General features: G+C 32.5%; 2 protein-coding genes across 4 annotated transcripts; one reads left to right on the forward strand and one right to left on the reverse strand.

Annotated features, from left to right (window-relative positions):
• The first annotated feature begins 5,827 nt into the window (after positions 1-5,827).
• Positions 5,828-35,922, forward strand: LOC134715454 (serine/threonine-protein phosphatase 6 regulatory ankyrin repeat subunit B-like). 3 transcript variants are annotated; one of them, XM_063577633.1, is made up of 5 exons: positions 5,828-5,883; positions 17,552-17,787; positions 18,726-18,840; positions 23,284-23,410; positions 32,049-35,922. In XM_063577633.1, exons 2-5 carry the CDS (start codon positions 17,554-17,556, stop codon positions 32,545-32,547), a joined length of 975 nt encoding a protein of 324 aa, XP_063433703.1. In that variant the 5' UTR covers positions 5,828-5,883; positions 17,552-17,553; the 3' UTR covers positions 32,548-35,922. The 3 variants fall into 3 exon arrangements, with proteins under 3 accessions (XP_063433703.1, XP_063433701.1, XP_063433702.1); XM_063577631.1 differs by having other exon boundaries at positions 5,843-6,071; XM_063577632.1 differs by having other exon boundaries at positions 5,843-5,981.
• Positions 35,923-41,888: 5,966 nt separating this feature from the next.
• Positions 41,889-59,020, reverse strand: LOC134715455 (neo-calmodulin-like). Its single transcript, XM_063577635.1, has 5 exons — positions 58,998-59,020; positions 58,327-58,372; positions 44,026-44,163; positions 42,811-43,077; positions 41,889-42,560 (listed from the first exon to the last, which is right to left on the reverse strand). Exons 2-5 carry the CDS (start codon positions 58,346-58,348, stop codon positions 42,289-42,291), a joined length of 699 nt encoding a protein of 232 aa, XP_063433705.1. The 5' UTR covers positions 58,349-58,372; positions 58,998-59,020; the 3' UTR covers positions 41,889-42,288.
• Positions 59,021-71,806: the final 12,786 nt, after the last annotated feature.

Consider the following 71,806-nt stretch of genomic DNA (forward strand, 5'->3'; position numbering starts at 1 on the left):
ACTTCCGGTTCTCAAGTTTTGTATTGCATCATATATTTGATGATTAATTGTGACCTTAGTGAACATTAAAATTGTCTTAATTCTTTTTCTATAATGTTGTCCTTTAACTGTAGATCATTTATCATTTAACAGATTTGAGATATCTATTGTCGTTTTAGAGATAATGCAGTTTTAAGTTTTGCGAGCGGAGGCATGTATTTCTGAATCATCAAGAGCTTACCACTTAAAATGTTTAAGAAATTGAAGAGGTTGACATAGTTATATGTTTGACCAAATACCAAAAACATTCCATGGAAAAAAACACCAAAAATTCAATTTGAAATTTTCATGTTTTGCATTGACTTTGTAAGTTTCATAATTTCTATTTATATAGTTGATATTGCATCATTATTTGCACTTTGTCAAATGGGGTCATCTGATATATCAAATTGAATGTCTTAATAAACTCTACTTAAAATGAAAATTTGAAAACCCCTTTTCATCCAAGGGAGACGGGTGGGGTCATTTAGTGCAAACATTCAAATTTCTCAGATGGTAAGGTTGTCGCATATCAAATGAAAGAACATAAAGCGAACATTTCAAATTTCAAATTGACGTCTCCCAAAAATGAGTTGGATGGGGTCATTGAGTGCAAAAAATAAATGTTCTTTTAAGGTAGGGTTGTTGTATATCAAATGAAAGGTCATGATGTGTACATTTCAAATAGCAAATTCCTGACCTCCAAAAATATGAAAGATAGGGTTATTGAGTGCAAAAATCAAACTTTCTAGAATATGGCGTTGTCGCATATCAAATGAAAGCTCATCTACTCTTTGTTACATATATAATAATTCCGATCTCAAAAATGTAGGCGGATGAGGTCATTAAGTTATAAAAGTAAAAAGTTTCAGAAGGTATGCTCATCGTATATCAAACGAAAGGTCGTACAAAGAACATTATGAAAGCATCACTTTTACAGAAAAGACCTTTCAATTGTTTTTCAAACAATTGAGATACTAGTTTTTCCTTTTTTTCTTCCAACATTTTTTTGACATGCCCGCCTCTTGTTTCTGTTGAAGTTATTAGGACCAAATATGGACCATAGCTAGACCTCACCAAGATGTATTACCAAATGACCCTGTTAAGGATTTCATCATCCCCTTTAGGAGTTATCTTCCTTTTATTGATTTTTTTCAACATGACCCCCCCTCGTTGGTTTTAAAGATATCATGACCTTAAATGGACATAATGTAGATCTCATAATGATGTATTACCATGTGAGACTGATTAAGATTTCAGCGTCCCCTATGAGAGTTATATCCCCTTGAAACAATTTCTTTCTTTTGCATTTTTCACATAAAGTATAAGAGATAGAATCGATTTGAAAACGGCAACATGTACATGAACAGATGGCAATGCTAATAAAAATGTACACTTGTTTTGTTATTAACCCTAATAAGGAGTTATTCCACTTGAAAAAATGTACATAATTTTAGAAAAACTGTATTTCGAGAACCAGATGTCGTAGAGACTGGGGACCTTCACCAATAATCTTTAATTCATGTGACCTTTAATATACAATCAAGGTCAAAGGTCACTGAGTGCAAAAAAAAATTACGCTGAAATTTCAAGCTTACATATTAGTAAAACGATAAGACTTTGCTGCATACATATAGCATGTAAATTGTTCCTCTCGACGAGCTCTACATTTTATACAATAAGCCCAATAATGTCCGACCGTCTGTTCAAAAGTTACAACGGGATGATTTTTAAAAGTATAGTATTTTGTGTATATCTTTTAAAAGGTAACATATATCAACCTACTATCAACTGCAAAGATGATCAGTATTTCAAGACCTTCAATTTGAGGTCAATGTCAGGTCATGATGAAATTTCACCTTGACCTTCACAGTATACTATGACCTTGACCTTGTGATATTTGAAAGGTCAAGTGGTCCTGAGTTGAATGGTGGTAGTCCCATGTCTCCACGTCGTCCAGTTCTCAAGTTTGGTATTGCATCATATATTTGATGATTAATTGTGACCTTGGTGAACTTTGAAATTGTCCCAATTCTTTTTCTATAATGTTGTCCTTGAACTGCAGATCATTAACCAATTAACAGATTTGAGATATCTATTGTCGTTTTAGAGATAATGCAGTTTGCGGCGGCAAGTATTTCTGAAACAACAACAGCTAACCACTTAAAATGTTTAAGAAATTGAAGAGATTGACATAGTTATATGTTTAACCAAATACCAAAAACATTCCATGGAAAAAAACCACCCAAAAATAAATTTGAAATTTTCATGTTTTGCATTGACTTTGTGAGTTTCATAAAGTTGATATTGCATCATTTTTTGCACTTTGTCAAATGGGGTCATCTGATATATAAAATTGAAGGTCTCAATAAACTCTACTTAAAAATGAAAATTTTAAACCTCTTTTTCATCCCAGGTGGAAGGGTGGGGTCATTTAGTGCAAAAATTCAAATTTCTCAGATGGTAAGGTTGTCGCATATCAAATGAAAGAACATAAAGCGTACATTTCAAATTTCAAATTGACGTCCCCCAAAAATTGTTTGGATGGGGTCATTGAGTGCAAAAAAAATAATTTCTTTTACAATAGGGTTTTTGTATATCAAATGAAAGGTCATGATGTGTACATTTGAAATATCAAATTCCCAACCTCCAAAAATTGGTTGGATGGGGTTATTAAGTGCAAAATTTAAACTTTTTAGAACATGGCGTTGTCGCATATCAAATGAAAGCTCATCTACCATGTGTTACATATATCATACTTCCGATCTCAAAAATGTAGGCGGATGAGGTCATTAAGTGTAAAAAGCGAAAAGTTTCAGAAGGTATGCTTGTCGTATATCAAACGAAAGGTCGTACAAAGAACATAACGAAAACATCACTTTTACAGGAAAGACCTTTCAATTGTTTTACAAACAATTGAGATACTAGTTAGATTTAAATTTTTCTGTGAAAGTATATCCTACTGGTTAGTACAACTATATGTTTATTTATCTAACTATGTATACTTATTTGGTTAATGAGAATAAAGATCATTCATTCATTCATTCATTCAGAATACTTTGTATATTAATTACCGGTCATAATCTGACACATCTGAAAACAATTATAAGGTAACAAACAAAAGGTGTGACATAAGCCATAAATAAGTTGACAAATCCAATAAAGATTGTGATGACAGTAATTAAAATCACATAATAGTTCATGTCGTTGTTGAATTATTATTTTCAGAACAGTGAATAATTATGTCCATGTATGCTTGAGTATATGCAGGGTATATCTTGATAGTTTTTCTCCCTCATATTAAATAAACAAATAAACATGTCTTGAAGTATGCCCGACTCTTGCATGCATGATTTCTTGGTTGTTTTAAATATTTTCATAAAATATTATGTAACTGAATCAAACATTTTCACGGACTATACTTTAAAAAGTTTGATACCTTTCCAAAGTGGCTTAAATTGGGCTTCATGATGTCAAGAAATATTATGATGATTATTCAATAAATCTCAATTAATCTATAGTTTAATGAACTATCTCTTAAACTAAAAAAAATGATTATATTAAATTGAGAATGGAAATGGGGAATGTGTCAAAGAGACAACAACCCGACCATAGAAAAAAACACAACAGCAGATAATATAACATATAAATATTTCAACAACAGCAGATATTATAACATATAAATATTTCAAGATCTCTTTCTTAAATGTAGTGAGCACTTTAATTAATTGTGTCTTTTTGTCCTGTGACTCTCCGCCAACATACGTTTAGTAGCTAGGTCAAGATTTTTTACCACCATAGAATATATTTTCCTGAATTTATAAGATATATCTTATTAATTATGGATCAGATTTGAACAATTTCAGTAAAATAAGAAAGAAAATAAAAAAAAATATGATTTAATACCGGCCAGATCATAGCTGATGTTGGTCAGGTCACACAACCACAATCTTTCTATACATTTTTTTTCTATAGTTTTCTTATATGATGTGCGAAATGGTCTAAATTGTCATTATTTCAAATTTGAGAGGAATATTCTGACAAATGTTATGCATCATTAGCATTTTTATTTTGTCCTGTCATTAATTGCGAGGATTGTCCTATCATTGACAACGTTAACCAGGTCACAGTTCAGCAAGCTTTTTATACCTTTGTCTTATATTTATGTATAAAATGGTATAATCTTCACATATTTTAAATTTCATTGAAATATTTTGAGAAATAAAAGAGAAATTAGCAATTTCATCTGGTCCGGTCATTGTCGAGGTTGGTCCTGTCAGTCAGCGCGATGGTCATGTTACGTTTTTGAAAGTTTTTGAAAATAAATCTATACTTTTTATAACATAAATTTTTCAAAATGTGACATATCATTTTATGTTTCAAATCATAGATAATTCTTTTGAAAAATAAAAAAGTTATTAGCATTTTGATTTGGTCCTGCCATTGTCGATGTTGGTCATGTCATTATCAGAATTGGTCATGTCACGTTTTCTAAAGTTTCTTACAATTTTTTTTAATTTTTTTTCTTAAATATATTTATCAAATGATGAAATTTTATTATTTTTCAAATTTCAGAAAAATATTTTGAGAAACAAAAGAGAAATTAGCAATTTCATCTGGTCCGGTCATTGTCGAGGTTGGTTCTGTCAGCCAGCGATGGTCATGTCACGTTTTTGAAAGTTTTTGAAAATAAATCTATATTTTTTATAACATTTTTGTTTCAAAATATGGCATATCATTTTATATTTCAAATCTGAAATAATTTCTTTGAAAAATAAAATAGTTATTAGCATTTTTATTTGGTCCTGTCATTCTCGATGTTGGTCCAGTCATTATCAGAATTGGTCATGTCACGTTTTCTAAAGTTTCTTACAATTTTTTGTATTTTTTTTTTCTTAAATCTATGTGTCAAATGATGAAATCTTATTATATTTCAAATTTGAGATCAATCATTTAAGAAACGAAAAAGTTATTAGCATTTTTCATTTGGTCCTGTCATTCGGTCCAGTCATTAGTGTAGACACCGGAGAATATCTACCTTATGATGTAGAACTTATGAACAATATAGAGTCAACATCTCGCAAAATGTGCTATGATATGCATGTGAAGCGTCTGAACGCAATGAATATAGATTAACAACAGTGAAAATGTATATACTCAGTATTAACCATAGTGACTAATCAATAGCTATCGTTTATATATCATCTGTGTGCTTGGACTTTAGCATGCTTAACTATAGCATTATTGAATGGCTTAATCTGTATGGCTTGGCTTGCTTGCTAGAATAACAGTAGCAAATATAGTGGCCTTGTCTTGCTGTGTTATGCTGATTACAAAACCATTTATATGATACCTTTTTAACTTTTAAAGATTTCAGTCTGAAATTTTTAATCTGTATATATTAACATTTAAAACTTATGATAGAAGTTTTAAAATAACGTTTTATATGGAATACTTTTAAAATGGATTATATTGCGCCGTGTAACATAAGCCTCACATTCTATATTGATATTTGTGCCCGTGTAAATAAGCCAATTAATTCTTATAATCCGTTTGGATGTGCTCCTCATTAGCAGGAGGAAGATACAGAAAAGAAGAAGAAGAAGTGTAACCCAACTTTGCGCCCCCTAATCTGAAATCCTAGATCCACCCCTTTCCACATTCATTGATCACCCCCTGGATTGGCTTATGTCTTTAGTTTGTTTTATTAAAGCACAAATTACATCCATAAGAGAGCCAAATGTACTAGTACTATATATGTATATGTAGAGTAGGGAAAAAAACGGAATAAATTTCTTATCTCTTCCGATGTAGTAATAAAATACTGGTGTCGACATCTAGTGACGATTTCATAATGAGCAAAATGTTTGTAAATAGTTGACAGAAGGATCTAAACCCTCTTTTATTTAGATTATTAATTGAATTCGCCTATTCAGATATTAGTTTACATACGCCTTTTAAACGTATGTATCTACGCACTAGACGCTGACTGTCAGACAGGTGCTACAAAGTAACATATTTTTAATAGACATTGACTGTACATAAAGACCTGGGTATGTTTTTTGGCCATATTTTAATTTTAGTTGTTGCCTTCTGCTTCTGCCAGATAATGACCAAAATCTATGAATTGATTGTACTGCCTTTTTTTTTGCGCGCGTTCTGGACCTCTCCCCTCCCATTTTTTTTTTAAAATCGTCTGAAATAGTACCGTCAGATCATTACACATGTTCAATCATACATGTATATATATATTATGAATCAGTACTACAACAAATTATCTACATGAACTATGCATGCTTTTTCAATGGAAATTGTGACATCACAATGCATTCATAATAGTATGAAAACCCATGAGACGGGGATATGTTTAAGGAAATTCTTACTGTATACCTTTAAATACACCTTATCGCTCATCCTGGCTGACCCTGCCGCTTGAACTTTTGACGTCAACAACAATCACTTTTCCATTGTGGCGTCAGATATTTTGTTTTATGACGTCAACATTTTACGGGAACCTGTGTGAAATCCAGCAATGGCGGATAAATAGCGATAAGGTGTATTATAATACAAAGGGGTTAATAAACGAACATGTCCTTCAATATTTACTTCTTAAGGAAAACGAATCCATGCCAAGTCGCCCCACACCTAATCGCCCCACTTTTTCACCAACTCGCCCCACTTTAAAAAAAAAACACACCCCAACCTGGATTACCAAATCGCCCCACTTGTGAAATGTGTTAAATTCCGGTTAATATTACTCATGAAAACTCGCCCCACTGAATAGAAAACGATAAAATCTAGATTATTATATTATTAACCAGGATGAATTTAGTAAAGCCAACTCGCCCCACTTTATATGGAAAAGATGTTATCCTGTTGTATATAAGTTGAATTCCATGAATATTACTCCTGCCAACTTGCCCCACTTATGGAAAACGATAATATCTAGATTAATGTATTATTAACCAGGATGAATGTAGTAATGCTAACTCGCCCCACTTATGGAAAAGGATGTTATTCTGTGAGTATTACTCCTGCCAACTCGCCCCACTTAAAAGAAAACGATAATAAGTGGTGTGAGTTTTTATTTTTAATTTATATTAATCTAAATATTACCGTTTTCCATTAAGTGGGGCGAGTTGGCAGGAGTTATATTAAACATGATTTAACCAATTTCACATGTGGGGCGATTTTTTAAAAAGTGGGGCGATTTGGTATTCCAGGTTGTGGCAGTTTTTTTTAAAAGTGGGGCGATTAGGTGTGGGGCGACTTGCCAGTGGAGTGACTTGTCCTGCTTCCAGGAAAACATACATTGTATAGCTTAACATGCTTAAGATGAAAGAGATAGAGATATATATGACTGCAGGCCATTCATGAAAGCATACAATGTACTTACTCATTGCTGTATCTCTTCCAAATGAAATCAACCACAGAAGATTGCAATGTTTATAGTGTTACGTTTTTATGCCCAAGCTACATTAATGTACAATAGTTGTGCGCCCTACCTGCAATAGAAGAGGGTCATTAGATTTTTAGGCAGTTAAGCTGCCTTATGTGAGCACCGTGGATTTGTGTTCTACCCAATAAATGCCAATAAATGCTGAAATATGTGCCATTGTTATAAATCTACATGTAGCTGGATATTACAAAATGTATGTTATTTATAACTTAATGGACATTTTTTTCATACTTTTCATTCTGGATTACAAAAAATATGACCAGAAAAACCTTAAATGATCGTCTATTTTCCCAAAAGTTTTGAAGTTGCACATAGGAAGTAGAGCACATTAGGAATCCATTTGTATTTTATTATCCCCTGATCTTTTGGCTAAGATGTCAAAGAACAAATGTATGAAATATTTAATCGCCGAAAATCTCTAAAGACAAGTAGTTTAGATTTCCCAAATTGCAAAAGTCGTAGGAATATTGTTTGTCATCAATACGTAGTCAACTACGTCAATAAGTTTGACTGTCAGATCACGCTGTTGGCGGCAATTTTGAATTAGAAGACGAAATTTCGTATCTTTTCAATTTGGACGCATGGGTTTAAATTAGCGGTGGTCCAAGGTCTGAAACCTTCCACTTTTGCAGTCGGACTTTCTCCTTGGTTACTAGCTACGCCCAACATGCCCAACGGACCTTGGAAGAAAATAAAAAAATAACTTTCCAAACATTTTTACCAAAGTTTTCTAATAAACAATCTCAAACTTATTTTCATCATTACTATCCATGACAGCGATGTTCAATTTGTTCAACCGCTAGATTTATACAGAAAATCGCCGACATATAATGTGTAATTTCCAGTAAAATTGTATCTCACTCCATCTGTCAAAAACAATATTGAAAATATAATGGCTTCTGCGAGAAGACAATTATAATATCGGACCCGATTCCGGAAGCGGATAATGGCAATCCCGGGTTTGGCTATCATTTAAAAAAAATCCAGACAGGTGACAAAATACATCTATGCATGGTAAATATTAAATATAAACACTAGAATTGAAAGCCAAAAGATATATGAAAAAGAAAGAAAAAGCAGAAAATATTTTGTACACAAATTTTAATTTCAAAATCCAATACAATGTGACAGCTGGGAACAGTTTATCTAACAATATATATGTTCCTGGTAACAGAATAATTTTCTTTATCAGTGATAAATGTTGGTAATGCATGCTAGATGAATTTAAAGTTAAACACATTACTGCAATTTCAAGGGGTATATTTTTTCTTCTCAATTTTGATGGGTCAGTTAAAATAGCTGGAAGTTTCTTATATATAAAAAAAAGATGTGGTATGATTGCCAATGAGACAACTGTCCACAAGAGACCAAAATGACACAGACATTAACAACTATAGGTCATCGTACAACCTTCAACAATGAGCAAAGCCCATACCATTACCACATGGTCAGCTATAAAAGGCCCCGATAAGACAATGTGAAACAATTCAAACGAGAAAACAAATAGCCTTATTTATATAATTTTTTTTAACTAAAAACAAATGTATAACAAATCATATGAAATATAGGTGGAGTTCGTGGGGCCACTCTTTTCCTTCCGGTTAGAAAATTTGGAAACAGTTCAGATTACAAATCTTAAACCATATATATTCATGTATGGGACAATATTACAAATCAAAGGAATAATGTGGGGGTCCCTAGGGTCACTGTTCATCCTCCTGTTTGAGAACTTGGAAACATTTGAGATCCTCAACCCTAAACCATATTTATTCATGTATGGGACAATATAACTATTCAAATGAAATATAGGGGGATTCCCTGGGGGTCACCTCATCCCTCCTGTTTGAGAACTTGGTAACGGTCAAGATCCCCACCCCTTAATCATACATATTCATGTATAGGACAATATAACAAATCATATGAAATATAGCATGTATAGGTGGAGTTCGTGGGGCCACTCCACATGCTCTACCCTTTTCTGTTTGAGAATTTATAACAGTCGAGATCCACAATCTTAAACAATACTAGAACACACCCGCGAAATCGCGGGCATTAAGAGCGTAGTTTAAAGTATGTAAAGTGTTGTTGGAAGAATTTTGTAAAATATTGAATAACTGGAGAATTTCAGCAAAAGTATCATAAGTCATAGGTTATAGGGGAAATATTTTTTTTTTATCCCTCCTCCTTTATTTCCAATACTCCCATTTTTTGGTTTTCTATCAATTTTATATGAACATACATTTAGTATGTTATGAACATTCAAGTAAGGAGTCTGTAACTCAGTGGTTGTTGTTCGTTTATGTGTTACATATTTGTTTTTCGTTCATTTTTTTGTACATAAATAAGGCCGCTAGTTTTCTGGTTTGAATTGTTTAACATTGCGGGGCCCTTTAAAGCTAAGTATGCGGTATGGGCTTTGCTCGTTGTTGAAGGTCGTACGGTAACCTATTATTGTTAATATCTGTGTCATATTGGTCTCTTGTGGAGAGTTGTCTCAATATGGCAATCAAACCACATCTTTTTTTTTTGTAATCAATGAATTTTGTAAAAGATTTAATTTTTGGAGAATTTCAGAAAAGGTATCAAAAGTTCACATGAATATTTTTAGCGCTTATCTGTATATTATGAACATTCATTACTATATAAATATGGTGTTTTAACTTTCAATTCGAAGATTACTAATCGATCCATAGTGGTCATTGATAAAGTATACAGACCCTCTCTATTTAATAAACTCTGTGACTGCCGTGGATAGTAAACTTGAAAATGATAGCAGATATAATAATGAAAATACACTTTATTCTTTGTATATGTATGTTCAAAGTATACAGAAAAACGCAAACCGGAAGTCTAATCTGACTTAAAATTTCGTCCAATGACGGGACAATATGACTTTTTTCTCGTTTTTCTCCACAAATAACTCAATCTGAATAATCATATGAATGGATGACAAATGGCACTTTGAACTGTACCTATAGGACACAGAGGCGTGTTGATCAATTAATTGTGGAAAGAAGAGAAGCAACACCCAAAATGAGGTCTTCTCGTTTAATAGTATAGATATATTTATGTATGGGACAATATTACAAATCAAATGAATTATAAAGGGGTACCTATGGTCACTGTACACCCTTCTGTTTAAGAACTTGGAAAAATTCGAGATCATCACCCCCTAACCATATATACTCATGTATAAGACTATATAACAAATGAAATATAGGGGAAGTCCCTGTGGTCACCCTACCCCTCATGTTTAAGAACTTGGAAACAGTTGGGATCCCCAACTGTGAATTAAATGAAATATAGGGGGAGTCCCTGCAGTCACCCAACCCCTCATGATTGAGAAATTGGAAACAGTAGAGATCCCCACCTTTAAATTAAACCATATACAATGTATATTCATGTATGAAAACTAATCAAATGAAATATAGGGAGAGTCCTTAGGGTCACCCTACCCACTCCTGTTTGATAAAATAGAAACAGATGAGATCCCCACCCCTTAACATATATATTCATGTAGTGGACAATTATAACATATCAAATGAAAAATAGCGGAAGTCACTGGGGTCCCCCATTCCCTCCTGTTTGAAAACTTGATAACGGTCGAGATCCCCACCCATAAACCATATATATTCATTTATGGAACAAAATAAAAAATCAAATCGGAAAAATAGGGGTTGTGCCTAGGGTCACCCCTCACCCTCTTGTGTGTGTTTTGAGAACTTGTAAAAGATTGAGATACCAACGCCTAAACCATATTCATTCCTGTTTGTCATTTCCAAAAAAGATTGAATGACATACAAGGTCAATCTCATAGGCAACACATATGCATATCACTTTGCTAGACCCTAACACCTGTCATTTTATTCCAAACTTTATGGACTTGGGGTGAAGGTGGGAGTCATTTACATTTACTATGGACAGGTCAGTCAGACCTCACCATTGATCTCTGTAGTATAGTAAACATTTGTATGATTTGTGTCTCATAACTTTTGTACTGTACAACACAAACTCAATTTTCTTTCCAGGGAAGCAAGTCCATTCATACTTTTACAAGCTCGTACTAAAGTCAACTTGAACTACTAACAGTCAACTAATACAAACAATTATGATCAACTAGAAGAACTGCAATCATTGCAAATTTGTACCACTGCTGACTCATGAAAAACTCATGACCATTCGTGGTCATGTGTGTTGCTATTGAAAACCTTGATAAAATATAAATTATTTGCCTTAATGATTAATTCATTAAATGAACATAAATGTATAATTATATATGAATGTTTAATGTTTGTTCTTTTAAATCTTTAAAAAAAGTTGAAGCAACATTGTCACAGTTTTCATAATTATGTTTGCCTTGGTTTTTTGTTAACTGCCTACAGTGCTTACAGCGCTTTGATTATGTTTATTAACTTATGAAAAGCAACGTTTACACAGATCTAAACATTCAACATATACATTTTTGTATGTTATGGTAAACCAACTTCACTTCCATTTTTTCATCAAATATAAATACTTCATATTATTTAGTTGAGAGTACACTGACTCACTAACATGTGGTGACTGCTTGAATGATGGTAATTTAATCTATTTTGAAGATCGATCAGATAGGAGGGGGCATTAAGTTTTACCCTTATCCTTCTGCCATCTGTCTGTCCGTCCCATTATTGGTTTAATTTCAATTCTCTAACTTTAGTTTGCCTCAACCAAATGTTATGACTCTTTCAAAATGTTTACACAATGCTAATTACCAGAAAACAAAGATCAAGACCATTCTACGGTAATGTCCCTTGTCAAATGGAAAAATTGTTGAATTTTTATAAGACCGCAAAAATTTAAATTTTATGGTCGTATATTGGTATCACGTTGGCGTCGTCGTCCTCGTCCTCGTCATCGTCCGAATACTTTGGGTTTTCGCACTATAACTTTAGTTTAAGTAAATAGAAACTTATGAAATTTAAACACAAGGTTTATGACCATAAAAGGAAGGTTGGGATTGATTTTGGAAGTTTTGGTCCCAACAGTTTAGGAATTAGGGGCCAAAAAGGGCCCAAATAAGCATTATCTTGGTTTTTGCACAATAACGTAATTAAGTATAAGTAAATAGAAATCAATGAAATTTAAACACAAGATTTTTGAACACAAAAGGAAGTTTGGGATTGATTTTGGGAGTTGAGATCCCAACAGTTTAGGAATTAGGGGCCAAAAAGGGCCCAAATAAGCATTTTTCTTGGTTTTCGCACTATAATTTTGTATAAGTAAATAGAAATCAATGAAATTTAAACACAAGGTTTTTGAACACAAAAGGAAGTTTGGGATTGATTTTGGGAGTTTTGGTCCCAACAGTTTGGGAATAAGGATCCCAAAGGATCCAAAACTAAACTTTGTTTGATTTCATCAAAATTGAATAATTAGGGTTCTTTGATATACCAAATCGAACTGTGTATGTAGATTCTTAATTTTTGGTCCTGTTTTCAAATAGGTCTACATTAAAGTCCAAAGGGTCCAAAATTAAACTTAGTTTGATTTTAACAAAAATTAAATTCTTGGGGTTCTTTGATATGCTGAAACTAAACATGTACTTAGATTTTTGATTATGGGCCCAGTTTTCAAGTTGGTCCAAATCAGGATAAAAAAATATTATATTAAGTATTGTGCAATAGCAAGAAATTTTCCATTGCACAGTATTCAGCAATAGCAAAATCTTCAATTGTACAGTGTTGTGCAATAGCAAGAAATTTTCAATTGCACAGTAATTGTTCAATAGCAAGAAATCTTCATTTGCACAGTATTGTGCAATAGCAAGTATTTTCAATTACACAGTATTGTGCAATATCAAGAAATATCTAATTGCTCAATATTGTGCAATAGCAAGAAATTTTCAATTGGAGTTATCTTTCTTTGTCCAGAATAGTAGTTGAATCAACTTAAATCATTGTTTTATACAATATACAATGTATTTTTACTTTTACTACCAACTGATAAATTAAAACAATCTTTACCATTCAGTGATAACAAGCACTTTTTAGCTCACCTGGCCCAAAGGGCCAAGTGAGCATTTCTCATCACTTGGCGTCCGTCGTCGTCCGTCGTCATTGTCCTGCGTTAACTTTTACAAAATCTTCTCCTCTGAAACTACTGGGCCAAATTTAACCAAACTTGGCCATAATCATCATTGGGGTATCTAGTTTAAAAATTGTGTCCAGTGACCCGGCCAACCAACCAAGATGGCCCCCATGGCTAAAAATAGAACATAGGGGTAAAATGCAGTTTTTGGCTTATAACTCAAAAACCAAAGCATTAAGAGCAAATCTGACATGGGGTAAAATTGTTTATCAGGTTAAGATCTATCTGCCCTGAAATTTTCAGATGAATAAGACATTCCGTTGTTAGGTTGCTGCCCCTGAATTGGTAATTTAAAGGAATTTTTGCTGTTTTTGGTTATTATCTTGAATATTATTATAGATAAAGATAAACTGTAAGCAGCAATAATGTTCAGCAAAGTAAGATCTACAAATAATTCAACATGACCAGAATGGTCATATGACCACTTTAGGAGTTATTGCCCTTTATAGTCAATTTTTAACCATTTTTGTAAATCTTAGTAATCTTTTAGAAAAATCTTCTCCTCTGAAACTACTGGGCCAAATTAATTGAAACTTGGCCACAATCATCATTGGGGTATCTAGTTTTAAAAATGTGTCTGGTAACTCGGCCAACCAACCAAGATGGCCGCCATGGCTAAAAATAGAACATGGGGGTAAAATGCAGTTTTTGGCTTATAACTCACAAACCAAAGCATTAAGAGCAAATCTTACAGGAAGTAAAATTGTTGATCAAGTCAAGATCTATCTGCCCAGGAATTTTCAGATGCATCAGACAACCTGTTTTTAGGTTACTGCCCCTGAATTGGTAATTTTGAGGAAATTTTGCTGTTTTTTTGTTATTATCTTGAATATTATTATAGATAGAGATAAACTGTAAAGAGCAATAATGTACAGCAAAGTAAGACCTAAAAATAAGTCAGCATGACCTAAATAGTCAATTGACCCCCTAAGGAGTTATTGCCCTTCATAGTCAATTTTTAACAATTTTCACAAAATTTGTAGATTTTCACTAACATTTTCCACAGAAACTACTGTTATAGATAGAGATAATTGTAAGCAGCAAAAATGTTTAGTAAAGTAAGATCTACAAACCAATCACCATCACCAAAACACAATTTTGTCATGAATCCATCTGTGTACAATATTTAATATTCGATGATATTAACATAGACCAAGGTGAGCGACACAGGCTCTTTAGAGCCTCTAGTTTTACATTTTGATATTTTATGATGTATTTAAATGAGCAGTTATTGTTGCAAACTCGATTAGAAATTTGAACTGAGATCAGTTTTGGCATACATGGCATAAGGAAAAGGGGGATGCGAAAAAAAAGGGGGGGTCAATTTTTCTCATTTCAGATTTCATAAATAAAGAGAAAATTTCTTCAAACATTTTTTTGAGAGGATTAATATTCAACGGCATAGTGAATTGCTCAAAGGCAAAACAAAATTTTAAGTTCATTAGACCACATTCATTCTGTGTCAGAAACCTATGCAGTGTCAACTATTTAATCACAATCCAAATTTAGAGCCGAATCCAGCTTGAATGTTGTGTCCATACTCGCCCAACCGTTCAGGGTTCAACCTCTGCGGTCGTATAAAGCTGCGCCCTGCAAGCATCTGGTTGTTTCTAGTCTCTAACTTTTCCTCAACCAAATGTTATGAAACTTATATACAATGCTTAGCTTATTACCACTAAATACAGATCCAGTATGCACTTTGGTGGCATCACTTTCAGGGTTGACCAAAACCCGGGTTTTATGAGTATTTCCCAGCCCAGTGGGAAAACCCGGGTTTTACCAGGTGATAATGGGCAATACTGGGTAATATGAATTACCGGCCTGAATTTTGGAGAGGATTCAGTGATTTAACACAAATGTTATACATTTAAGATATGTATAAACACATTTTGATTTATAGATAAGTTTCATACTTGTTTAAGAGATGTATAATACAAGTGTAACAGTATACATTTGAGAATGTATTATTCTAGCAACTCTGAGACAGGTAAATTAGAAGACACGAAAAGCCTTTCTCAATCTTCTTGTAATGACTCAATGATTACCTGTAAGGCTGTATAAAATTTATATATTTGGCTATAACACTATGAAACTACCACAAGTATTTACTCTTTTGTGTTAAAATAGGCTTAAAAATTCATAATGCCCAGTAATACCCATTTCAGTGAGTATTGCCCAGCCTTGGAAAAGCCGGGTTTTCCCACTTGGGGTTTCCTGGGAGGGTAATTCTTTGCCAACCCTGGTCACTTTTACCATTCTAGAGTTATGCCCTTTATCTGATATCTATGATGAGTTTATTTACAACCACTGGGTCGATGCCACTGCTGGTGGAGATTTATTTCCCCGAGGGTATCACAAGCCCAGTAATCAGCACTTTTGTGCTGACATGGATTGTCATTGATATGGTTATATTTATAAATTTACTGTTAACAAATTTTTGAATTTTTTGAAATACTAAGGCTTTTCTACCTCAGGCATAGATTACCTTAGCTTTTTTTGGCAACACTTATAGGAATTTTGGTTTTCAATGCTCTTCAACTTCGTACTTTATTTGGCCTTTTAACCTTTTTGAATTCGAGCGTCACTGAAGAGTCTTTTGTAGACGAAACGTGTCTGGCGTATTTACTAAATTTAGTCCTGATATCTATGATGAGTTTATTTACAAATGGAAAAATTGCTAAATTTTTTGTTTTTGTTCTCTAACTTTAGTTTGCCTCATCCAAATGTTATGAAACTTATATACAATGCTTATTACCACAATTTACAGATTAAGTTTGAATTCTGTTGCTGTCACTTTTAATGTTTTAGAGTTATGTCCTTTTTTTGCTAAAATAAAAAAAAAATATTAAGTAATGTTTATAGTTGAATCAACTACAATGAATGATCTATACACTGTAATGTTTAATGTTGCCTTCCACTGATAAATTAAAGCAATTTTTACCCTCCATTTCTTAAAATATTTAAAGTCTTCTTTGCAAATTGGAGTTATCTTCTTTCTCAAGAACCACATTCATTTTGTGTGACTGTCACAAACCTACGCTGTGTCTTATATTCAATCACAATCCAAATTCAGAGCTGATAAGCTTAAATGCTGTGTCATACTTGCTTAACGGTTCAGAGTTCAACCTTTGCAGGAAAATCCTGTTTGCTGTCACTCTTAAAACCTTTTGTTATAGTTTTGGGGAAGAGGTTCTGACATTTTTTCATACTTTATTTTTTTATTTTTTAGCTTTTTCATAACTTTTTTTCATTGTTTTTAATTGCCTTAAATTTTTTCATTTTTACATACATGTAGATAATCAACATTTCTGATTTATATATAAAAGCAACAAATAGTTCTATGGATGTATGGCAGGATAAACATTAAACAGAATGAGTAAATTATTATCCATATAACAATCTTACATCTTAATGGAAAATATATTCAAATCTTTAAAACAATTTCAATGGTATTGTATTTGTCCCAACTGTTCAGGGTTCAACCTCTGTGTTCATATCAAGCTGTGCTCAGCGAAGCATTTTATTAAGATCTTTTGCCACATTTTATTTTGTGTCAGAAATCTATATAATCAACAATCCAAATTTAGACAGTATCAAAATGCAAGCTTGAATATTGTGTCAAACTTTCTTCAAATGCTTAGGGTTTCGACTCTGTGGTCGTATCAGACTGTGATTGGTGAAGCATTTTATTTGCATGTGCCATTATTTGAGTTTGAAAAGAAGAGTGGTGAAAGATACCAAAGGAACATTCAAACTCAAAGTCGAAAAATAAACTGATAATGCCACATGTGGCAAAAAACACAAAAATAATAAAACACAAAATAACTGTACACAAAACAAAATCTAAAGATATTTAGCATCTTTTTGCCATTGGTGCCAAATGTTACGATTAACAATGTCATTTTCTGTTAATTATAAACTGAATATGATAGCATTTTTTTTTTTAAGGAATGGGTAATTCAAAATCCACAAAATGTGCAGAGACAGTTTCTCTTGGAATGCCTCAGAAGGAAAGGGATCTCCATCTGGCTGTGATGGCTAACGATAAAGAGGGAGTAAAATTATGTGTTACACATGGAGCTGATCTGAACTATCCCTGGAGTAATCCAGATGTACCAAGTGTTAAAGATAGTACAACTCCTATGTTGGCAGCTGTTTCTTTAAACCATGTAGAAATTACTGAGGCATGTATCAAATTCAAGATTTTTACAAAGATCTCTAAGTTTTAGGCCCCGTTTTTAAATTGGTCCACATGAGGTCCAAAGGGATTTAAAGTAAGTTTGATTTTAACAAAAATTGAATTCTTGGGGTTTATTGATATGCTGAATCAAACATGTATTTAGATTTTTGATAACCAAGTTGGTCCAAATTGGGGTCCAAAATTAAAATTTGTTTGATTTCAACAAAAATTGAATATATTTGGTTCTTATATATTAGATATGCTAAATCTAACCATATATTTAGATTTTTGATTTTTGGGCCCTGTTATTAAATTGGTCTAAATTGAGGTCAAAAGGATCCAAAATTTAACTTTGTGTGTCAAAAACCTATGTTATGTCCAAAATTTTATCACAATCCAAATTCAGACAGTATCAAGCTTGAATATTGTGTCCAAATTTCCCCCATCTGTTCCAGTGTTTGACCTCTGCGGTCAGATCAGACTGTGCTCAACAAAGCATTTTGTTTGAGAATCAAATCAGTCAATCAAATGATTTACCTTTGTTTCATTTTCAATGTTGACATTCTTTTCTTTTAAATAACTTACCATGCACACTGCAAGCATTATCAATCTCTAGATAAGGTATTAAATTGAAGTTAACATAAATAAGGATTCAATGAGGTTGAATTATTCACTTGCAAGTGAACCCATTTCAAAATTTTGAAATCTTTCACCATTTTTATTTTGTGTCAGAAACCTATATTATGTAATAAAAAAAAATGATCACACTCCAATTTCAGACAGTATCAACTTCAAGTTTGAATATTGTGCCCTAACATACACCAACTATTCAGTGTTCAACTTCTGAGGTCATATCAGGCTGCGCTCAGCAAATGATTTTATTTCTTCAAGTTTGATGCACTTGTTTTCAAATGAATATATTCTAAATTTGCTTTATTTCAGATTTTGATAAGAGCAGGGGCAAAGATAAATATGACTGATAGAAATGACTGTACACCTCTGTATAAAGCTGCTTTCCATGGGAGACCTATTTTGCTAGATATTTTGTTAAAAGCTGGTAATATATTTTTGAAAATAGTAGTCTTGAACAAGTAGTTTTTAGCGTGAATTTTTTTTCATACTTTTAATTTTCTGTTATCCCTGTTAATCAAAAGGATACAATCCTTAAAAATTTACCATAATTTTGTTCATGTTAAATGTGCTAATAATGAAACTACAAGATTTAGACAGACTTAAGGCCTGGCATTGTTTTAATCATATATTTTTTCTCCCATCGCTGAGGTAACAAAACTAGAGGCTCCAAAGAGCCTGTGTCGCTCACCTTGGTCTATGTGAATATTAAACAAAGGAAGCAGATGGATTCATGACAAAATTGTGTTTTGGTGATGGTGATGTGTTTGTAAATCTTACTTTACTAGTCTTGCTGCTTATTTACATTTATCTCTATCTATAATGAACTTGGACCAGTAGTTTCAGTCATTGTCAGTGGAAAATGTTAATAAAAATTTACAAATTTTATGAAAATTGTTAAAAATTGACTATAAAGGACAATAACTCCTTAGGGGGTCAATTGACAATTTCGATCATGTTGACTTATTTGTAAATCTTACTTTGCTGAACATAATTGCTGTTTACAGTTTATCTCTATCTATAATAAAATTTAAGATAATAACCAAAAACAGCAAAATTTCCTTAAAATTACCGATTCAGGGGCAGCAACCCAACAATGGGTTGTCAGATTCATCTGAAAATAATAGAGCAGATAGATTTTGATCTGATTAATAATTTTACCTCGTGTTGGATTTGCTCTAAATGCTTTGGTTTTTGAGTTATAAGCCAAAAACTGCATTTTACCCCTATGTTCTATTTTTAGCTGTGGCGGCCATCTTGATTTGATAGTCGGGTCACCGGACACATTTTTAAAACTAGATACCCCAAAGATGATGATTGCCAAGTTTGGTTCAATTTGGCCCAGTAGTTTCAGAGGAGAAGATTTTTGTAAAAGATAACTAAGATTTACGAAAAATGGTTAAAAATTGACTATAAAGGGCAATAACTCCTAAACGGGTCAACTGACCATTTCGGTCATGTTGACTTATTTGTAAATCCTACTTTACTAAACATTATTGCTGTTTACAGTTTATCTCTAACTATAATAATATTCAAGATAATAACCAAAAACAGCAAAATTTCCACAAAATTACCAATTCAGGGGCAGCAACTCAACAACGGGTTGACCGCTTCATCTGAAAATTTCAGGGCAGATAGATCTTGACCTGATAAACATTTTTACCCCATGTCAGATTTCCTCTAAATGCTTTGGTTTTTGAGTTATAAACCAAAAACTGCATTTTACCCCTATGTTCTATTTTTAGCCGTGGCGGCCATCTTGGTTGGTTGACCGGGTCACGCCACACATTTTTTAAACTAGATACCCCAATGATGATTGTGGCCAAGTTTGGTTCAATTTGGCCCAGTTGTTTCAGAGGAGAAGATTTTTGTAAAAGATAACTAAGATTTACGAAAAATGGTTAAAAATTGACTATAAAGGGCAATAACTCCTAAACGGGTCAACTGACCATTTCGGTCATGTTGACCTTTTTGTAAATCCTACTTTACTAAACATTATTGCTGTTTACAGTTTATCTCTATCTATAATAATATTCAAGATAATAACCAAAAACTGCAAAATTTCCACAAAATTACCAATTCAGGGGCAGCAACCCAACAACGGGTTGACCGATTCATCTCAAAATTTCAGGGCAGATAGATCTTGACCTGATAAACATTTTTACCCCTTGTCAGATTTCCTCTAAATGCTTTGGTTTTTGAGTTATAAGCCAAAAACTGCATTTTACCCCTATGTTCTATTTTTAGCCGTGGCGGCCATCTTGGTTGGTTGACCAAGTCACGCCACACATTTTTTAAACTAGATACCCCAATGATGATTGTGGCCAAGTTTGGTTTAATTTGGCCCAGTAGTTTTAGAGGAGAAGATTTTTGTAAAAAGATAACTAAGATTTACGAAAAATGGTTAAAAATTGACTATAAAGGGCAATAACTCCTAAACGGGTCAATTGACAATTTCGGTCATGTTGACTTATTTGTAAATCCTACTTTACTAAACATTATTGCTGTTTACAGTTTATCTCTATCTATAATAATATTCAAGATAATAACCAAAAACTGCAAAATTTCCACAAAATTACCAATTCAGAGGCAGCAACCCAACAACGGGTTGACCGATTCATCTGAAAATTTTAGGGCAGATAGATCTTGACCTGATAAACATTTTTACCCCATGTCAGATTTCCTATAAATGCTTTGGTTTTTGAGTTATAAGCCAAAAACTGCATTTTACCCCTATGTTCTATTTTTAGCCGTGGCGGCCATCTTGGTTGGTTGACCGGGTCACGCCACACATTTTTTAAACTAGATACCCCAATGATGATTGTGGCCAAGTTTGGTTCAATTTGGCCCAGTAGTTTCAGAGGAGAAGATTTTTGTAAAAGTTAACAACGACGACGGACGACGGACGCAAAGTGATGGGAAAAGCTCACTTGGCCCTTCGGGCCAGGTGAGCTAAAAATGAGCATGCTGTTTCTGGCTGTGGTGCCATCAACAATGTATTAGTTTGTGATTAGGTCAGTTTATGGGGAACCACCAGTGGATTGGTCAATGATATTAAGTATGCAGTTAGTTGTATGAGCATTGGCACTTCTCATTTCTTTGGAAATTATTTGTCCCCGCACCTTTATCATAGTTCAAGGACTTTGATTGATTGCATAGTTTTCATGTTAACATATTTCCATTTTAATTTCAACATTTGATATACTACCAAAATTGCAAAACTTGACATCTCTTAATAACAGTTTATTTATGTTACATATATACACCAGTAACTGCAACAGGTGTAACACCACTAATTTGGGCCCGGCCAGAAAGCACATACCAGAAAGTAGTACATATTTAACACAAAATAGTTCCTATGCATGAGTGTAACTTTCAAAATATGTAGAATATTTAGGTATTTTTGGCATAAAAAACAGCTGAAGGACTGATGATCATTGTAGAACAGATTTTGACTTATAGTTTTGAATACTGAAAAAAATGCATCAAATTTTAAAAAGAGGGTACATTTTGTCTGTTTGTCAGATCTGAAGTACCTGTTTTGGTACATTTAAAGTTCCGGGAACCAGTCCTTTCTTATATGCCATTAAAGGTATGTTAATTTTTTTCAGTACAAGACACCATTTTAAAGTGTTTCTTTGACATGTAATGATGGTCACTTTATTTGAAATTAATACAAAAGAGATGTGCCTGCTGAAATGGAGGAATTTTACATAGAAAGCAATGGGATTATCAATAAGTGGTTTACTTCCATATTGTTTCTTTTCAAAATCTTATATGATGGATCTGCTTATCATAAATGATCATCATTCATGAGAGAAATAAAAAGAGGATGAAGAGTTGTCTCATTGGCACTCATACCACATCTTCCTTTATCTACTTACTAATTTCCATGCTGTTTACAAAAATGTTTTAATGTTTACTTATTTAGTGTTATATCTTGATTTTTACCAAATTAAGGTAGTGTCACTTTAACTGTTCTTCCATTATGTCCCTTTTTTTTTTTTAACTTTATATGATATGCAAGTGGGGCATCATCTGAGTCCAATGGACACATTTCCCATTTATTTTATAAAGATTATACCATTGGTTTTCCTGTTTGAATGGGTTAACATCAGTTATTTTTGGGGCTCTTTATAGGATGCTGTTGAGTGTGAGCCAAGGCTCTATCTTTGTTGAAGATCGTACTTTGACCTACATGTATAAGGCTATAATAGTTAACATTTACAAAGTGGTTGTCCCATTGGCTTTCATACTACATCTTCTTATATATATCTATAAGAGTGAAGTCAATAGAAAACATTTACTAATTTCCATGCACACAAGACACAACAAATTTTTGAACAAAGTCATCTTATAAGAGGTACACATTAACCCAAATGTTTTGAAAGTCAAAAATATAAAAGTTTTAGCACAAAAACCAAAAGGGCCTAAACATGCTATAAATGTAAAGGGAACTGTAAAATCCTTTTCAGAACAACTTTGCCATTAGGGAGTTACAACAGTATAAGCTTTAGTATTACATGATTGTATCACATAAGAATTTCAAATTTTAAATACAGACAAAATGTGTAATTTGAATCAAGCCAATACTAAATCACTGGCTACTTGGTGGGAATTTAGTACACCATCAGTGACACTGGTAGTGGTATAATGGATGATATAACTTCTGGAGTGAACCTCTCCATGCTCTCATAGTACAGTGCACACAAAAAGTTTAGAATTATGGAGAGCAGCAAGGAAACCAAAAAGGCCAATATAGAATGGCAAAACTGTCAAAAAGTTCAAATTTGTCTGATTGTATATACATTTTGTAATAAGGAACTTACAATTTTAATGATGTATTACTAAAGTATGATTTGGATTTAAGGTGCTGACATTAACAAATGTGACAAAGCTGGACAGACTCCATTGTATATATGTGTACAGAATGCCATTGTACATTCCAGTTATAGAGCTGTAGAGAGACTTCTTTCTGGTGGGGCATCATTACAATTGTAAGTCATAGATTTTAATTGAAAGAATATTTTGTTTAACCCTTGAACTCTTTAGAAAGGGATCAATAGATTTATATTTGCCTAAATATAAAAAACAAGATGTGGTATGATTTCCAATGAGACAAATCTCCACAAGAGACCAAAATGACACAGAAATTAACAACTATAGGTCACTGTACGGCCTTCAACAATGACCAAAGCCCATACCACATATTCAGCTAGCAAATATTGCTTGCATATCTAGGATGAAAGTTAGAAAGGCTCTGTTTTAATTGATGTGCTGCACACAACACTTTCTATTACAAAGAAGAATGCATATTTTCAATAGAAATACTGTGCTTCATGCCCACAACACTATCTGTACAAAATACATTGTATGGCAAGTGTTGTGCAATGCTTAAAAATTTATAATGCAGAATAAACATGGAATTCATTAAAAATTTCAAGCACAAGAAATTATGCAAATTTGATAATTAAAAATAATTCCAAGTTGAAATAATAGCCTTTTTATTGTAAATTCAGAAATTCTTGCTATTATTTTATAAATGTGAATTGTGCAACTGGGCTAGTATGGTTATAATTAAAAACAAGCATTCAAAACTGATATATGCATCTGAATGCAGAATATCTAAAATGGCTATAATAGTAAATCTCATTATTGTCCATTCTCCATAAATCGCAATAATAAAGGCATGCATCAATTTCTGAATTTACATCTGTTGCTTTACCATTGTACACATGCAAAAATTTATTTGCACTGTTGGACCAATTGATTCCTGCACTTTGTGTTTCAGAATATACATTTTCACCTTGTCTTATGCAAGCTTTTTGGTTCAGCTCTTACACACCCTGGATATACATTTTCAACATCCTCTTACCCCAAAGAATATGGGAGAAAAAAATCATGTCAGGAAGGTCTTGATTGTTGTTTGCTTGTAGCCTAAATTACATGTACAGCAGGGAAAGTTTTCTTTTGCTAGAAATTTTATAGACTTAGATGTAAGGCTGAACACTTTTGACTTTTTTAGCTCACCTGGCCCGAAGGGCCAAGTGAGCTTTTCTCATCACTTGGCGTCCGGCGTCCGTCGTCGTCGTCCGTCGTCGTCGTCCGTCGTCGTCGTCCGTCGTCGTCCTGCGTTAACTTTTACAAAAATCTTCTCCTCTGAAACTACTAGGCCAAATTTAACCAAACTTGGCCACAATCATCATTGGGGTATCTAGTTTAAAAATTGTGTCCGGTGACCCTGCCAACTGACCAAGATGGCCGCCATGGCTATAAATAGAACATAGGGGTAAAATGCAGTTTTTGGCTTATAACTCAAAAACCAAAGCATTTAGGGCAAATCTGACATGGGGTAATATTGTTAATCAGGTTAAGATCTATCTGCTCTGAAATTTTCAGATGAATCTGACATTCCGTTGTTAGGTTGCTGCCCCTGAATTGGTAATTTTAAGGAAATTTTGTTGTTTTTGGTTATTATCTTGAATATTATTTTAGATAGAGATAAACTGTAAAAAGCAATAATGTTCAGCAAAGTAAGATCTACAAATAAGTCAACATGACCAAAATGATCAGTTGACCACTTTAGGAGTTATTGCCCTTTATAGTCAATTTATAACCATTTTTCGTAAATCTTAGTAATCTTGTAGAAAAATCTTCTCCTCTGAAACTGCTGGACCAAATTATTTGAAACTTGGCCACAATCATCATTGGGGTATCTAGTTTAAAAATTTTGTCCGGTGACCCCGCCAACTAACCAAGATGACCGCCATGGCTATAAATAGAACATAGGGGTAAAATGCAGTTTTTGGCTTATAACTCAAAAACCAAAGCATTTAGAGCAAATCTGACATTGGATAAAATTGTTAATCAGGTGAAGATCTATCTGCCCTGAAATTTTCAGATGAATTGGACAACCTGTTTTTGGGTTGCGGCCCCTGAATTGTTAATTTTAAGGAAATTTTGCTGTTTTTGGTTATTATATTGAATATTATTATAGATATAGGTAAACTGTAAACAGCAATAATGTTCAGCAAGGTCAGAGTTACAAATAAGTCAACATGACCAAAATGGTCAGTTGACCTCTTTAGGAGTTATTGCCCTTTAAAGTCAATTTTTAACCATTTTTCGTAAATTTTATATATCTTTTACTAAAATCTTCTTCTCTGAAACGCTGTGCCAAATTGATCCAAACTTGGCCACAATCATCTTTGGGGTTTCTTGTTTAAAAAATGTGTCCGGTGACCTGGCCATCAAACCAAGATGGCCGCCACGGCTAAAAATAGAACATAGGGGTAAAATGCAGTTTTTGGCTTATAACTCAAAAACCAAATAATTTAGAGAAAATCTGACATGAAGTAAAATTGTTAATCAGGTCAAGATCTATCTGCCCTGAAATTTTCAGATGAATTGGACAACCTGTTTTTGGGTTGCAGCCCCTGAATTGGTAATTTTAAGGACATTTTGCTGTTTTTGGTTATTATATTGAATATTATTATAGATATAGGTAAACTATAAACAGCAATAATTTTCAGCAAAGTAAGATCTACAAATAAGTAAACATGAACGAAATGGTCAATTGACCCCTGTAGGAGTTATTGACCTTTGTAGTCAATTTTCAATCTGCTTCCTTTATTTAATATTCACATAGACCAAGGTGAGCGACACAGGCTCTTTAGAGCCTCTAGTTCTAAATTGCACAGATTTTTAGTGGAAGAAGACGTCAAGTCTTCTGAAGACTTAAGGGGCTGACCATTTGCATTGAGTCTCCGTATGCCGCATTCATTTCGTGTATTACAATTTCAAAACAACTTAAGATTCCTGACACCGATTTTTACACATGATTAGGCATCTGAATCATTTAATTTGTAAATTATGATTGTAAAACAATCACTATCGTAAATATGACCCTTTTATTTATGTAAATTATTAGATTTCATCTCATCCACATGAACGTTATTTGTTTAACAGGATGTTTTAACTGTAGATATTTGTATTACGCATGCGTGAATTTGGTATCGGGACAACTCGCCCTGTTTACAAGTTCGCTCTTGAAGTTACGAATTTACAATCCTGCAGACAAGAAGATTTTGTTTTTATATAAATAAAAAGGATATATAAAGTGTTGTCTTAATTCATGGTTTTCCTTTGTCATGTGAATTAGATGCCCTTCGTTACATACATGTGAAAAAACTGCCGTTTTCAGGGGTCTCCTCCCGTCCTCCCGTTTAGGAGAAAAGCTCCCGTGTATGAAATATTTCATGAATGAAAATTTTCAGACGCCATATTTGATCATTTCTTACTACTGTACGGGTGTAATTAACACCCGTGTTAAATTTTACCTGAACATCAAAGAAGATGTATAATTATATGGCTTCACTTGACAGCTTGGGTGTCAAACATACTGGTAATCAACGATGTTTAGCTCCGGCTAACTGCCGTTGTGTTATCAAAACGATGTGTATTGGGAATATTGAAATACTTTTTAGCTCACCTGGCCCAAAGGGCCAAGTGAGCTTTTCTCATCACTTTGCGTCCGGCGTCCGGCGTCCGGCGTCCGTCGTCCGGCGTTAGCTTTTACAAAAATCTTCTCCTCTGAAACAACTGGGCCAAATCAAACCAAACTTGGCCACAATCATCAGTGGGGTATCTAGTTTAAAAAATGTGTGGCTTGACCCGGTCAACCAACCAAGATGGCCACCACGGCTAAAAATAGAACATAGGGGTAAAATGCAGTTTTTGGCTTATAACTCAAAAACCAAAGCATTTAGAGCAAATCCGACATGGGGTTAAAATGTTTATCAGGTCAAGATCTATCTGCCCTGAAATTTTCAGATGAATCGGTCAATCGGTTGTTGGGTTGCTGCCCCTGAATTGGTAATTTTGAGGAAATTTTGCTGTTTTTGGTTATTATCTTGAATATTATTATAGATAAAGATAAACTGTAAACAGCAATAATGTTCAGCAAAGTAAGATCTACAAATAAGTCAACATGACCAAAATGGTCAGTTGACCAGTTTAGGAGTTATTGCCCTTTATAGTCAATTTTTAACCATTTTTCGTAAATTAAAGTAATCTTTTACAAAAATCTTCTTCTCTGAAACTACTGGGCCAAATTAATCCAAACTTGGCCACAATCATCTTTGGGGTATCTAGTTTAAAAAATGTGTGGCGTGACCTGGTCAACCAACCAAAATGGCCACCACGGCTAAAAATAGAACATAGGGGTAAAATTCAGTTTTTGGCTTATTACTCAAAAACCAAAGCATTTTGAGAAAATCTGACGGAATAAAAATGTTTATCAGGTCAAGATCTATCTGCCTTGAAATTTTCAGATGAATCGGTCAATAGGTTGTTGGGTTGCTGCCCCTGAATTGGTAATTTTGAGGAAATTTTGCTGTTTTTGGTTATTATCTTGAATATTATTATAGATAGAGATAAACTGTAAACACCAATAATGTTCAGCAAAGTAAGATCTACAAATAGTTCAACATGACCAAAATGGTCAGTTGACCCGTTTAGGAGTTATTACCCTTTATAGTCAATTTTTAACCATTTTTCGTAAATTAAAGTAATCTTTTACAAAAATCTTCTTCTCTGAAACTACTGGGCCAAGTTAATCCAAACTTGGCCACAATCATCTTTGGGGTATCTAGTTTAAAAAATGTGTGGCGTGACCTGGTCAACCAACCAAGATGGCCGCCGAGGCTAAAAATAGAACATAGGGGTAAAATGCAGTTTTTGGCTTATAACTCAAAAACTAAAGCATTTTGAGGAAATCTGACATGGGATAAAAATGTTTATCAGGTCAAGATCTATCTGCCCTGAAATTTTCAGATGAATCGGTCAATAGGTTGTTGGGTTGCTGCCCCTGAATTGGTAATTTTGAGGAAATTTTGCTGTTTTTGGTTATTATCTTGAATATTATTATAGATAGAGATTAACTGTAAACATCAATAATGTTCAGCAAAGTTAGATTTACAAATAAATCAACATGACCGAAATGTCAGTTGACCCCTTTAGGAGTTATTGCCCTTTATAGTCAATTTTTAACCATTTTTCGTAAATCTAAGTAATCTTTTACAAAAATCTCCACTGAAACTACTAGGCCACAATCATCTTTGGGGTATCTAGGTTGAAAAATGTGTCCGATGACCTGGCCATTCAACCAAGATGGCCGCCACGGCTAAAAATAGAACATAGGGGTAAAATGCAGTTTTGGGTTTATAACTATGAAACCAAAGCATTTAGAGCAAATCTGACAAGAAGTTAAATTGTTAATCAAGTCAATATCTATCTGTCCTTTTTCAGATGAATTGGACAACTGGTTGTTGGGTTGCTGCCCTCCAATTGGTAATTTTTAAAGAAATTTTGCTGTTTTTGGTTATCTTGAATACTATTATAGATAGCGATAAACTGTAAACAGCAATAATGTTCAGCAAAGTAAGATCTACAAATAAGTCAACATGACCTAAATGGTCAATTGACCCCTTAAACAGTTATTGCCCTTTATAGTCAATTTTTAACAATTTTCATTAATTTGGTAAATTTATGTAAATTTTTACCAAATATAGTTCTCTGTTACTAATGGGCAAAGTTCATTATAGATATAATTGTAAGAAGCAAAATCGTTCAGTAAAGTAAGAACTTCAAACACATCACCATCACCAAAATACAATTTTGTCATGAATCCATTTGTGTCCTTTGTTTAATATGAACATAGACCAAGGTGAGCGACACAGGCTCTTTAGAGCCTCTAGTGTTACTTCCCTTTGTTTTATCCTGTTTTCAGTTATTTTGCTTTTAAAAATGTAAATTGTAAAAAGACTATAAATGAATCATATTTTAATCAAATAATCATAAAATGATGTTGATTAAATGAATTTAAATGATTTTGGACAAATAAAAAAAATTAAAATTTATAAATTATTTTAGCAATCTAGACCTCCTTTCAAGGATTAAATTGAAGTTTATATGATAAATTTGTTTATTACTGAAGTCACCATACAATATGTGCAACTATATATATTAGATTTTATTGTGTAAGCTAAGAAATAGCAAGACATTTTACACTGTCTCTTTAAGCTTCCTACAAATATGACTTTTAAGAATGCTTAAAAACCATGCAGTACTGGTGTCAGTGTATGTTGTTTTTTTTAATTAATTTACGATGTTGCAAATATACATGTGGAGCTTATTTCTTTCTTATTTGTCTAAACATTTACAAATAATAAGGAGATGGAGACATGAACAAAAATATATACAGATAAGATATATAAATATAATGATTCATTTGCAAGCAGTGAACAATCATTTGTCAAAAACAAAACAAACAAGAAACAGATTCTTCTTATTATGTTATTTTTTTCAAATAGAGAGGCAATAAGGGAACTATAAACATTACAATTTGATGGAAATTTGAAGAAAAAACACAATTTCTACATCATTTGGTTACATTTACGACAAAATTTATGTCGATAAAAAAACATGATGTTTTGACCATTCAGTACTTAATAGATGCATAGTTCTTGGGGAAAAGTTTCATCAAATAATATGAATATAAATGACTTTTTTGTGCTCATTTTTTTACAGTGGGTTGTGATGATCTTCCAGTTAGGTTACCCTCATTTGGAGTGTTGTTCCCAACCTGTTAAAGGTCCATCTTTGTGCATAATTCAAAATTGGAAATTTCAACAAGCATCTAATATTCTTAATCTGGAAAATAAACCCTGGTCTGCTAGCTTCACGTATATTTTTTCTACCGATTTAATATATAACTAGAATCATGCAAACAGACTTAAGGAAAAGGCATGTAAGTTCATCATACAAATATGACACTTTTTCTAGACAATATAGATCTTGCAAAATACGTCGTAAAAATTGTAACCTTTAAAATTGTTGTTGTGCAGTAAAAACCCATATATGGGAACTTTCAAAAGTTGGCCGGTATGTAACAAGTCTTACTTTTTTTATGCTCCATTTATGGGCAATATGTTTTCTAGTCTGTCCGTCCGTCCTGCTTCTGGTTATAAAGTTTATGGTCGAGGTAGTTTTTGATGAAGTTGAAATCCAATCAACTTGAAACTTAGTACACATGTGTTCCTCTTGATATGATCTTCTTAATTTTAATGCCAAATTAAAGATTTTACCTAATTTTCATAGTCAACTGAACATAGAAAATGATTGTACGGATGGGAAATCCATGTACTTATGACCTTTTCTTGTTTGAAGAAAAAAAATACATTTTAACGATAATGGAACAAAGCAGCCTGGGTAAGTGGGGCTGCTTTTATGGTAATTCAAGTTACCTTTTATTCACCTTCTTCCACTTCAGAGCTATCAGCTCTTTGATTTGTCGAGTCTACGACCTTTTTCACATAGAGCTCGACATAGGGATAATGATCCCACGGCAGGGACTTTAGCTAACTTCTTTCAAGCTTTATATTATAGAAGGTGGAAGACCTATATGCTTCATACTTTGTATATAGATGCCTCATATTAGGAAGTTTCTGTCAGTAACATGGGCAATGTCCTTGACCTCATTTTCGTGGTTCAGTGACTACTTGAAAAGTTAAGGTTTTTTGTAATGCTAAATTCTCTTTTATTATAAGTGTTAGAAAACTGTATTTGGTATGTGTGTACCTTGCAAGGTCCTCATGTCTGTCAGACAGTTTTCACTTGACCTCAACCTCATTTCATGGATCAGTGAACCAGGTTAAGTTTTGGTGGTCAAGTCTATATCTCAGATACTATAAGCAATAGGTCTAGTATATTTGGTGTATGGATAGACTGTTAGGTGTAAATGTCCAACTGGCAGGTGTCATCTGACCTTGACCTTGACCTCATTTTCATGGTTCAGTGGTCATAGTTAAGTTTTATGTTAAGGTCTGTTTTTCTTAAACTACCTTATAAGCAATAGATCAACTATATTAGTTGCATGAAAGAATTGTTAGCTGTACATGTCTGCCTGGCATGGTTCATTTGACCTTGACCTTATTGTCATGGTTCATTTGTCAATGTTTAGTTTTCTTGGTTAATGTTAGATTTATGTGACAGTTGTAATAAAGCTTTATATTTAAGACTGTCAACATAATATCAAAATGATAAGTAAAGAGAATGTGACATTTCACCATGTGAACTCTTGTTTTTACATGTGTTAAAATTTGCAGCAGAATTCTGAATGTATTTAACAATTCAGAAATAAAAACTTCAGTTGTAAAGACTTGTTTATTTCATACTTTTATCTTGTGAAGTTTTTTATGTGTGATGATTCATGATTCAAGACTTCTATGGATATATTATTATTTGTTGGATTTTTGTGGGTTTCGTGGGTACATGTGAACCACAAATTTAAATGTTCAATGAAATACAAACTTCTATTAAGTAGTATCCAGACTTTGGCAGAACCAAGAAATCACATATCCATGAATATGCAAGGTTTCTGCACAATCCATGAAAATTGGTACCCACAAAAATAAATGAAACCACAATATTTAAAGTGGTGTAAGAATATGGGTGGGCAATTGGCCTCTCTCCTTCTATTTGTACTCCTTAGCTATTGATTTGGGAGTAAATAGCATTCAATTGCAAAAGAACTTCAAAATGTAAAAATAGTTTTAGCTGTAGTTTATTTTGCAGGTCTGACAATGCTGGTAAATCTCCACTGCATGTAGCAGCCCACTGGAAGCTGAAAGATATGATCAAAATTCTTCTCAGAGCTGATACTGATGTTAACAAACTTGATAATAAGGGTCGTACCCCTCTGTATGTATGTGTCAGCTCGCTCAGTACTGGTCTCTACAAGGAAGATTTGAAATATCAAGTTCCCTGTATCAAGGTCCTGTATTCTGCTGGATGTGATATGTTAAACTTGACAGACTGGATCAAATGGAAGGGTCCAGGGATTCCTGAGGAACTGATGGCTGATGATCCAGCATTCCTCGAATGGTACAAAAATAACATGAACTCGCCACATAGTCTGGCTAATCTTAGTCGTCTAGTCATACAAAAGAGACTTTACCAGCACCGAAAAAGAAATATTGTTCAACTGGTTCCAAAATTACCTGTTCCTTGTAAAGTGAAGACTTATTTGAGCCGAGCTATGTTTCATCTTCCCACTCCCAACACATCTATCTAGCCTACACCTAATTACAACATGTACAATGTTTAAAACATGGTCAGGCCGATGATGAAATCCATTTTTTTTGCACACATAATGCATAAGAAAAAGAAAATTTTCCGTAAGAAATCACATGGATTAGCTTCGGCCAAAGGAAAATAGACATTAGAAACGATTACATGTCCTTTCATTTCAAATTTTCTGATGTGTAAATTAATATTTACAGACAGTAAATAAAGTGCAAAGGTTTTATTTCCTTTTTTACTAACCCTTCATGGAAAATGAAATGCTAGTAGTTTCATTATCATGATTAATATCAAATCAAACCAATATCTGTGAGGTTTTCTATTGCACTAGATTCACATTAGAATATATGACAAAACAGCTTCCAGTGATCAGATAGAATGGCATTTTGAAAATAAAATGCAATGGCTATGTTTAGTTGGTGATTGAAATTATATATCTGAATGAGTATTAGAATTTACCGATTCTGAAATGAGTAAAGGGTGTAAAGTGGGCCCTCATTCCATTAAAAAAACATTATTATTTCAACACCAGAGAAACCATTTTAAATAGCCATAGTGTTTGTTGATAAGAAGCCGTAGTTCCTTTTTCTTTTCTAATCAAACGGGACATCTGAAATTGTTATCTGTTACAATTAAGAATTCTCTGATCAAAAGGGACAACTAGCATATAGTGTTACAAACTAGTATTGTTTGTTGATGAGCAGCCACTGTTCCAGTTTCTTCTTTGATCAAAATGGCATATACTGTTACAAACTAGTATTGTTTGTTGATAAGCAGCAGGTCTGCTTTGTAAGCCAAGTTGGCGGGAAAAAAAACCCTTTATTTTATTGCACAGTTTTGACTTTTTATATAACTAGATAAACATACAGTGGCGGATCCAGAGGGTTTCTGGGGGTTTGAACCCCCTTTTTAGGTCTATCAATGCATTGAATGAGGACATATAGTTGGACCCCATCCCTTTTGATCCTGGGTTAGAACCCCCGCCCCTATTTTGAATGGCTGGATCCGCACCTGACTTATATATTTTATTTTACTAATTGATTTGACCTGATTATATATGGCCGTGTAACTGATGATGTTGCTAATTAAAAAATTTCGAATGTAATTGTGTTACAAATAATTAGTTTTTATAACTTTGTTGTACAAAATGTATCACATATTCTCTATATCCAATAAGACAGCATTTCACCAATACAAAACTTAGTGTATTCTCATTATTGTAAGGATGAACAAGGATATGTAAAATGAAAGTTTCAAACAAGGCTTCCAAAACGGTCATATATTCCGGTCATTTGTATAATGTCCGTTAAAAGTCCGACTGGGCAAAGCATGAAACGGTCATATACTTTTTTGTTTTCAAGCTTTTTTCTGTCATTTTAAAATATTTTATGATCTTTTTGACCCAACCTTTTGCCTTTAACAGCCACAAATTTCGGGTCATAAAAGTGACATGATGATTAATTACTATCAAAACAACCCTTACTACAATCCTTTCTTATTTTAATTAAGACTAATTAGTTGTTGGACAGCTGAAAACTACCTGTTCAGGTGACAGGTAAACTATTTTCAAACTTTCAAAATCTGTAAAGTTTATTTTTGCATGAAATATAATCAAAATCCTTTGATACTGAATTGATATTTATATCTTTCAAGGGTTTTCACTACTTTTGATATACACAAAATATAGTGCATTGATCATAACATTCTATGAATCCTATCCATGGACATTTCCAGAAATTTATCAATTAAATATGTGATCAGATATTTATGTTACAAATGATATTATACCTTGCAAGAAAATTTGGTAAGGTGCAGGAATATCTAATATCTGTTCTCAAAATATCAATGATGTCATTGTTAAAGTAATCTTTAAAATTGGAGTTATCTTCCTTTGTCTATAATTGTAGTTGAATCAACTACAACCAATGCTTCATACAATGCAATGTTCACTTTTACTCCCACTGATAAGTTAAAGCAAGCTTTACCCGTCTCTATGATTTTTATGCCCGCGGCCTGGCGGAGGGGGCATTAAGTTTTACCCTTGTCGGTCTGTACATCTCAAAATTGGTTTCCATTCACTAACTTTAGTTTGCCTCAACCAAATGATATGAAACTTATAGACACTGCTTATTACCAAAATAAAAACCAGATCAAGTTGAACTTATAGACACTGCTTATTACCAAACAAACAGATCAAGTTGAATTTTGGTAGTTACACTTTAACTATTAGCTATGTGCCTTTAAAAAATCGAAGAAAAAAATTTAGTTGCCTTCTGTTATTTATGTTTGCCTAAACCAAACATTATGAAACCTATACACATACTCATTACCACAAAACTCAGATCAAGTACAAATTTGGGTATTGTCGCTTTTAAAGTTCTTGAGTTATGCCCCTATATAATGTTGTATGCAAGCGGGGCGTCATCTGTGTCCATTCTCCATTTTTTTTTATAGAATTCCTGTCAATGATGAAGTAGCTGTTTAAGCCATGTGGGATCAGGTTAAGCTTATAATGTTATATTATTATCCATTTTCTTCCTAATGATGAACTGAATATATTTACATGTTCTAGTGGAGAATTTGTATTTTGACCTATATTTGACACCTCATTTCATTATCTTGTAAAGGATTTATGCCTGCAGTTAAAGTATTTTGCACATCAAAACTTTGGGGCATTAACAGAGCAACAAAATGTTTGATTTTTACATCAAGAAACAAAATGATGGCTTTAAACTATTTAAATCTATCATGCAAGAAACTTTTTTCGTAACACTCACCAAAATGATTAGTCATCATATACCTCTGCTCTTCAAATGAAGATACATTGAACTTTGAAAATAAATGAAGGTCCATAGTAACTTTATAAATATATAGTACCATTTCTTCAGTATTCTTCATTTGGTTGAAAATGGAATGATATTATAGAAGATGTTCATACTTTTAATTGATGTTTTGATTGCTGAGCATATTGATGTTTTATGTGTGCTATGAAAATATTGACCTATGATGAGTATTTATTGTACTTTTAAAACATATTCAGTTTACCATATGCATTTTTCTTATTGTTTATTTTCCATTCCTTATGTATACAACATATTACAAGTTGTAAATACTGTTCCTATTATGAATTAATGGTAATTTGTATATGTTATTTAGATCTATATATACATGATATATATTATATATCATGTTTTTGCTTAAATTTTAATTGGATTTATATCCTTATAAGTAATTAAATTAAATTGTTGAGAAGGTAAATACATATACGAGAGAGTTGAACTCCATTTTTTTTTCAGCAGGCTTGAATTTTCCTTTTTATAACATTTTAGCTTAATGCGATTTTATATATTAAATGATGTGTATTGGCTTTCTCTTTTTTTTGTTCATCATTTTAATCCTTACAAATCGACCTCTTTTAAGATGCGTCCCAAAAGGTCAATGTAAACTTATGCCATCACTTAACTTCCGCCATTGTCTGTCGTCGTAAACTATTCAAAAAATCTTCTGAAACTAAACGAATACCTTCAAACTTTAAATGAATGTTCCTTAGAGTATTTATTTTATGAATTGTATCCGAAGTTTTGATCCATCAACAAACTAGCCGCCATGGCTAAAAATAGAACATAGGGGTCAAACACAGTTTCAATTAAGTGGTTAAAATTATGCAGGATTATTAAATATTGTTTCATTTGAATCTCTTTTCATGTTTTGATATATGAAATAATTTTATAGTGTCAAATTTATGAGGCATTTTAAGAATGAATTATTTGTGACCTTGGTTTTGTTTGAAAGACAATGTTAAGTTCTAGGTACCAGTTGTAGTTATTGTTACAGGTACCAGTAATCCAGTAGTTCTAGCTGTGCATCATATACTGACGAGATCAGCCAGGACCCCAGGCTAATCTGGATCATTGCAGAAATGTTCAATTTGAAGTTTTTGTGTATCCAGTTCATGCTTGAGTTTTAACATGAAAAAACTTGTTTTTGCCATTTCTGAATTTTTTATACGACCGCAAAATTAATTTTTGCAATGTTTATTGCTATCATGTTGTCGTCCTAAGACACTTGGTTTTTGGATAAAACTTTAGTATAAGTGAATAGAACTCTATGAAATTTAAGCACAAGGTTAATAACCAAAAAAGGAAGGTTGGGCTTGATATTTGGGGTTGTGGTCCTAACGGTTAAGGAATTAGGGGCCTTAATGGGGCCCAAATAAGTATTTTTGTAGTTTCCAGGCAATATTTTATGGATCACTCTGAAATAATACCACAACGTTCCATACAAGAAATGGATGGTTATGATTGGCTATGGGGGTTATGGCTCAAACTGTTTAGGAATTAGGGGCAAAAAAGGGGGGAAACACAAGGGTGTCCTGGTTAACGGACAATTATTTTTAAGTAAAATTTGGATTACCTCCCTTACACTGCTTTTAAATTATCAAATGGGGGAAAAAAATTGGAATAGGGGGTGGGGGAGTGAAAAGAAATTATTAAGGGGGGGGGGGGCAATTTTTTTCTAAAAAATTTCAAAAAAGGGTTGGGTGGGGGTAAACATTTTTTTTTTAAATTGGGGCGGGGGGGGGGGGGTCAATTTTCAACAGCTTAATGTATTGCACAAAATCAAAAAAAAAGGAGGTTTGAAAAAAATGGAATATGAATTCAAATCATATAATGCATTCTAAGTTCTTTGACTACAGTTATTCTGTGTCAGTAACCTATTATGTGTCAAATATTTAATTACAATCCAAACTCAGACCTGTATCAAGTGCTTATAATGTGTCTTTTTTTCCTTCAACTGTTCAGGGTTGACCTCAAGGGTCGTATCCAGCTGTGCTTGGCAATGCAATTTATTGATTGATAAAATGTGCTTGTTTCATGTTTTTTTTAAAGTAATAAATATATTTTGCTGTTGATAGATATATATAGATTCTTACATCGATACCAGTGGATTATCGGATTTATCCAATCGAGATAGTTAAATTATCAATTTTAAAGTCCGAGCCGCCTCGGCGAGGACTTTAAAATTTATAATTTAACTATCGAGATTGGATAAATCCGATAATTCACGAGTAACTATGTAAGAATCTGTTTCTCTAATGATTAAAAACATTTTCTTTTTTGTTAACCGAAAATCCCCTTCGAGTGCCTTTCACATTGCACGAAGTTGTCAATTTCGTTAACACCTGTTATCATATTTTGATTCATTCAGTTAGCTAAAAAGGTCATGACCCTTAAAATCATCCAATGATCTTTTGAGATCACCAGCAACCACACGTTGATTAAATTTTTTTATACAATGGGTTCAGAAAGGGATAAATTTCCATAGAATTAGAGAAATATATATATATGAATGTGAGTGAGTACTTATTCAGAAACGTTTTACGTGACTTGTGTTTATTGGGTAAGTTTTATGTAATTATGTTTATTTCAGTACAATTGTACACTTTGAACTTTACTTTCACGATATTTAATCAGATCACGTACATTATATATACATATTCATGTTAAAACTTTCAGCAGAGGAAATTCTTGAAATTGCATTAAATTGTTATAACTACTTGCCGTTAGTTGTATTATCATCATGCTTACTGTTACACCCCCCCCCCCCCCCTTTTCCACTCTATTGGAAAAGGGGAATGCATACTTACCAATGCAAGGCCTTTAATATGTGTACATCCGAACCTCAGTGAGGAGTCTGAACATAGTGGTTTTGAAGGCACCCAGCGGTTCCAGGGCAGAGAACCACTGGGTAGAGGGCGATACACAAGAAGCTCGCCCACACATTAGCGTGAAAAAGATACCCTTTCTGACATTCAAAATTATTCAACAGCAACAGACTTTAAGAGCAAAACATTTTTACATAAGAGATGGTTTTCGCTTCTCAGTTGTGAATTTTTCATTGCTACGTAGCACCATTCCAGGAGAACCTGCATATGGAGTATATATTTCTCAGTGGATATATTTCAGAAGTTGATTTCTGTGATTGAGGTTGCTACTTACAAGGAAGCTACTACCCATGAGTTCCATGTGGTGAAGTTGAAAGTATCCTTGCGAGTTGGTTGACTGTTTCACAGATGACGACAGACATTTTCCATTACCATCCCATGTTCACCCACCAATTACAGGGGACAATTTATCAAGTCACTTATTATTTTATTAAGGTTTCCAGCAGTTACTTTAGGCCGGCCAGATTGGCAGTTTCATTGATAGTAGTACTTTTAAACTCTCAACCAAACATCAGACAAACTTTAAAAAAATAAGGATTCTAGATTTCAACATTATCTATTTAAAACGCCTGTGTTTTAAACTGGACGAATCATGGTATACCGTTTTCCACTGGGTGGACACGATTATGGAATCGAAGCCTGGGAATGAGTTGGAGTTAGATTGGAGGGAATTGAGAGTAGGACAGGAATCAGTAAGGGGGAGGGGGCAAGTGGGAATCATCCCATGTTCATTACAGGAGTCAGTGTATTAAGCAACTTACATAATTAAAGAATTCTTTCTTCTTATGTTCCCTGCAATTACTTTCCCTAGCCAGATTAACATTTTCATTGAAAGTAGTACTTTTAAAATTTTAACTAGACATCAGACCAACTTTAAACAAGAGTGCACACGCTGAAATGTCTCGCCTTTTTTTTTTACTTATCATTGATATTATGTTGATAGACCTAAATATATAGCTTTATTACAACTTTCACATAAACTCAACATTAACCAAGAAAATGAAACATTGATCAATTAACCAAGAAAACTAAACATTGATCAATGGAAATGAGGTCAAGGTCAGATGAACCATGCCAGGCAGACATGTGCAGTTAACATTTCTTTAATACAACAAATATAGTTGACTTATTGATTATAAATTAAGAAAAACAGACCAAAAAACAAACATGTAGCACTTAGCAATGGACCGTGAGGTCAAGGTTAAATAAAACATGCGTAACAAACATAGATCATAAAATATTTCCATACACCAAATATTGTTGTCCTATAAATGCATAAAGTGTTAGCACAATAGACCAAAACTCAAAAAATTAACTTTGACCACTGAACCATGAAAATGAGGTCAAGGTCAGATGACACCTGTCAGCTAGACATGTACACCTTACAATCATTTCATACACCAAATATAGTACACCTATTGCATATAGTATAAGAGAAACGGACCAAAACATAAAAACTTAACTATAACCACTGAACCATGAAAATGAGGTCAAGGTCAGATGACACCTGCCAGTTGGACATGTACACCTAACAATCCTTCCATACACCAAATATACTATCCCTATTGCCTATAGTATCTGAGATATGGACTTGACCACCAAAACTTAACCTTGTTCACTGATCCATAAAATGAGGTTGAGGTCAAGTGAAAACTGTCTGACAGGCATGAGGACCTTGCAAGGTACGCACATACCAAATACAGTTATCCAATTACTTATACTAAGAGAGAACTGAACATTACAAAAAACCTGAACTTTTTTTCAAGTAGTCACTGAACCATGAAAATGAGTCAAGGACATTAGACATGTGACTGACGGAAAGTTCGTAACATGAGGCATCTATATACAAAGTATGAAGCATCCAGGTCTTCCACCTTCTAAAATATAAAGCTTTTAAGAAGTGAGCTAACGCCACCGCCGGATCAATATCCCTATGTCGAGCTTTCTGCAACAAAAGTTGCAGGCTGGACAAAAAATCAATGATTCAAGATTTAAGCTTTATGGTATACTGTTGTCTGACCGTCTGTATGTCGTCAACATGTACATTAACTACAACCTGTTTTCACGAGACGAATTATGATATACTGTTGTCTGACCGTCTGTATGTCGTCAACATGTACATTAACTACAAGCTGCTTTCACGAGTTCCCATAAAACTTTGGTTTTGGATCATAAAAAAAGGGGGATACAGTTTTCAGAAAATCAATCACATGTTGTTTAAATATAAATCCAATTAATATTATTACAGAAACCGTCCATTTGTTTTGAAGTAAAATTGTAACAGTACTTCACTAAAAGCCCAGAAACCCCTTTAGCATTAAGCCGTACATGTACCTGCAATACCATGAATCCCTGATACATTATTAAAATACATAGTCATCTGCAATTTATTAGTGCAAAAGAATAAATTACTTTGTAAACAATGAATTTAACTAAACAAAATTAACTATTCATATCTTTATATATGTATGAAATATCTGCGACTACATCAAGCAATCAACCAATAAGAGTTAATGTATGTGTTGCAAATTATTATGCTAGATATTAACCACTGACTTTGAACAAACCAATGCTAAGAAAAGAGGGACGAAAGAAACCAGATGGACAGTCAAACACATAAATCGAAACAAACTGACAACGCCTGGCTAAAAATGAAAGAAGACAAACAGACAAGCAATAGAACACTTGACACAACATATAAAACTAAAATATGAGCAACACGAACCCCACCAAAAACTAGGGGTGATCTCGGGTGCCCGGATGGGTAAGCAGATACTGCTCCACGTGTGGCACCCGTCGTGTTGCTTATGTTATAACAAATCCTGTAAATAGTATAATTCGGTAGTTCACATTCATGAAAGGGAAGGGGATTGTAGTTACGACGTAAGGAACATATCCGATATCTTTTGTGAAACGGTTATTCCATAACGGTCAACCAACTCGTGATGGCGTCCGTAAAATTTACAAAGGCTGGATGATTTCAACTAAATAAATTACCACTTTATCAATAGTTGGAGCACTGAGAAAACTTGCACTAGTCTAGTAAAAACTGGCAAGCTCCAACTAAATGTATAATATTTGTGAATTAGTTCAAATGCCGTCGTCTAAAATTTAACCCATAATAATGATATCGATGAAAAAATATTATATAGCTCTTGCAATTGAAGATAATTTTTGATTGTGATATTCTAAAGTATGCCCTCGCCGTAATAGAGGAGTCACTACGTTTTACCCTTGTCCATCTGTACGTCTGTACATCCCAAAATTGTTTTCCGTTCTCTAACTTCAGTTTGCACAATTCTTATTGATACAAACACAGATCGAGTAAGAACTTGGATAGCTTCAACTTTACTATTCTACAGTTATGCTCCTTTTTATTTCTGTCATTTGGTCTCTCATGGAGAGTTGACTGGTTTTAATCAGACTGATTGGCAATCATACCACATCTTTTTTAAACTAATTTCATGTCAATAGGTTTGGTCAAGCAGTATTATCATGGAAACCCATATTTTAGCAGTAACTAAGGCATATCTTGTACAAATATCAAAATATAAAATTCATACGTTACAACTGTAAATGTAATGATAATTCAAATAAAAAAGTACCCGTTTTAAATATTAGAATTGTATAATTGTGCTTGCAAATTCATATTGTCACAATACATTTATAACACAACAAATAAATACGTATTTCTCACAGCTCTTACAATATAACCGTAACAATATATCACAGAAATAAATAATAAAAAAACATAATGCGTAAGATATATTTTCCATGGACTTGTAATGCTTATTTAAAAGCAAGTTGTTCTAACCTCCAGTTGGTGAAGGCAGAAGTCATGAGTAGAATTTATAGCACCATTTAAGTTATTTTATATACGGTAAGGATTCCATTGAAAGTTTCGCATTCAGTTAGAGTTTCTAGACCCCCACCCAAATAACATCAATAGTATGAACGTATTTATCCTAAATAGTTTAGAAGGTGGTTACACTTAAATAGAACTTTATTTCAAGATTTAATTTGTTCCGTTTTTGGAGTTTCTGACGGTTCTTGTTCAGAGTTTTCGGTATTTTGCTTGTCAGTTTGTTCTTCTGTAGTGTAATTTTGATCTTCTGTCTTTTCTGTGATTTTTTCTGTTTTTTCAATTTGTTCCTCTGTTTGTTCTTCAGAAGTTTCGGTTATTTCTTCAGTAGTTTCGGTTTGTACTTCTTCCGTTTGTTCCTGATTTTCTTCTTCTGTTTTGACCTCCTGGCATTGTTCCGTTAGAAAGTTGGCAAATTCTAAAAAATATATATATATATTACTTTTTTATAATTTGAGCAAAAGAAACAAACTTTGATTCAAAGAAAATTCTTTCAATATAATTCAAAAAAACAACGTCGCATATTTTCATAAGTTTATATGGAAGTCAACTTTGCTATGTATATTACTAGTATTGAACTTTGCATATTTTATCGCATTTTTCGCAAGAAATCACCATGCCATATTTTGCACATTCACTTGTAATCACTATATAAAAGTTTCGTATACCTTCTCCATCGATGAAGCCGTCTGAGCTTGTGTCAATTATTTCCAGTTCCTTCTGAAATATTGCAGCATCTTCATCTGATAGTGGTTCTCCCCCTCGATTTTTCAACAAATCAACTAAACTTGTAATGCAGCAACGTCCATCAGAATCTTCGCTTTCAGCAGCCAACACTTGAAATGCTTCTACAATTGCCTCACGTGCCTGGGCTACAGGAACCCAACATTTATTGAACCACTCATCAAATTCGTCCTTTGATAACCCGGTTGTGCCTATAGAGAAAATCACCTCATTTAACAAATAATTTTCACATATTTTTTGCGAGCAAGCGGTACTACAATGGTTGGATATTGGACATAAATCGGTATATTTCAAGAAGAAGAGGGGGTTTGAGGATGCGGTAAATTTAAATTCAGTGACTATTAAACTTATATATTTCACAGAACGACTACATATTTTCTATCAATAATTGATTATGTTAATGTAATTAAAAAACGACTGTTTTTATTGTTGTTCATTTCATGCTTTAAAATGTATCATATCCAAACGTTTGGTCTCGAGCTTGCCAGATGAAGTTTATTCCAGAAACTTTCCATGTGCACACACATTTGTATAAAAAAAATATTTTACCCGAAAGTCCCCAAGCAGTAGTGAAATCTACTTATTGCTTTCAATTGTCTCAAAAAGATTGAATTTAACAAATTGTGTAAAACAATTAAGTGTTAACTAGCACCAATAAACAAATTGTGTTAATCAGTCTCCACTACCATTGTTAAGAATTAATTTGGGATTATTTTCTTTGCTCAAATATGTTCAAATTAGGGATGTTTTTGGAAAGAATCATTTGCTTTACCAGCATTATAAGCGAGGTTGAACCTTTACAATCGTGTTTAACACCATTTTTGTTTTCAACTTTCTGTACATCGCCAGAGGCTTTTAAGAGATTTTTATGATCAAAATATCTTTCTAGTATTTGTTTATATTTTAATGACTCTTAGTTGCCACTGTATATTTGTTATGAATTTCTATTTGTATATTTTAATTATATGTCAATCTGCAATAAACTGACAATAAAACAATAAATAGATATACCAGAGTCCGATGCTTTTAATACTTTTTTACAAGTTACATTTTCTCTACAAAATGTTGCGACATGCAGACATTAGTGAATGGTCTCCCCTTATATATAGAGCTCTGCAATTAATTCTCTTGAAACTTACCATCAGCATCGAAATTTGCGAATACTTCGTCAATGGATTCATCAGTAGGATTGTTGCCCATGCATTGTAATATTGCCTTAAACCCATCTCGTATGACTACACCGTCAGTACAGTTTTCAGAGAATAACGTATCTAACCCTGAAAAAGAAGATAATCAGTTACCAAAATGTGTTTGTGCGAAACTTGGGTTTCAATATTAACAAGACAAAGACAAAAAAAACAAAATATTTTATTTCCTCAGACACGAACGTGTACAAGAGGTCAAAACATAATAAAGTATACATATAAATCGACAGCAGGGTAGTGTACGATAATAGCACGTGATTTTCATGAAATTGAGACATATACATTATGTATATTACCTATTGAGTTTTTATTTAATGAATGGCTATTAGTCCATCAGCTGGTAGGACAAAAATTCAGTTCTGTGTTACACCCCAGGGTACCGCAATTTTTTTGTAAAAATTTAAAGAGTAATATCTGAGGAATATTTTAAGAGATGGTAGACTTTTGAAAAAGTGTCCAAAAGGGGTTAAAAGGGGATTTATTTCAGGGTATATCAAAAATTTTGTTTTGCACATTATTACAGAAAAGTGTAAAAATAACCAAGTATTCAGTTCTATACTTTTTATTAAATGGAACAATCATATCTTATTATAACGCAGCCTAATTTTTAACTAATTCTTAAATCGTAGAGAACCAAGAAAAAAAGGGGGAGGGTCAATTTCCAAAAGTCATGATTTGGAATGAAAAGAAGCATACGTACTCCTTTTCTTGATAAAATGGTATATTTTTTCACATTGAAACATACAGCATAAAGTATATAAAGGCTGTTGAAAAAAAAATAAAGGTAAGAAACAATAACATAGAATCAACGACAAACACAAACATAAGCAACCAGAAATGCACGATTCTGTCACAAATTTATGCATCGCATTCATGAAATAACTCACATATTAAAACACACAATACTGTCAGGGTTTCTGATCTAGATTTCTATTTTTTTTTTAATTTAACAACCCCACCACCACATTTTAAGGTCACACAGAAGGTAAATCCATAGAATCATCATCAGTTAGGTCACCTGCATCTACCGAATTACCTTTATCATCTTTTCCATCATCTTTGTCGTCATCGTTAGTAATATCAACGATTTGATAATGCTTATATCTACAAGCTTTCGAGCATTATTATACAGCTATCTGTTTAGGATAAACCTTGTTGGACACATGAACATCTTTTTTGGCACAACCAGCTTTACACGAACCTCACGTCAGAATTACCAAAGCATCTAGCGCTGGTGGTTGGTCTAAAAAATTGATACTGATCAAAGCGCTCTAAACAATCCAATCATAGTTGTTTGGCAGTGTTGTGTTTAAGAGCAGATTTCCAAATCTTCGTCTGAAAGTTGGCTTGTTTAATGTGCTTTAACATTGCATCTTTTGCATTTCAAAACGTTCTGATCTTTATTTATCGATATTTTTAATTTCGTAGCCATATATAGAACACGAAAACCTCTCTATTGTTTTGACAACTCTTCGCTAACCTCTTCCAAGGTTTCACCAATATAGAATAGACCTTCTGAAAACTCCACATAACGTGTCAAAAAGCCGAATGCTTTGCTTTTTTTCTTTACCAGACAAAACACTTACTGAATCACAACATGTATTGGTGTGAAATCCTGGCAGTTTTCCACAAACGTTGTCACCAAATTTGCACACATTGACTGCACATTTAATTATCTGCATTTGGGGGATGCATCTGTCAGACTTACAATGTTAGAATTGATATGCAACTGTGAAAAAAGTAAGCCAATACTTCCACAACAGTGTCAGAAGGTTTTTAACAATGGAGTCGTAACCTTTGTCAGCTGCATATGTTTGCATTTTATTGAGAAACATTTTTTATCGGCTTCTTCCTGTTTGATTATAAGCTAAAACCATTCTACGCTATTTCATTTTCAACATATATTTTGTGGCACATACTTCCATCTGATACAAATACATCAATACATTTAAGTGTAAATCTATAGGATTGTTTACTCTTTTCAAAATAAAAGAATTCAACAAAAGCAACTTTTTTGTTTCCCCCAACTAACATACATATCTTCCATTCCCAAGAACACGATTGTGATGGTTTAGAACTTATCATAATGATTTGCCCTCCCAAGGACCTTCCATTCTAATTTCGTTATGAATATTGTGCGATACTATTCAGTGACAAAATTAATGCGGGACCACTTTTCAAAACTAAAAGGATGGTTTTTAAAATAACAATTGCCAAATCGAAAAAAGTGCTAGGTGTCCTAGTAATAATGGTTTGAATAACTGCCATGTCATCAAATATCCACATGCTTTCCTAAGGAATGAGCCTTTTTTAAAAGACCACTCAGGACAGGTTTTAATTTTTCATTACATGTGTACCATCAAAGTTTGCAAAAGATATTGGAAGAGGACCTAATTCAAACTGGAGAACCTATCGCATAACCAACTATCTTGTCTGGGCTATGACAAGCAGTCGACATTTTTTTCATCAGCTCTCAATATTTGTTGTTCTTATCAGCCATTAACTGCTTGCCTTTTATTTCCTTTTTTAAAAATGTAAGCAATGATTTTCTTTTGAGTGTTTTGAAGATATCGGTTGACTTTTGAAGAACGTAATGAAAATTTCTGAAGCAAATTTTCCCTTTTCATTCGCGTTTAGAAGGTCGCACATTAATTCCGAAGAAGCAAAGAACCCGAGAACAAGCCATATAACTAATCAGATGTTATAATGGAATTGGCCAGCTTTGCAGTGTCTGAAACAATTTCAAAACATAAGTTTCGCCTCGCTTCATTCGATTTGTTTTAGTTCTTTTGAGTGGATATATCAGGGTTAACCATTCCTACCAAGTCCCGACATTTTAATGATATCAAAGCTCTTTCATGAACATTTCGCAACCAACGTTTTTCATAATCTTTATTTAAACTGAAACCAACAAAGCCATTATTTGTATCTCTAAGAAACCTAAGAAAGTAAAAAGTATTACCAAACCCCACAACTGACTATTTGACGTTCGTTCAAATCGATGTTTGTCGATTGAATAACTTAACAATTTTAAGTCAATCATTTCATAGCTAAAACATAAAATATTATCAAGCACACCTTTATTGAGTTTGATAGAGTGCACCTTTTCTGAACGCAAAAAATCACCTTAAGGGCATACGATACAGTTACAGAGAAGGTAAGGACGTTGCTAACGTAATTTGTTATTTTCGCGACGTCAAACTGTGACATATCGGGAAAAAATGCATTTTTCGACTGATTTTTATCATTCAAACTGATTTAATTTGAAAACGAGTTCATGGACCCCTATTTTTCAAAACGGCATTTTGTTTCATTTTGCAGGGAGATTATGTGACCCAAATTTTATAAAACTGTAAATAGAGGATTTGTTTTAAATTTGATAAACATACAGTAAAAAATGACGTTTTTTCCTCAATTCATGAACATTTGATAAATATAAGTTATTTCTGAATAAAAAATTGCAAAGTTTTTTAGGATACTTATTAAATACAGAAATTACCGATTATTTAACAAAAACCAATTTGTGTTTATCTTTTATAACAAAAAAGTTATGTCTTTCTTTCAAAAAAGAAATTACGGCCACAAATCTGAATTTTGAGCAAATATACAAAATTTCGACCTCATTTTACTCAAAAAGTAGCACATGAAGGTATATTTTTTATTACATATTTGATTTAGTCAGGTAAAAAATAGCCTATATGCAAATTTTCATGAACTTGTAAATACAGGATCGAAACTGTATCGTATGCCCTTAATTTGTATGTTTTTCATAAATATTTCGTTACCCATTCACTTCATAAAATAATTTGTCTCACAAAAGATTATAAATCGACAATTAAATGTTTGTTTTCAGTTGCAAATGGATAATGCTTATGTGTGAATACATTGTACATGTTGTATACTGAATCGAAAACGGTAACTTGATGATTTCCGGTATTTCACGAGTATTTGCACGTACATATATTTTATTAAATAATTCATATTTTAGACGTTATATAAATACTCCAAATTATTTAAACATTGCATAATGATTGATTCTCAAGTTTAATTAACTTAAACGGGTAGTTGTATAACGAATTTCTGTATGAAAGGAGAAAATATGCCTTAATTTGAACCCAAAAAATCGGATTGTTTGTAATGTAAAAAACATTTTTTTTTAAACAAAAAATCTGCCGAGTTACATTTAATATGATAAGTTTTGTATCTGTTTTAGTTGTTTAAACCTATACTTTATTTTTTCTTAATCGCTTTATATTAAAAAAAATAATTAAAAATTACTTAGTCGTGATTGCTAAATGAGGGGACCATTGGAAGGAACGTTTTAAATCCTCTTTTGGACACTTTTTTTTTTAGTCTAACACCTTGTATTTTATCAATAAGATAACGAAGTTGAATTCTATCAAAAAAAATCGCGGTACCCTGGGGTGTAACACAAACTCCTTAACTAGCGCGCTTTTGAGAACTAGCTGATGGACTATATTATTTATTTTGAATTTATTGAACCATAAAACTAATTTTTGACTCTTCACATTGAATAATCCGCGAAGCGGATTATGTAAAATGTGAAGAGTCAAAAATTAGTTTTATGGTTCAATAAAATCAAAATAAATTATTGCCATTCATTATAAATAAATTTCTATCAAAAATCAGGCTCAAAGAACTTTTTATATAATTTGTATTAACAAAAACAACGCACACACATGTTAGCGTATGAATACTCAACGTCAGAGTGGGCGTGTCGCCATCATCAAAATTGACAACATTGAAAATAAAACTAATAATTTTAACCAATCAGAAGACAGTAAATACACAAAATTTATTTATAGATTATAACATGGCATGTAATAATCTATTTATCACATATTTTCAAGCAGGAGAAAGCAAATAGCTTACACCAAATTATGTTTGATATTTCATCAAAAATCTAAAAAATATTTAACGAAAAAAAAAAAAATGTATCACTGCGATTAAAAAAAAAGAAAAAAAAAGGTCGTATCACAGTAGGTTAACAACGTGAAAATTTCAGAAATAATTAACAATAAATATATTAATTCTAAGAATTTCAAATATAAAATGACTTTAAAGTGTTACATTACAAATGTTAAAAAATGCTTAAGAAGGACCCTATGTCGCTCATCATTCCAATGTGGCGATATATATTTTCTAAATTCTTCATGACGTCAAAATTTTACGGGAACTTCTGTGATTTTAACTGTTGATTTCTACTTTTTTCTTCTACAGCACATTTGTAACTTTCTACATTTCTTTTCATTGAGTTCAACTTGTTTACAAATAGCCTTTGATTGACAGGTTACCGGAAGTTAAACTCGGGGGCTTGATATGGATTTCGAGGGCTGATATCAATATCGGCCCCGAGGGCTGATAACCAACATTGACTTCCGGCTATTATTGGCCATGCAAAAACGCGTACATATCAGTACAAAATATGTGATAAAAAGGATTACATATGTACAGAATTCTTTCTTATTGTTCAGTGATTGTGAGTACATAAATATATATAAATGTATAAAAATTGCATCTACAAAAAAATAAGTAATCTTTCTAAGGAAAGTACATCCTTTCCTATACACCTTTATGTTGCAAAATGAAAGTAAACCGATTAATTTTTGCCTTCAGGGATATTTTAGGTAATAATTAGGTACAAGATTTTTTTCTAAGAAGTGATACACTAGGATGTGAACAAACACACAAATAGTGATATTCGTCGCCAATATTTTGATTACATAGATGACATATCCTATTTTCTTTTAAAATATTTTTCCATCTTCCCGTTTCAATTGGGAATTTGAAAGATTTGAGCATCTAAATTTAGCCATATACAATCCATCAGTATTTCCTAATCGAAGAAGATAGGGTTCTAATTCAAATATTCTTTTTTTACCATAGAACTCTCCTCTAGAAGAATTATTAATTACAGAAAACCATTGTTGTATAAACTGATCAACAAGTTTTTGTTTGACAAGAGATTTCAATATTTCTCTATTCATAGGTATTTGATCATTCCATATAAAAGTAAGACCACATTCATCAAAAATGGATTTAATGTACGTAACCCATTTAAAATGTGGGGGTTTACTCTGGTGAAGTTGTATCATAAGTCTATATAATGTATTAGATAATTTATTCTCACTTGAGAGCATATCATTCCAAAACATAACCATACGTAGCTTAATAGTAATATCAATGGGATAACGACCCAGTTCCCCGTAAACCATAAAATTTGGCGTACTTTTCCTCACGTGCAGAATATTTTTTACAAAACTGCAAGTGCATCCGTTCCAATCCCTGTTTATTTACAAATCCCCAAACTTCACTAGAGTAAATCATTATAGGTAAAATAAGACAACCAAAAAGCTTAAGCTGTATATCTACGGGTATTGTAATATTTCTTATCTTTCTATATAGTGCATACAATGCTTTATTGGACTGTTCCAATAATTTCTTTCTAGCTGAACAAAAAGAGCCGTTATAATTAAATACAATACCCAGATAAGTAAACGAGTCTAACAGTTACACATCAATATTTTTACCATAGATTTCAAAATCTGCTTTAACCTTGAATTTCTTTTTGCTGAAAATTACAATTTTAGTTTTACTTGTATTAAGTGTGAGTTTCCACTCATTACAATATTGCTCAAAAACTTTCAATGCATGTTGCAGATCCTCCTCTGACTCAGATAAAATAACTGTGTCATCTACATATAATTTTATAAATATTTTTACATAACATAATAATGTTTCTTTGCATTTATCAGATATATTTTCAAGGTCTTTAACATCATTATCTAATAAAAATTTCTCCAAATCATTCAAAAAGAGAGAAAACAGAAAGGGTGATAAATTCTCCTCTTGTTTCACTCCTATATTACAACTAAAAAATGCAGAAATATCCTTTCCCAATCTAATACATGTCTGAATATTCTGATACATATTATGTATAACGCTCAATATTTTGCCTTGAATATTATATTGTAGCATCTTTTGTCAAAGTCCAGCTCTCCAAACTGTATCAAATGCACTTTTGAAATCAATGAACGAGCAAAATAACTTTTTTACCAAATGAAAAATATAGAGAAATAAGTGAATGTAAAATAAAAATATTATCCATAGTAGAAAACCCTTTTCTGAACCCAGCCTGTGATCCTGTAATTAAGCCTATTTCATCTGATAATTTATTCAATCCTTTTTTTAGCACAGCAATGAATGTTTTACTAAGACATGAATTGAGAGTAATACATCTGTAAGAATTTGGGTCAGATTTGGAAACCTTGTTCTTGAATATTGGGACCATTATTCCTTTGGTCCAACATTCTGGTATAATACCTGTATCTAACACAATGTTAAATAACATTACATACACATTAATCATATCATCTAATGTACATCTAAAATATTCATTTAATATATTATCATATCCAGCAGATTTATTATTCTTTAATTTTTTTTACAGCACATTTTATTTCTTCTACTGTTATTGGAGAATTTAACAACTCTTCTATATCTGGTGGTAAATTATTTACATCAATATCTATATCAATTTCATCATGTACATTATTTTCATTCGTGGATTTAAAATAATCATGTAATGTTTCTACAGATATTTCAGATTTCTCATCTTTATTTTTAACAAATTTATTCAAAATTTTCCAACTCTTTCCCTTGTTTTTTTGACGTATTTCTCAATTTTTGTTCAAAGTCAAATTGATAGTTTTTGTATGCTTGGTTTGTAACCATCTTGTATGATTTACTTGTCTCTAGTAGTTGTTTGCGTGTTACTTCATTTTTATGAATGTTTTAACGTTTTCTGGCTTTATGAAATTTTTTTCTCGAAGTGGGACATTTATTTGGGGGTCTCATTGGGGGGTTCCGATCCCGGATCCCGCTTACTGTTTTGTCAGATTCCCGTATCCCGCTTACACTATGTACGTAACCAATTCTCATTTTTTTTGTCATTTCCCGGGTCCCGCAAGACCTCATTTCCCGTTTTCACGACACAATATTTTGTCTTTCACGTTTCACGCTTAGGCCCCAATGAGACCCACTTATTTGTGTACCAGGGTTTTGAGTTCAGTTTCTTTCGTGATTTGTAGTGCGGTTTTGAAAGTGAAAGTGTCGCCTTTGCAGTATTTTGGAAAAGCTCATTTATTTCTCCGGTGATGTTGTCTATGTCTTGTTGAGTGCATGTATCACGTGTGTGTATGTTTTCAAGGTCATTTATTATATTGGTCAGCTGATCTTGACTATCGTGAAATGTATTTACAAATTCGTTTCTGTTATTGTCGTTTAACTTGATTGAAGTTGAATTTTGTGATGTATCATGTCCGGTAATTTCATCATGTGGTAATACTGATTTAAAAACAATGTGTATTGCATTGTGAACATCAGAAAAAAGTGGTACAAAATCAAGTATCTCAAATTCATCTACTAAAGAGAACAATTTGGATGCAAATAATCAATAACACTGATATCTTTACATGTAGTACGTCCAATACCTATATCAGAACCAAGCTTTATGGCGCCGGGGCCTGGAGTTAGCTATATAAACATTGAGTTTTTTTACACATAGCCAACAGTTTATGACCATAATTATTAATATTGCAATGACACTCTGACATTCGGGATAACGGTATATATTTTGAAGCTTCAATTGTTCATAATCTAACATGTATGACAAAATTTCATCATCACTTTCTAACTCAACTTGAAAGGTTCATTCTCATTTATCCAACTTTTTGAAATTATAAGCAGTACAGGTAAAATAAAAAGTTGGATGGATGAGATCAAAGGTAATCAAGAACAAAGGGTTTTTCAATTGGAGTTTGGGTTAAATGACGGGTGAAAAATTAGACTGAAAAAATATACCCTCAGATTATTTTTTTTGTATTATTTATTTAGCATAGCATGGTAAAATCTGCAACTGACATTTAGTTAATGTAATATTAAGCATTTGAAAGAATTTTTAAAATTTTTAACCGTTAATTAAAATGTGAATTGGATAGAAAAAAATATCAGTTGCACTTTTATTCATGAAAAGATTTCAATGAGATGGCCAGAAGCTTTTTGTATAATAGATGCTCACCTCGATCTATTATAAATTCAGATCCGGGTAGGTCATGGTATGAGTGGCATGAAAATGTATATTTTCATTACTTTCACGATGCTACTGGTCATTATAAAAATACATGCAAATTTCAATGAGGGCATATTTGGGGAAATGATGTCATTTGTTAAAACATTTAAACGTGTCCCTCTGTTCTATAGTATGAAAGCAACTATATATACAGAAATATGCAATTGGAAAAATGAAGAGTTTTAACAGTTTTAGGTCAAACAACAGCATTTATCTAGTTTCAGGACTAAAAGTTTTGTATTACTATTTCAATTGGTCTAAAATTGTACCACCATCATGTTTAATACCATAAGTAGAAGGTTGGGATTTATTTAAAGGAGTTATTGGACATACAGTCTAAGATATAAGGGCCAAAAAGGGACCAAAACAAACATTTTTCTAGTTTCAAGGCAATAACTTGTAAGTAATTGTATGTATCTCTCTGACATTGTACCCCAAGTTTCCATATAAAATGCCGAAGACTGAATGATTAGATAATGCCTATCCTCTGTATATGACATGAAAACACTTTCATTTGTTAATAAAAAATTATTGTATTTTATATAGTAACACCACTGACCCTTTAAAGTTGGCCATCCAATGTAACAAGTTTACTATCGCCTATTTCATTTTTTTTTTAAATAATATAAAAACGGGCAGAATCAATTTGCGCCAATTGCAGTTTTGAAAAGGTATTAATTGCACCACTCTCTTTTATTTTGATGGTTTAAATTGCGCCAATAAATGAAATGAAATTGCGCCACATTTACCTGTAAATATGTTTTTACCAGAGACATATAATATATTATATGTCTCTGGTTTTACCTATATCATATCTGTACATGTTTTATCTATTATATCATACATGCACTGTAGCTAAACTTTCCACTTAAGATGCATCTGAACACTCATAAAATTTAAGAAAACTCAATCTAAAAATCAAGCAGAATTTCACAGAATATTGGTGGTGTAAAGCGGGATAATTTTATTAGGAAGCGAGTCTAATTTAAAATTTCTGTGTCAAAGGATTTTTTTGGTGATGGTACCTTTATAAATGTTGTCCAAAATATTTCAAACAACTTTAAAATATACATGGCTTTAAGAATGGACATTATATTCCCTTGTTGCCGTCAAAATCAGAAGCTTGTTACAGAAAAATGTTTAAAATTTCTGTGTACAATGTAGAAACATTCGCTGATTACGTGTTATCAACATACATAAAGGATAATGCGTTGTTTCCTCCTCCAGTATGGGCAGAAATTCCTCCAAATAACAGAAGAACCAATAACGGTCCTGAATCATTTCAAATAAAAATAAATAAAATTGGCGCAATTAGATGATTATTTTATTGGCGCAAATGATACCTATAGTTTTGAAAAATAGGTGGCGCAATTAAGTTGTGGCGCAAATGAGTTATTTTTTGGCGCAAAAAGATATCGCCCATAAAAACATACAGGAACAAATTTACTGTCAAATTTTAGAAAGACACCTTATTATTACTAAACAAACAACCAACTAATTAACAAAAATAAAAAGTTGGCTAAATGAGAATACCTTATTTCAAAAAGTGGGATAAATGGGAAGACACCACTTGAAATAACAATCAATGACTCATCAGGAACAATAAAGTCATCTCGTGTTCCCGTTTTTGCATTAAAATCTCCAATAAGAGAGACATATGGATCAAATTTATCAGCAAATGTCAATAGTTCAATTTCAATTTCTTCAAATGCATCAGTATTTGCATATTTAGAATTTCCCGGTGGTATATAAACAGCACCAAATAAGTTTCACAGTTTAGTAGACATTTTTGGAATTTAAGCCACTGTACATATTGACTTTCACTTTCAATAAAACTGATGAACTGTTTCAAAATATTTTTGTATATAATTACAATTCCACCTGACTTTTTAATTGCACCCTTTCTATTCTTTGTTACATATGAAAAACCATCAGGAAGATCAATTATATCTAAATCATCTAATTAAGTTTCAACAAAAACTAATACATCATATGTTTGAAAATTCAGTAAATTTTAGTTTAGACTGTAAACCACATACATTAAGATAATAACCATTCAGTCCAGATAAGTGTTTATTTTGATTCAATACAATATTGTTTCGTTTCCTTTATCCTCTTGTACGCCTGTCCTAGTGTCCTGTGGTGTTCTGTGGTGGTCTATAGGATTATTTGGCATGATCCTGTTGTTGTTCCCAGGTACATACATCGGAGTGTGTTGGTCAGATGGTGGCTGTTGAGGTCCATGATCAGTTGGTGGTTGTCGGGGTTCTTGTTGATGTGGGTTTATCTGAGGCACACATTGACGTGGATCGAAACGCCTTTTATTGATAATCAATTCATCCTCTACCAATACTGCTTCATGTCCATTTTCACGAGCATCTTTCAGAATTGGTATAAGTTCACGCCTCTTTTCTAATAATTCTACTGGAAATTGTTCATGTACATAATATTGGGTTTTTTGTTTAAGTTCTTTTTTTGCTGCTTCCAAAACTCTATTTCTGTCTTTTTTCCTTTCAAATTTTGCAAGTATATTGCGTGGACCTCTGTCCTGTCTGGGCTTAAGCCTGTGCACACCATGAAAATTTATATCTTTACTTTCAAGTCCCAGTTCTGTTTTAATAAAGTCTTTTACTGTTTCTTCTGTGTTTTCTGTTGGATCATGATCATCATAAATGCCTTTAAATATAAGAATGTCTCTCATAGACCTTTTTTGCTGATCAATGATTTTTTCCTGCAGTTTATAATTTTCATCAGTTAATGATATATTTTGTGTTTCTATTTCTTGTAGTTTTGAATGTAGACCACCAAGACCCTTGTCTAAATACACAATATTTGATGTTTGGGCTTTTAAATCAGTTTTGATGCCACAAATTTCACTGTCCAGCTTATTACAATGTTCTTCCATATCTACTAGCCTTGATAATATATCTTCCAAAATGTCAAGTTTTTGTAACTTTTCTCTGACCTCATGCATAAACATTAATAAATCAGGATGAGGTGGAGTTGATATAGGGTGCATAGGATTGGCACTGACGGTGTCTGAAGTCCCATCTGAGCTGGTGTTGTATGTGGGGCTTGTAAGTGATATGGAGTGAATGCATAGCCATTGTCTGCTCCATAAAGTATTTGTCTAGATGAGGAAATAATATTACTAGATAGCGGAGTATCATTTAAGTTCGGTGTTGAATATTGATTAGTACATGCTTGCATTAATGTTGGATGTAAAGAGTACTGTTTTGAACCTGAGTCGTTCAGGTCAGCCATCTTGTTTGGTTTGTTTGGGGAAGGAGTATCTGTTTTTCGTTTATTATAATTCATACCCAATAAAGTTCTTCATAATATAGTTGGATCATTAGTTCGATCAATGTTTCTCACAAAATAACTAATTATTGTGTTATAACACCACTTATAACTTCTTTGTAATACTTTTAGTCTCTACACAATATTTCGTGACTCCTACCCCTGCCGCCATTTTTATTATCATCAACATGAATAACTGCTTATTTCGGACACATGCACTTGGACATTGAACCCTTGTATCATTATTCGTTTTCATTCGCACTAAAGAAGGATTGACGTGTAAATACGGACAGACATAATTGATAAGTAATGATTTAACGAAAATAGGTTTCACACTGATAAAAAAGGACCTATGCCTAAGCAGGCTAAGCGTATCATTTTATCCCCTATTGACACAAACGATTGCCACAGTTTGAGGATAAGACAGCTTTCATTATTTTGATAGCAGTATACGTTTATCATATAAATCCCCAAATGAATCATAAAAAAATATTCTGGAAAAAGTAAACCGTAAAAATGCAAGCTTAGTTATGCGTATTGAAACCATATACAGAAAATGGTATGAATATTAAAATAGAGGACTGTGCTATTGTTTATAGACATTAGACATTTAGACATTATTTTATTATACCAATCATGTGCCCTTGTCAGGCAAGACACAAAAACATCATAATACAATGATTATATAAACATTAGTGAAATACACAATAAGTAATACACAAATAATAAATTGATAATATGAGCAATGTAGGATATAATTATGGTAAGGGACATTGAGTGTAACGAGGCCGATTTAATATTAAAATGATATGATATTAAGTTTATTTTAAAATACGGAAACTAAAAATAGTAAAAATAGAACCGGGAATATAGTATCTCAATCTGCAGTAGTTCTCCTCATGACCAGTGCACAGTAGTGAGGGACTTTTAAATCACAACAATGCAAAGGTCATCAAGGGGAGATCCTTCAGAACTAGCTACAGATACATGAGATTACTCCAATAGTGATTCTCCTCATGACTAATGCACAGCAGCAAGGGTTGACATTGCTACTGGACAATATCCATCAAGGGACGGTGCACTGCTCTAGAACTCACTATGAAGAAAATATAAAGTTCAAATTACAAGTAGTAGAGGGAGATAAATTCCATTAAAACTTTTCATATTTCTTAATGAACATGCATAATTCTGATAATAAATTCTCATCTTCAGTATTCATTAACCATATCAGTTTTTGGTTAGGGTCAAGATTTTTAAAATTCTTGCAGCAATTATTTATCATTGTTATCATGTCTTTCCTTTGATCTGATAAACTATCACAGTTGAAAAGAAAATGTGTTTCATCTTCGACCTCATTACTACAACATCTCTTACACATTCTATTGTGTCGGGGAGTATTACTATATGTGAAATCTAACTGAGCTGATTGGAAAATGGATTTTCATATTTGATACGCGTTTATATTATATTATATGTACAATATTGAAATGGTTCAATTAAATTACACCCGGCCCGATGGACCTATAAGTCACTTTAAATAGATACTATAGTATTAATTCAGATTGACATCAGGAATTTTATAAAGATGTTAATCATTTAGATATAGTGTGTCTGCGTTTAACTTTTGTTAATGACTGTTCTAGGTATCGAGTTGTTTTTCGAGGATATTCTGACAATAATAAATTTAAACTTTTCACTATTATTCAAATTCAATACGGTTTCACTAAGTCCAGAGAACACTAAGTGGGTATATGCATTTGCTATTAATGGTAATGTTTACTTACTTTGTCTATCTTGTTCCTCCATTTGAGAATGTATTGATGTCTGCCTCTGAAAAAAAGAAAACACTAATAACAGTTCAAAACTAACTTACATTTCAACGGTTTAATTGCTATTTTTTTGGATTTAGGTGTTGGAAAACACATGCATAGCAAAACATACTCAATTGCGCGTACAATGCCATTATGGTTCAGATAAAAGAAACGAAGCTGCTATGCTGCATTAACATTTTGATTCTATTTATCTTTATTTTTTCAATAGAAAAGGCCTATTCATAGCATATTTCCTACGAAGAATAATGTAATCTATACACGTAACCAATGTTGAAATCAAATATCAAATCAAATATATTTTATTGTCAATTAAAGACGCCCATTACAGGCAGAATAATCACAAGTTAAATTTGGTACAATGATTACAAAATGATTACAATTATTTGAATACAATTAAATCAATGATTACAACGAAAAGACAAGAAAGACACACTATGTGTATTCATAAAATGTATCATGTTTCAACTTGACAAATACAGTGATCCAAAAAAAAAAAATGCTTCTGAATATGCATGGTTTGTGCATCTGCATAATTTTGGTTAACAAGAAATGGTTAATTCTAATTTGATTTGTAAGTTAAAAAGACATGTTAAATTTTTTATAAATGCATAAAACAAATTTACCTTTGGTTGAACAAAACTATCCTTAAAATTCAATTCTTACTTATCTTGTCGTAAAAATGTCGGTGCTTAACTTTCTAAATACTTCACTTTATTATAAAAATTTCAATTAATGCAATTTTAACATATACAAGTGCCTTTCAAGTTCCTTGCACGGACGTAACATTATTATTAAATCTTACTTTGAATTTTTACCCCCGCAATGCAAATATTTATTTAAGCAATGTATATTTAAATGTTTAAGAATCTAAATACCAGTGCCTCCCCTTGTAAACAGATTTCATCGTCAATAACTACAAATGTGTGTTAATAAATTTCAAACATCGACAAATTAACAAAAGTCAATGGCTAATAAATAAATAAATTTAGAATTATCAATTTCAATTTAGAAACATAATTCTTTATCAAAAATTTGATTTTGACTTTTAATAAGATATTTACTTTCTGATTAATTTTATTGGTCTGATAGAACTTGTTAAAAACAGTAGGGTGAAATAGTAAATGATTATTAAAATATGTTCCAGCTAAGGGATACTTAAAGTCTTTAATGTGTAACACAAAATCAAGTCAGAAAACTGGTAATCTTGGGTTACCTTTTCAAATTAATAGGGGGAAGTAATGTTAAGAATATTACTTTTTAGAAGACGAATTTGACATTTGGGCCTTGGGTACTGAATAACTTTCTTAAAAGTTAGTTTGCCATAACGACACCCCTTTTTACCCTCCGCCAACAGGTGAATCCATGTAGTTAGTTGTCGAAAAATGTATATGGCGTTGTTGCTGTTGTTTTAGTTAAACGTGTGTATATATTGTTAACTCAACCGGTCCAATGTGAGCTATGGCTACCACCTGTAATCTCTTAACTCAAATGAGCTTCTACAAAGTATAATAAACAGCTGCGCCATGAGCGCATGATACGCCCGTCGCATTTTCAAAGAATAAAGTTCAATGTCATATCAGAAATAAAAAACAACAACTAAAGGTGAGTGATCTTAATAGATATAAACCAGTCACCAAAATTTAAAGAAAACTTTTCAAAGCACTTTCATCCCTCTTTCATGAAAAAATCGCAATCTTAAAATCTAAAAATGTATATAAATTGAATGGGAGCTTACAACAACAGATATAAATAATTAAAGTTTCATGAAAACTGCTGTGAGCATTTTTAAGTAATAATTGTCCGAAAACTGGAAAAGTCCCCTTTTTATAATGTATAGAACCACACACTTAGGAAACGTAAAATCTTAAATTTATAACAACTCAAAAATGAAATAAAGAATCATCACGAAAAAGTATACATATCTTCAGATAATATAACTAGCAAGTGTGTGAAGTTTTAATGCAATAAGTATTAATAGTTTTTGAGATACGGCGCGACGTGTGAACGCCTCTCCCTCTTTTTACAAAATAACTCAATAACTCATAAAATTTTTTTGAATCATCACCAAAAAGTATACAGATCTTTAGATTAATATAACTAAGAAGTCAGTGCATGTGTAAAGTGTTGAGCAATAATCATAAATTGTTTTTGCGATACGGCGCGACAATGTGACCCCCCCCCCCCCCCCGGTTTATAGTGTTACAAAGTCCTGTAACTCTAAAAAAATTATCATATTTGCACACAAAAGTATACAGATCGTTTGACCATCATAAGAAACCACAATATTAACTTTCATAAATTTTGTATGAGTTGTTCTCAAGTTACGGTGCAACATATTAACGACGGACAGACGGACCTTTGTTTACCATATTTACATGATCATCCCGTCAAAATTTTAACAGGCGTAAAAACTATATATCACCTTTTATTCCAACTGTATTTATATAACTGTTGTTACAACATAACAACAAAAATATTAAGTTTAAGATTAGTTTTTTTTGACAATTTTCCTACAGACAATCAGCACCTAGAGCAGAGCAGTACCAAAATGTGTGAAGTACTATGATTGAGATACGTATAAATACGACGAACGAACCCCGTCGCTTCTATTTGATCAAATGGATTTAGAAAATGTATATTTTTCAATCTGGAATAAACATTTGTTTTGGGAATTGACAAAATAACTCACTACTGTTGAAGTAGCTGATTTTAAAGTAATAATTACATTAGATGTATGTTTCATTATAATACGTTATTCTGATTGGCTAACTGCACAGCACGTGTTATTCCGTGAGCAATTGCATTACACAATAAATAAATTTTGTGTATTTACTGTCTTCTGATTGGTTAAAATTATTAGTTTAATTTTCAATGTTGTCAATTTTTATGGGGACCCGCCCACTCTGACGTTGTGTATTCATACGCCAACATGTGTGTACGTTGTTATTGTCAAGATAAATAATATAAAAAAAAGTTCTTTGAGCCTTATTTTTTATAGAAATTTATTTATAATGAATGGCAATATTTTATTTTGATTTTATTGAACCATAAAACTAATTTTTGACTCTTCACATTCAAAAATTAGTTTTATGGTTCAATAAATTCAAAATAAATGATAGCCATTCATTAAATAAAACTTATCATTCATGATAACACGAGGTTCCACAATAAAGTGCACAGGTGAATTTATCCTAGCTAAAAAATGTAATTATAAGTATTGAATGCTTCTTTTTGTAACTTTATAGGGGTGTAAAAGCGTTGACCGTGCGCACATTTTTAGAATGAAGCAAATGTACTTCGGTCAACACTTTTACACCCCAATACATTTACAAAAAGAAGCATTCAATTTTTAAAATATTTCACAATCCCAACATGCATCAAATTCTGGCCGTCTACATAGACATTTCTGCACGTGAAAATGTAATCATAGAAATCATGCTCTTCGTCCATTTACATATATATAGGTGTAATACCACCAAATCATGGTACGTCACATCCGGTTGAAAGTAGGTCTAAAAAAATATTCACTTGAATTTGATCGTTGTAGGTAATTAATCCTATATTTTATTGCTGTAAAACTATTTCTGTGTCATAAACATATGTCTTGGGTATTTCAAAACACCATTATTTTTTATTTGTGATTTCTATAGAAAATTTTGTAATCTTGAGGTTACATGGTGACTTAACCTTGTACACAGATAGAATAAGGGGAGAAATTTGATTGGTTAACTTCCAATGATGGTTATTTTCTTATATGCAATGAAATGTTATGTGAAACTTTTTCTATAGAACTGGACAGCATAAAACTTTACTCATGCCAAGTATTTTTTTATTTGAAATAAAGATAAATTCTGCACAATTTTTTAAAAAGTGCAAATTTAACAAAGACAAATAGGGGAAAATCAATGGTGGTATTACACCTATATATAGCCTACGTTACCACTAGTGTTAAACTGATCATCGTAATTGCAGTTACGACGATCCCAACATGGCGGAGCCAAAGACAAGTAAAATCGTCTGCTTATTATTTCTCCGTGTACACGCGTTGATTTCAAGAATTACTCGGCCGCTTTTTTGATATTGCTGTGTGTGTGTGTTCTTAGCATCATAAAGCTAGCACAACCAGCTATTGCAAGTCAATAAAATTATTAATTAATAAATATTTTGAATATCAAGAAATAAATAAATCTGCCCAAGTGGCCCAAATTATCCAAAAGAACAGCACCCTTAAAAAAGGTAATTACCGTCCTGTACGTGTGTTGCCAGCTATTTCAAAATTTCATGAGCCTTCGACTGTTTGCCCCATGATTTACTTTTATTAAAACTAGAGGGTTATGGTGTCTCTGAAAGCTCGTTAACATTATTTAAACGTTACCTGGATAATAGGAGGCAACGTATAAAGATTGGCAACACTTACAGTGACTGGAAAAATACTGATCCCAAGGGTCGATTCTTGGACCAGTGTTGCATAATGTCTTTATTAGCGATATTTTCTACTGTGTTCAAGGTAGTAGGATTTAGAACTATGCAGATGATAATACCCTGTCTTACTGTAACAATAATGTAGATAATTTAGTTAAAACACTTGAAAATAACAGTGATAAATAGTTTTCACAAAATTTAATGAAAGCAAATCCATACAAGTTCAATGCAATTGCTATTGGGAAAAAGACAAAAAAATATATATTTAAATTTTGATTTAAAAGGCAATACAATTTCATATGATGAAGATGTTAAACTCCTTGGAGTAACGAGAGTTATACCACAAAACTTAAATCAGGAACAAATTTGGGCAGTATCACTTTTACTGTTCTTTTATGTTCCTTTATAACGGTTTATGCAAGAAGAGGCATCTGTGTCCAATGGATACATTCCCCATTTATTATTAAATATTCCGTTAGCAAAGGCCTTAGGGTACTGATAAAATCTGTTACTATGCTCATAGATATATTGTATACAGTTTCGAATGATTATCTTTCTCAAGTTATTTGTCTACAAGTTACGATTATCTTCTTTTGGAGTTACGTTGATCTTCCGTACATTTTCTATGGCTATTATTTCGGTAACAAGGCCCCAAGAAAGCACACATACAACAATACCGTAAATATCAACCTAGCTGCTGATGTTATCTTGAAAACAACGCGTGTACACGGACAAATTAGAAGAAGACGATTTTACTTGTTTTTGGCTCCGCCATGTTGGGATTGTTGTTACTGGAATTACGATGAAAAGTTTAACACCAGTGTTTATAATATAAAAAATAGATGATTATCACTGGTGAAAAATGTCCTTAGTTATATCTGGGACTTCAATATTAATATTTCATAGAGTAGACTCGGCCTGATTATATGCAATTGTGGAGATATTTAATCCTTAACCCACCGTCCATTTAAAAACATATCACGAAGATTCACTGAAGATACTTCTGATACACATGTATAAAATATGCTTATAATGCAAATATCCATAAGTGACGCTCGAACAAAAAGGTCAGATGTCGTTAGAAATATATATATATATCAGTAACAAATCATCACGATGACGTTAAATTCCCCGTCATTTATTTATCATCCACACAGGAACTTGTCATAGAAAAGATATATCTGTGTAAATATGTCATTTGATGTTCAGTTCTTCAGTACTTTGATTGTTGTATATCAACTGGGCAACATTTTTATGCCCCACCTATGATAGTAGAGGGGCATTATGTTTTCTGGTCTGCGTCTGTTCTTCCGTCTGTCTCACAGGTGCTTGAGGACAGGGTCCTGTATGAGCCCCATATAGTCCCTCCCCCCTTTTTTTTTATCATAAATCTCAGATTTTTCGATATATATCACTTATTTGTACCATATATATACTAATATACCATATTTATACTCTAAATATGCATGTTTACTATCAACGTGAAAATTCACATATATATGTTATTATAATAACGAAAGACCGTGACATACAAATACATCGATCTGATACCAGAATATCGATCCCCTTCCCATATTCACCCTGATTTATTTGAGCTTTACCATGCTAGGCAAGAGTTGTGTCCCTTGTTCAGTCAAACTTTCGGTTTTCGTTTGAGTCGAACTATGTGTATCTCGAAATATTTCTCCGGTCCGGCTGACTTCGAGATAACGAGAGTCGACTGTATATGGTACAAATAAGAAAAATCGGAGATTTATGATAAAAAAAAAAGGGGGGAGGGACTATATGGGGCTCATACAGGATCCTGTCCTCAAGCACCTGTGGTCTGTCTGTTCGTTCGTCCGTCTGTCCCGCTTCAGGTTAAAGTTTTTGGTCAAGGTAGTTTTTGATGAAGTTGAAGTCCAATCAACTTGAAACTTAGTACACATCTTCCTTATGATATGATCTTTCTAATTTTAAAGCCAAATTAAACTTTTGACCCCAATTTCACGGTCCACTGAACATAGAAAATGAAAGTGCATGTTTCTGGTTAAAGTTTTTGGTCAAGGTAGTTTGCGATGAAGTTGAAGTCCAATCAACTTGAAACGTAGTACGCATGTTCCCTATGATATCAGTCTATGGAAGGTGCGATACGATAAAAACTTTTCTTATATCAATGAGCGATATTGTCTAATATCAATTGTAAATATGCAGACATTCCATGCGGAAAATGTTGTTTTCGGCAACGAAAAATTAAGAAAATACTAACTTTAAAACTTTTTGTTCAAATATAAACAACAATTGAGTCTAAATATACATTCAGATGTTAGTTAGAAGCTACAGTTTATGTCCGTGTAAAATTTGAAGAGCTTTGTTTTTCTTATATACATAAATTAAGAAAATACTAACTTTAAAACTTATTGTTCAAATATAAACAACAATTGAGTCTAAATATACATTCAGAAGTTAGTTAGAAGCTAGAGTTTATGTCCGTGTAAAATTTTAGTGATATTGATCCTCAAACATTAAGCCGGTCATGAACTAAGTTTGTGAATTATGTTTGCGGTTCTTTTGACATGCATTGTGACGTGTCATCGTATTAATTTTATATCAGAAAACTATAGCAGTTATATTAGAAAAGTATCGCATTCATAAATTTTTGATATTAAAAAAATATCGCTATGATATAAGACAAACATCGCATTGACATTTTTAAAATATAGCAGTATCTTTGACTTATAGGCGATTTTGGCTTATCCAACAATTGAAAGCATCTCAATTGCATTCCACATAATTTGCTACATGACATTAATCGAATTTGTACATCTACAAATGATAAATCGTGCATTTATGTCTCATTTATTCAACAATTCAATTTTCTCGTTTAAATACACCTTGCTTGGTATAACTTAAAATAATTCATGGAAATTATACAGCAGACGTATGTCTTGTTAAATGTTAGCTTGTTTTAAGAAAAGAATCATTACTTTATACCGAGAAATCTTCGTTCCTTCATAAAAATGTAAACATTCGTCTGAGATTTCCCACAATGCATCTCGTTGATATAAGCCAATATCGCTCATTGATATAAGAAAAGTTTTTATCGTATCACACCTCCATAGACTGGATATTATCTTTCTAATTTTAATGCCTTATTATATTTTTTATCCAATTTCACGGTCCATTTAACATGGAAAATGATGATGCGAGTGGGGCATCCGTGTACTTTGGACACATTCTTGTTTTTTGTATTATTATGACATCATTGCCAATGGAAATTAACTGCATGCGTATAAACTAGACATATTCTTTACACCTACTCAAATCACTAAAAGAACAAAACTCTCCGAAAATCATTATTTAAAAGCATGTTTAGACTTGAAGCCCCAAAACTATTCATCATTTTTCGTCTGAACCCCAATTTTAATCGACTTTTGTTCTGGCTGTTTGTGAAGCTGTACCTTATTTATAAACACTGTTTTCAAAGGCGACACATATTGGTTTTTTTTTTTGTTATTGATGGAATATTAGAAAAGAATAACTGAACATATTGTCAAATATGCCGTAATGTTTTTCAAAGTGATACAGTATATAATGCGACAACTATGAAAGCCAAAAATGTGTGGTTCTTTCTATTTACAGAAAATGCTTCAAACGCATGTAATTTTCAAAATGTACAGAACTGTGAGAGAGCTTCCGAGAACTATTATTATAATTTAAAAAGAAACAAATATGTGAATAAAAGAAAAAATACAACTGTTCGAATAAAAAAAAATGAAAAGCCTCCATGCGCAAATATACTTAAATGGAAAATTTAAGAAGCCCGATATACTATTGACATATCTTATTTTAATTGTCGTCATGTAGAATCGTAAATTTTGTCTATTTAAATTTCATTTGACCCGTTTATTAAATCATTTTTCATTGATATCTGACATACAATTACATAAAAATACAATTGAAATAACTGCTCAGATTTCAATTTTTATGTATTTCACATATCAATTTTGCAATAATTAATATATTATCTTATCAATCAATATAAAAATTTAATGGAAAACAGTGTTTTATACAACCTACCGTGCGATGAGTTTTCCGTGGTTGGTAAGAGAGGAGAGTGTTTTGACAACAAGGAACGATAATATATTCACATTTATCTACATAGTTTCGCTTAACTAATTTCTAAGGTAAACTGTGACGTGGGGTAAGATTTAAAAGGGACTAAAGGTGTCAAATCAGATAGCCCACAATTAAATTTTTAGATATCTTATTAGAAATCGGTGATTGAGTCTTATTAAAATGAAAGGTAGATTTTACTTTTAAATATCCCTTTTCGCCTCTGGTTAAGTAAAGCGTTCGTAGCAACCACATCATCCTTTCAGTGAAGAAATATTTAAATCATTTAAACTTCTGTTCAGTTAGTATTAAATGAATCGACGTGGAACACTTTCGTTTGTAAATTAAATCATTATCTTTACACGTTTCCGCGTACTAATGTAATTTATTTCAGTTGTGTGATACTGTTTTTTTAATTCAGATAATCATTTTTCGTACAGACCCGCCTACTTCATCTTTTGAATTTCAATCATATCATAACGCAAATAATTTATTTTAAAATAATAATTCAATTTTAATTTTACCATGGTCACTAAAAATATTTATTTGTACACCGAACATACATGGTAGTAATTTACTGACGTCATAATTAAATTGATTGACCTTACTATACGGAAAGAGGTAGGGCCAATATGCCGAGGAATTTTTTCACAGAAGGGCTAATTTCAAAAAGTGCCAACAGAGTAGAATTTACTATAAAAACAAAAAATAAAAATGTCTCGATTTACAAATAGTATGATATGTGTGTGATCAATTAAGGAATAACAGTACTGTAGTTGAAGAGTTGCCACCGTCAATTGTAGATTTGACGGTCGCAAATGCAGTTTTACTGGCGACGCGGAGCGCAGACAGTAAAACGGAGATTTGCGACCGTCAAATCAAAATTGACGGTGGCAACTCTTCAACTACAGTACTGTTATTCCGATTCTAATGCATTACAAAAAGAAATAATACGATAAAACTTTTAAAAAATTCTAAATTTGACAAATAAAAAAAATCCGCGAAACTTCATGAATGAATTTTGCACAAAGACGGCATGGCTAAACGTGACGTCATACAAATGAAAACTTACAAACTGCAGGTTATGACGTTACTTGTACGCTTCAAATTCGAATAAAATTACATTAAAACGGCGAATTCGAGGTAGGTGTTGTTTTATTTTCGATTATATAGTAGTAATCGAACATTTATTGATTCATCAATTCAAAATGGCGGGTCCCTCCTTAGTTACGCCTGGTCAACTGTGGATTTGACGGCAACTTTTAGCCAATGAAAAAAATTGTTACATCCAAATTGCATTAGAATAGTTAATTTAACCCTAAAAAAGGATGAAAGTCCAATATTCGGATTTTCGGGTGTTTTTATGTGGAAAAAACAGGGAATCTCCAAGAAGGACATTTCAAACCAAAAAAAAATTATGCTTTTTATGACTGTTGTTATTCATATAACTTTTTACTTCAAAAATATAATTGGTTTAGTGTGTCCTTATTACATAAAAAACAACTTTTTAAAGAAAAAATTGTAACATCGATAAATTGTACCAATATAGCTTTTAAATAAGAATCGCCGTAGTTCCACCAGTAGAGCACAGAACTACTAATAAATGACTGTTTTCAAGAAAGGGTTCGAACCTCGCTCAGAACTTTTGATTTTTTTTGTGTTGTTATATTAAATTTTAAAATACTATCATATTTTTTCGGATGTTTGCTTGATTCATAGAGTCATTCTGGTTAATTTTGACTATTCAGTTAGTTTACTAGTATATAATTTCACGTGTATCAAAGAAAAAATAATGTATCGCTTATTGTGTGCAATCCTATGACTGTCCATACTCTTGAATTACTTTCTATTCATGTGTTAACATTATTACATATATCCAAGGAACAACTGCCGTCAAACTGGTGTAGGTGCCTGTACATAACCAATAACACGAGAATTAATTCTATAGAAATTAAGCCTACATGTGTAATATACACATAACTTAAAATAAGGCCATTGTATACAAGTTTCATAACAACAAAAAACAATTCGTCAAAACCTTTTTTGAACATAGTATTATATGTAACAAATGCAGTCAACAACAATTTTGTCGCCAAATCACAAACTGCAAAGATATTAGTACTGAAATTTTTACCACCGTCTATACACGGGTACATAACTCATCAGAAAAATAAAACAACATAACAGAACAAATCAATTACACTACAAATCGTGATTGTAGGTAAAACATCAAGAAGCTGTTGCATCTGTATCACAACGAAGGGCCGATTTGTTAAAATTACAGAAAAGGCAATAAAACATGAAGAAGTAACACAGGGTGATCTAATCTATGACCAACTGATGTAAGATGTTCTCCGGTTAAAATATTTACATGTACATGTATTTTCTTGTCTTATCTTATAGACGATAAAACCTTAAAAGACCAGGACAAATACAGATATACATATTCAGAATGAGAAAATCACGATTTTCTCATTAGTTCGATATTTTTATTTGGCTCCTTGACAAGTTACATGGTATGGCACCTTGCATAAAGGATGCTAATAAAAAAATAAAATAATATTAAAAAATCAATAGTCATGGCCTTGTTTTTGTAGGAATACCTGTTCAAGGTATAAAAATAGATGATGTGACGTATTTTTATGTACTATAATTAGCATCTATCGGGCTATTTAAAACATGATTTACCTATCTTATCGAATGAAACAAATTGCCGGCAAATTGTCCCTACCTCTTTCCGGGCACGGTTAATAACGTCTCCGTAAAAATGAGGATGTGTTATCCCGTTTGAATTAAAGGGGCACTAGCTGTCAAATTCATGATCACCGATTTGACTCAAATTCTCTTATTTTATTTATAACTATGTCAAACTCTGAAGTAAACAATTTTCAGAGCATGTGTCAATAATATGTAGTTTCGTTTCGTGTGTATTTTAGTATAACGTTAGACTCCATCTAATAACTATCGAGGTGACCTCGGATGACCATATAAGCAATGTAATCATAAATATAGATATAAATAGATTAAGCCAACACGTGCAATTGGATTTTTAGGGGTCTGTTTAATTTTATTTTATAGATCAAAAGAATATTATGTTTCTCATCGTTTTTACCTGTAGAAGAAAGATTTTGTTGGATCGAATCAGTCATCAAGATGATTTACCTTTGTTTCACTTTCAATGTTGACATGCTTTTCCTTTAAAAAACCAGTACACGTACAATGCATGCGTTATCTATCATGTCTAGTAAAGGGGTTAAATTGAAGTTCACATGGACAAGGATTTAATGAGGTCGAATTATTCACTTGCAAGTAAATAATTCATTATCAATGTTATTTAGCTTAATTTGAAAAAAAAATAACCATTTTGGCTGCTAAAAGCAAATTATTAGTTCACTATTTCACTTTCTTTTTAATTGAACAAACAGGTACAACCAAAATTCAAACCCAAATCTTTACTATCTATGGAAAAGTTTAGTAAAGGTTTAAAGTATTTATGGTAACGAAATCCCTGGTCGAGTGGTTTAGCGCGTCTGATTCACACACCAAATAAAAACAGCTTTCGAAAAAATAATACGATGTAAGAAGAGTGGAAAGAACTATTAAAATCCGTAAATCTTCTGAATTTTGAAATTTCCCCAATTGATAAAGTTTGTTTAGATAACGACAGAGAAATTCACCTTAGAAGTGCTGTGACGAAATTATTTTACAGCCTTCTTCTATCAAAATTTTCTGAAACGTCCTCTGCTGAAAAGCATTGGGCGGAGCAATATCCGTCTCTCAATTTCAAAAGTCTTTATTTGGTTGTCAATCAGAGTTGTTTACCTCCTAATTGTCATTTCTTCAACTATAGGAATCCATTGAGCTATTTCTACACTTGAAAAGTATAAATAAGATATCTTATAAAGTTTATGAGATATCTTAAAGTTGGAATAAAAAGCAAAACGGCTTGCCATTCAACAAAGACAATTATTTCACAAATGTTTTACACAATAATACTTTATTAGATATTAGTTTCTTGTTGTGGTACTGGAGGAACTATTCCATTCCCTTCTGGCTTGGTTTCTGTGCCTCATTTCTATTCAATCCTCGAACGTTCTTTGCTACAGAAATCTCAACAGCAGATATCTGGTTAAATGCCTGTTTTCTTGTCTGAAAAAAATTAAATGAATAATTAAACATTGTGTTTGTTTACCCAATCACAAGCTGTTTTAATGTTTAAAAAAAATCTATTTACTGTTACATGGTTGTAAACTTGTAAAGCTCCGATCTGGCTGTGGTTTAACATCTTAAAACTGAGATGGTTATATTCATATTCATAGGGTCTATATGATTTATATCAACACCGCATTATTGTGTCAATTATAAAAATCATTTTAATAAGGGAGCTACCATTTGATTTTTTAATAAGGGAGCTACCATTTGATTTTTATGGTGGGGCTAGGATGAAATTTGAAAAAAATAGGCAGGACAGGAGTTTTGAGTAAAGAAAAAGGCAGGATGAGACACTTGCAAAAAAAGAAGTCAGGACGACAATTTAGGTAAAAAAAAGTCAGGATAAAAAAAAAAAGCAGGACCGAACAGAGTGAAAAATAAAAAAAGCAGAACAGAGCTTACAGCTATAAAAAAAGCAGGACAACATTTTTCATCCTAGCCTAGTTTTGGGGCTTATATACAAGAAATTACTCATAGTAGAGGTTTCTCAACATCTTCAAGTACGAACGAACGAAAATCGCCCTAACTTGACGTAACTTGCCGTAACGAGAAAAGAGGGAGCAGTAATTTATCTTATAGTATTGGATTATCGGCTGTGCTCTTCTTCCCTTTGAAATGTCTTTTATATGTAAAATATGCATGCTTGATTTTTTAAAAACATTTTGAATCAAATACATATTATATTTATTTGATATTATATAAT

The sequence above is a fragment of the Mytilus trossulus genome, chromosome 4, assembly GCF_036588685.1.
Source record: "Mytilus trossulus isolate FHL-02 chromosome 4, PNRI_Mtr1.1.1.hap1, whole genome shotgun sequence".
In the NCBI taxonomy this organism is placed as follows: Eukaryota; Metazoa; Mollusca; class Bivalvia; order Mytilida; family Mytilidae; genus Mytilus; species Mytilus trossulus.

Coding starts and splice junctions, on each gene's coding strand:
- LOC134715455 (XM_063577635.1), bottom strand. CDS start 58,348: ATGGAGGAACAAGATAGACAAA. Junction 43,078..44,025: donor CGCAAATTTCGATGCTGATG/GTAAGTTTCAAG, acceptor TTTTCTCTATAG/GCACAACCGGGTTATCAAAG. Junction 42,561..42,810: donor CGGCTTCATCGATGGAGAAG/GTATACGAAACT, acceptor TATATTTTTTAG/AATTTGCCAACTTTCTAACG.
- LOC134715454 (XM_063577633.1), top strand. CDS start 17,554: ATGGGTAATTCAAAATCCACAAAATGTGCAGAGACAGTTTCTCTTGGA. Junction 18,841..23,283: donor AGATATTTTGTTAAAAGCTG/GTAATATATTTT, acceptor TTTGGATTTAAG/GTGCTGACATTAACAAATGT. Junction 23,411..32,048: donor GGTGGGGCATCATTACAATT/GTAAGTCATAGA, acceptor TTTATTTTGCAG/GTCTGACAATGCTGGTAAAT.